This window comes from Notechis scutatus, chromosome 1, assembly GCF_049901735.1.
Source record: "Notechis scutatus isolate UNSWTSFEM ecotype Mainland chromosome 1, rNotScu1.2, whole genome shotgun sequence".
NCBI classification, from domain to species: Eukaryota; Metazoa; Chordata; class Lepidosauria; order Squamata; family Elapidae; genus Notechis; species Notechis scutatus.
The window spans coordinates 333,198,382-333,255,599 of record NC_142009.1 but is presented as its reverse complement, the minus strand read 5'-3'; the positions used below and the strand labels follow the sequence as shown (position 1 = coordinate 333,255,599).

Here is a 57,218-nt window from a genome sequence, read left to right as displayed (position 1 = left end):
CTTCTTCCCTATTCTATTCTATTCTATTCTATTCTATTCTATTCCTTATTCCTATTCTATTCTATTCCTTATTCCTATTCTATTCCTTATTCTATTCTATTCTATTCTATGCCTTATTTCTATTCTATTCTATTCTATTCTATTCTATTCTATTCTATTCAATTCTATTCTATTCTATTCTATTCTATTCTTATTCCTATTCTATTCTATTCTATTCTATTCTATTCTTATTCCTTATTCTATTCTATTCTATTCTATTCTCTATTCCTATCTCATTCCCTATTCTTCTATTCTGTTCCTTATTCCCTATTCTATTCCTTATTCCCTATTCTATTCTATTCCTTATGCCTTATTTCCTATTCTTCTATTCTAATTCTATTCTATTCTATTCTATTCTATTCTATTCTATTCTTCCTTATTCCCCTATTCTATTCCTTATTCCCTATTCTATTCTATTCCCTTATGCCTTATTTCCTATTCTTCTATTCTATTCTATTCTATTCTATTCTATTCTTCCTTATTCCCTATTCTATTCTTATTCCCTATTCTATTCTATTCCTTATGCCTTATTTCCTATTCTATTCTATTCTATTGTTTCTATTCTATTCTATTCTATTCTATTCTATTCTATTCTATTCTAATTCTATTCTATTCTATTCCTATTCTATTCTATTCTATTCTATTCTATTCTATCTCCATTCTATTCCTTATTCTATTCTATTCTATTCTATTCTTATTCCTATTCTATTCTATTCTGTTCCTTATTCCCTATCCATTCTATCTCTATTCTATTCCTCATTCTATTCTATTCTATTCTATTCCTATTCCCTATTCTATTCTATTCTATTCTATTCTATTCTATTCTATTCTATTCCTTATTCCCTATTCTATTCTATTCTATTCTATTCTATTCCTTATTCTATTCTATTCTATTCCCTATTCTATTCTATTCTGTTCCTTATTCCTATTCTATTCCTTATTCCCTATTCTATTCTATTCTCTTATGCCTTCATTCCTATTCTATTCTATTCTATTCCTTATTCCCTATTCTATTCTATTCTATTCTATTCTTATTCTATTCTATTCCTTATTCCCCTATTCTATTCTATTCTATTCCTTATTCTATTCTATTCTATTCTATTCCTTATTCCCCATTCTATTCTATTCTATTCTGTTCCTTATTCCCTATTCTATTCCTTATTCCCTATTCTATTCTATTCCTTATGCCTTATTCCGATTCTATTCCTATTCTATTCTATTCTATTCTATTCTATTCTATTCTATTCTATTATTCTATTCTATTCTTCTATTCCCTATTCTATTCTATTCTTTCCTTATTCCATTCTATTCTATTCTATTCCTATTCCTATTCCTATTCTCATTCTATTCTATTCTCATCTCTTATTCCTATTTATTCTATTCTATTCTATTCTATTCTATTCTATTCTATTCTATTCCCTATTCTATTCTATTCTATTCTATTCTATTCATTCCTTATTCCCTATTCTATTCCCATTCTATTCTATTCTATTCTATTCTCATTCTATTCTATTCTATTCTATTCTATTCTCTTATTCATTCTATTCTATTCTATTCTATTCCTTATTCCTATTCTATTCCTTATTCCTTATTCCCTATTCTATTCTTTGCCTTATTCTATTCTATTCTATTCATTATTCCCTATTCTATTCTATATTCTATTCCCTATTCTATTCTATCTCTATTCTATTCCTTATTCTATTCTATTCTATTCTATTCTATTCTATTCCTCATTCCTATTCTATTCCTATTCTATTCTATTCCTATTCTATTCTATTCCTATTCTATTCTATTCCTTATGCCTTATTCCTATTCTATTCTATTCTATTCTATTCTATTCTATTCTATTCTATTCTATTCTATTCTATTCTATTCTGTTCCTTATTCCCTATTCTATTCCTTATTCCCTATTCTATTCTATTCTATTCTATTCCATTCTATTCTATTCTATTCTATTCTATTCTATTCTATTCTGTTCCTTATTCCCTATTCTATTCCTATTCCCTATTCTATTTCTATTCCCTTATTCTATTCTATTCTATTCTATTCTATTCTATTCTGATTCTATTCTATTCTATTCCTTATTCCCTATTCTATTCATTCCTTATGCCTTATTTCCCATTCTATTCTATTCTATTCCCATTCTATTCTATTCTTATTCCCCTATTCTATTCCTATTCTCATTCTATTCTATTCTATTCTATTCTGATTCCCTTATTCCCTATTCTATTCATTATTCCTTATTCCCATTCTATTTATTCCTTATTCCTATTCTTATTCTATTCTATTCTATTCTATTCTATTCCATTCCATTCTATTCTATTTCTATTCTATTCCTTCTTATTCTATTCTATTCTATTCTATTCGTTCCTTATTCCCTATTCTATTCTATTCTATTCCCTATTCGATTCTATTCTATTCTATTCCTGTTCCTTATTCCCTCTATTCTATTCTATTCTATTCTATTCTTATTCTATTCTATTCTATTCTATTCTATTCTATTCTATTCTATTCTATTCATTCCTTATCCTCTATTCTATTCTATTCTGTTCCTTATTCCCTATTCTATTCTATTCCCTATTCCTATTCTCATTCCTTATTCTTATTCTATTCTTATTCCATTTATTCTATTCTTATTCTATTCTATTCTATTCTTATTCCTTATTCTATTCCTATTCTATTCTATTCTATTCTTATTCCCTATTCTATTCTATTCTATTCTATTCTATTCCTTATTCTATTCTATTCTATTCTATTCTATTCTATTTCTATTCTATTCTATTCTATTCTATTCTGTTCCTTATTCCCTATTCTATTCCTTATTCCCTATTCTATTCTATTCTATTCCTTATTCCTTATTCCTATTCTATTCTATTCTATTCTATTCTATTCCTATTATTCCCTATTCTATTCTATTCTATTCCCTATTCTATTCTTATTCCCTATCTATTTATTCCTATTCTATTCTATTCTATTATTCTATTCTATTCTATTCTATTCCTATTCATTCTATTCTATTCTATTCTGTTCCTTATTCCTATTCTATTCTTATTCCCTATTCTATTCTATTCCTTATGCCTTATTCCCGATTATTCTATTCTATTCTATTCTATTCTATTCTATTCTATTCTATTCTATTCTATTCTATTCTATTCTATTCTATTCTATTCTATTCTATTCTATTCTATTCTATTCTATTCTATTCTATTCTATTCCTTATTCCCTATTCTATTCTATTCTGTTCCTTATTCCCTATTCTATTCCTTATTCCCTATTCTATTCTATTCCTTGCCTTATTCCGATTATTCATCCATTCTATTCTATCTCTATTCTATTCATTCTATTCTATTCTATTCTATTCCTATTCTATTCTATTCTATTCTATTCTATTCTATTCTATTCTATTCCTTATTCTATTCTATTCTATTCTATTCTATTCTATTCTATTCTATTCTGTTCCTTATTCCCTATTCTATTCCTTATTCCCTATTCTATTCTATTCCTTATGCCTTATTCCCTATTCTATTCTATTCTATTCTATTCCTTATTCCCTATTCTATTCTATTCTATTCTATTCTATTCTATTCTATTCTATTCTTATTCCCTATTCTATCTTATTCTATTCTTATTCTATTCTATTCTATTCTATTCTATTCTATTCTATTCTATTCTATTCTTATTCCCCATTCTATTCTATTCTATTCTATTCCTTATTCCCTATTCTATTCTATTCTATTCTGTTCCTTATTCCCTATTCTATTCCTTATTCCCTATTCTATTCTATTCCTTATGCCTTATTCCCTATTCTATTCTATTCTATTCTATTCTATTCTATTCTATTCTATTCTATTCTATTCTATTCTATTCTATTCTATTCCTTATTCCCCATTCTATTCTATTCTAGTTCTCCATCCCAGTTTCTTCTCCTCTGCTTTTGGGACCCAGCAAGGCTCACCCAATCCAGGGGTTGCACGAGAATCCAGTTTTCTTTCTCCCTTTCCTTTTTCTGTTCATCCGCTTGAAAGAGGGAAGTGACCCAATCAGACTGAACACTGACAGTTCATCCCTCCCCCCAAGTTTCATTTCCTTGTTCTGTCTTAAAGCTTTTCTGAAAGTCTCAGGCGAGGAGAACCAATAAGGTCACCCGCCAAGTGAGCAATTTAAAAAACATAAAATCATGGGGCTGGAAGGGATCTCTCAAGGTCCTCTAGTCCAACCTCCAGCTCAATAGGCAGGAAACCTTCTACCCTCCCAGTCAAAAGGTTCTCCGGTCTATTTTTGAAAACCTCCAGTGATGGAGCCCCCACAATCCTGCAGGCATCTTTTGCAGGTGGGTAAAGTTGTTTCGCTTTCATTTCAGACAAGGGAGGAAGGACCATGGCCCAGGTAAGCAATTCCCTTTTTGGAAAAAAAAAAATCCCCTATTTTGTGCAAACAGCCCTCTTCTTAAGTCGCTAAAATAGATTTCAAATTTTCCATCCAGTTAATCGGAGGTTGTCTTGGAACAAAGTCATTTGCACCCAGAACCCCAAAATAAATTTCCTATCTCAGAAGTATTTGTGGTATTGAACATCGTCTCATTTATCCTCTCTTCTGAAGTTGTATCTGTCAGTCTAAATGCCCGCCATGAAAACTGGTGCCCCCTCTTTACGTTCCGTATCAAAGCAAAATCCTCTTTAGGTTGGGCTCAACGGTATAAGTGGGCAGGTCCGTGAAGCAAGGCCAAAGTGGTTTGTGGTCCTTTTTATGATGTGTTTTTTTTCCCCCAGTTTAATCAATGTTCCTGGGATTTCTTGGTGGTCTCCCATCCCAGGATGAACCAGGGTAATTTCTGAGCCCACAAAACAATCAGCCAGGGTTTAACTTTGGGACAGGAGGATTAAAGGAGAAGAAGAAGGAAGGGAGAAGGAAAGGAAGAGGAGGAAGGTGGGGGAAAGGGATTAAAAGAGGAGAAGGAAGGGAAGAGGAGGAGGAGGAAAAGGAGAAAGATTAAAGCAGGAGGGGAGGAAGGGAAGAAAAGGGTGATAAAAGGAGGAGAAGGAAGAGATTAAAGGAGACGAAGAATGAAGGGAGAAGGCGAGGAAGAGGAGGAGTGGGGAAAGATTAAAAGAGGAGAAGGAAAAGGAGAAGGAAGAGGAGGTGGCAGATTAAAGGAGAAGGAAGGGAAAATGAGGAGGAGGAGGGTTATTAAAGGAAAAGGAGAATGAAGGGAGGAGGAGAGGAGGAGGAAGGGGAAAGGGGGTAATAGAGGCGAAGGAAGGGGGAAGAAGGAGGAGAATGAAAGGAGGAGGTGGAGGAGGAAAAGAATGAAGGGAGGAGGAGGAGAATGAAGAATGGAGGGAGGAGGAGAATGGAGGAGGGAGGAGGATGGGAAGAATGGGAGAAGGGAAGAATGAAGGAGGAGGAGAGGAGAATGGAAGCGAGGAGGAGGAGAATGGAGGAGGAGAGAGGAGGAGGAGAAGAAGAATGGGAGGGGAGAATGAAGGGAGGAGAATGAGAAGAATGAAGGGAGGAAGAGGAGAATGGAGGGAGAAGGAGGAGAGAGAATGCGGGGGGAGAATGAAGGGAGGAGAAGGAGAAGAGAATGAAGGGAGGAAGAAGAGAATGAGAGGAGGAGGAGGAGAAGAATGGGAGGGGGAGAATGAAGGGAGGAGAAGAAGAAGGGAGGAGAAGAATGAAGGAGAGAAAGAAGAGAATGGAGGGGAGGAGGAGGAGGAGAAGAATGGGAGGGAAGAAGAATGAGGAGGGAGAGAAGGAGAGAATGAAGGGAGGGAGGAGAAGGAGGGAGAAGAATGAAGGGAGGAAGAAGAGAATGGAGGGAGGAGAAGAAGAATGGGAGGGGGAGAATGAAGGGAGGAGAAAGGAGGAGAAGAATGAAGGGAGGAAGAAGAGAATGGAGGGGAGGAGGAGAGAGAATGGGAGGGGGAGAATGAAGGGAGGAGAAGGAGAAGAATGAAGGGAGGAAGAAGAGAATGGAGGGAGGAGAAGAATGGGAGGGGGAGAATGAGGGAGGGAGGAGGGGAGAGAATGAGGGAGGAGGAGAAGGAGAAGAATGAGGGGGGAGGAAGGGAGGAGAAGGAGAAGAATGAAGGAGGAAGAAGAGAATGGAGGGAGGGAGGAGAAGAATGGGAGGGGAGGAGAATGGGAGGGGGAGAATGAAGGGGGGGAGGAGAAGGAGAAGAATGAAGGGAGGAAGAAGAGAATGGAGGGAGGAGGGAGGGGAGGAGAATGGGAGGGGGAGAATGAAGGGAGGAGAAGGAGAAGAATGAAGGGAGGAAGAGAGAGAATGGAGGGAGGAGGGAGGAGAAGAGAATGGAGGGAGGAGGAGGAGAGGAGAATGGGAGGGGGGAGAATGAAGGGAGGAGAAGGAGAAGAATGAAGGAGGAAGAAGAGAATGGAGGGAGGAGGAGAAGAATGGGAGGGGGGAGAATGAAGGGAGGAGAAGGAGAAGAATGAAGGGAGGAAGAAGAGAATGGAGGGAGGAGGAGAAGATGGGAGGGGGGAGAATGAAGGGAGGAGAAGGAGAAGAATGAAGGGAGGAAGAAGAGAATGGGAGGGAGGAGGAGGAGGAGGAGAATGGGAGGAAGGGGAGAAAGAAAGGGAGGAGAAGGAGAAGAATGAAGGGAGGAAGAAGAGAATGGAGGGAGGAGAAGAAGAATGGGAGGGGGAGAATGAAGGGAGAAGAAGGAGAAGAATGAAGGGAGGAAGAAGAGAATGGAGGGAGGAGAAGAAGAATGGGAGGGGGGAGAGTAGAGAAGGGAGGAGAAGGAGAAGAATGAAGGGAGGAAGAGGAGAATGGAGGGAGAAGGAGGAAGAGAATGGGAGGACGGGGAGAATGAAGGGAGGAGAAGGAGAAGAATGAAGGGAGGAAGAAGAGAATGGAGGGAGGAGAAGAAGAATGGGAGAGAATGAAGGAGGAGGAGAAGGAGAAGAATGAAGGGAGGAAGAAGAGAATGGAGGGAGGAGGAGGAGAATGGGAGGGGGAGAATGAAGGGAGGAGAAGGAGAAGAATGAAGGGAGGAAGGAGAGAATGGAGGGAGGAGGAAGAAGAATGGGAGGGGGAGAATGAAGGGGGAGGAGAAGGAGAAGAATGAAGGGAGGAAGAGGAGAATGGAGGGAGGAGGAAGGAGAGAATGGGAGGGGAAGAATGAAGGGAGGAGAAGGAGAAGAATGAAGGGAGGAAGGAGAGAATGGAGGGAGGAGGGAAGAAGAATGGGAGGGGGGAGAATGAAGGGAGGAGAAGGAGAAGAATGAAGGGAGGAAGAAGAGAATGGAGGGAGGAGGGAGAAGAATGGGAGGGGGAGAATGAAGGGAGGAGAAGGAGAAGAATGAAGGGAGGAGGAGGAGAATGGAGGGAGGAGGAGGAAGAGAATGGGAGGACAGGGAGAATGAGGGGAGGGGGGAGGAGGGAGGAGGGAGGACACCACCTGGGAGGACAGGAGAATGAGGGGAGGGGAGGAGGAGGGGAGGGTAGGGGCTGCCTGCTTCCTGAGGCCCCCATCCTGTTTGAGCATCCGGAATGAAGGGAGGAGAGGAGATACAACCACGCGGAAGCGAATGGAGGGAAGAGAAGAACAATGGGGGAGTAATGAAAGGAGAAGCACAAGAACCAGGGAAGAACCAAATGCCGCCCTCCTTTCGGTTTGAGGACCCTCCAAGCGCTCAGTTGCGCATTGCTCCCACCCGCCGCCCGCCGCTTCTCCGGGGCTTGTTCCTGGGCCGAGGGACCCCTAGGCGGATCTGCCCCAGAATGGGGAGGAAACCAGGGGGGGGGGGAAGATGAAGGGGAGTGGCCTTGGGACGCCACTGCCCGGTGGGAATCCAAAATTGTGGAAGTTGACAGTCCAGATCCTAACGCTGACAAGGCTGCAAATGACAGGAAAGGCAAATTGCAAAACTTTCCGGATGCGGCTGCGTAAAATCGTCTGCCCAATCCAAAGAGGGAAGAAAAAGGAGAAGGATGGAAGGGAGGAGGAGGAGGAGGTGGAGAAGGAGAAGGATGAAAGGAGAAGGAGAAAGGGAAGAAGGAGAAGTGGTGGAAAAGAGGAAGGAAGGAAGGAAGGAGGAGTGATGGAGAAGATGAAGGGTGGGAGGGAGAAGGAGAAGAGTGGGAGGGAGAAAGAGAAGGAATTGTGCAGAAGACGGGTGGAAGGGAGAAGGGTGGAAGAGAGAAGAAGGAATTGTAGAGAAGAAGGATGGAAGGGAGGAGGAGGAGGAGTGGAGGAGAAGGATGGAGGAGAGAAGGAAGAGAAGGAGAGAAGGATGGAAGGCAGAAGGAGAAAGGGAAGAAGGAGAAGTGGTGGAAGGGAGGAAGGGAGGAAGGAAGGAGGAGTGATGGAGAAGATGAAGGGTGGGAGGGAGAAGGAGAAGGAATTGTGCAGAAGATGGATGGAAGGGAGAAGGGTGGAAGAGAGAAGAAGGAATTGTAGAGAAGGATGGAAGGCAGAAGGAGGAGGAATTGTGGAGAAGAAGGATAGAAGGGAGGAGGAATTGAGGAGAAGGAGAAGGAAGAGAGGAAGAGGGGTTGAAGAGAAGGATGGAAGAGAGAAAGAAGAGAGAAGGAAGAGGAGGAGAAGGATGGAAGAGAGAAGGAGGAAGGGAGAAGGAAGAGGAGGAGGAGGAGGAGGAGGAGGGGTAGAGAAGGATAGAAGGGAGAAGGACGAAGAAAAGAAGAGGAAAGCAGTGAGTTAAAAAATATCCCAGTATCAAAAAGTCTGGGAAGATCATTGTCTCGGCCAGTTACTGCAAAATAATAATAATAATAATAATAATAATAATAATAATAATAATAATAATAATAATAATAATAATAATAATAATAATAATAGTAAAGGTGGCACCAAGAGTGAATTTCCCAGGATTCTCCAGGAAGTTTGAGATTTCGGCAACAGATGCCGGTGAAAAAGAATAGAAGGCTCAAAAGAGAAAGGTTTGGAATGCAGGGCCGCCACCATTATAGGATGTTTATAGGAGTTTTATATTATAGTATTATAGAGTATTATAGGAGTGAGGTTTATTAAGACAGGAGTGAAGGTGGGGCAAGTGATTTAGTCATTTTGTGAGTGCTAAGTCTGTGGTTGACTCTTAACAATTCTAGGCGTGAAAATCTTAAAATTAAAATTCCCACGCTTCGGAAACCCTGATGTACAACAAACCTTCTCCAGACCCCAACTGGCTGGTTCTTTCCGCTTTGCAAATGGGGCACCATGACCTGGTCCTGAAAGTCATTAGCAGGGCTGCTCCTTATGGGACACGATGTCACGCTGTGGGGCAGCTCTGCCATAGGAATAAAGGGGGGAAACTGGTGATCGATGTAGGCTTGGACATGCTAAGGAGAAATGCAGCTGATATATTGAATTGAAGATTGGTGGCTGAAGAATTCTGGGAGTTGAGGTCCACAAATGATGCCTGTGAGTTTCTGGGAATTGGAGTCCACAAACAATGCCTGTGGGTTTCTGGGAACTGAAGTCCATAAATGTTGGCTGGGGAATTCTGGGAGTTGAAGTCCACAAATGTTAGATTATGAGAATTGAAGTCCATTAATGTTGGCTGGGAATTCTGGAAGTTGAAGTCCACAAATGTTAGATTATGAGAATTGAAGTCCATTAATGTTGGCTGGGGAATTCTGGGAATTGAAGCCCACAATTGCCGCCTGTGGGATTCTGGGAATTGTCCACAAATGCTACCTGTGGGATTCTGGGAGCTGAAGTCCATAAATGTTGGCTGGGGAATTCTGGGAGTTGAAGGCCATACATACTCACTGGGGAATTCTGGGATTTGGAAGTCTACCTATCTTAAAATTCCCAAGGCCAAGAAACTCTGATGTACAGAAACAAGTCCCCTTGAAATATCTTGAGCACAAACCCGAACTCTCCTCAAAATGTAATATTCCGAAGAAGACCTTTTACATTTTATAAGGATCAAGCAGGCTGATTCTAAACTCATAAAATATTTCTATGGTCTTTTTAGAGTTGCCAACGGAAAGAGAAGGGGGAGCAGTGCGGCAGCTTGCAAACTGAAAGTGTATTCCATAAATGTTTTCAAAGATAGTGACTAGGTGACTGAAGTTTCTGCAGCACAAAATTCTAATTGGAGAGCATGATTGATGACTCTGGGCTATGGATGTGTCCCATTGGAGGATATGAATTATGGTACACCAGGGAGTGGGGGGGAAACCAGGGTCAAGGGTGACAAGGAATGATGTGTCTCAGAGTCGGCTACACCCAGGCAGTGCCGGATATGTTAACTCCCAATACATCCTTTTGAAGTTTGGGAAGTTTGGCTCGAGACTCATGATTTAAATGGGGAGTAACTGCCGGAATCCTGACACTGATAATGGGATAGTGGTACCTGTTAGGGATAACATTGTTTACCCTAACTGGTTTGGGTAAAAATAATAAATAAGTTATCATGGTTTGTTGGTTAAAGTGTGTGTAACTTTAACTACAAGAATGTAATTAAGGGTATGGATGTAAAAGCACCATAAAAGAAGCAAGTCAATTGCTCTCTCTGGCTTAATGATCCCTAATTACTGGATGGATTGATGACTGCGTTTTCCTTACTGGAACGGAGGAGAGAAAGGAGTGTTGATTTCTCAACGGAGAGAAGAGATAATACGGACTGATTTATTGTAAGTGAACTGACATTGGCTATTCAACACGGACTTTGCAAATTGAGTATCCCGACTGGACTGACTGAAATGATACATGACTAATAGACCATTTATTTTGACTATGCTATAATTCTTAATGGAATAAACTATATTTTTGATAGCACAAGCGTATCTGTTTTTTACTGCGTGTTAACTAAAATACAAACTTATCTCACACATTTACCTGTCTGCCTATCTGACTACGCTACACATTCTGTTTAGTTTGTTTTCCTTAACACTCGTTGGGGAATTCAGGCTTAACAGTACCCAATCTTTGTGCCATAGTGTCTGCATCTGGGAAAGGCCAAGGGCCTCTGACTAAAAGAAGCTAAGTTCAAGCTGACATTCAAATTCACCCTGCCCAATTTTCAACAGCTATGGAGAAGGATTTGGGATTGCCGCTGTTTTTCAGGCAACTTGGATCTGGAAGAAGCTAAAACTCTTTAGCCACCACGCAAGCAATTCCACTGCAGAGAACAAAAATGACAGCCGGCCATCATCCACAATCAGGAAAAAAAGGGGGATCAAAGCCCCTCTTCCCCAGCTGAAGAGACAGCCAGCATCTTAGAATAGAATAGAGTAACAGAGCTGGAAGGGACCTTGTAGGTCATCTAGTCCAACCCCCTGCCCAACTCTCCAACCAGCCTTCGGTGAACGCAAATTTGGAGAGATATTTCTTCCCGATGCAAAAAAAAAAAAGGATTCGGTCTGGAAGTAACCCATTAAATCTCCACGTGGGCGCTGGTCTCCTTCTCTCAGGCCGTTTACAAAGAGAATGTTTAGAGAACTGGCATTCTTGATGGACAACAGCAAAGTGGAGAATGGAGCACACGGAAGACCACCAAGGAAACTTATCACAAGCGTCTACGTTTCCTGAAAGCAGGGCTGGCTGGCAGCCAGCCCCAGCTCCGGCCACCCACATCTTCATCTAGCGAAGGCAGGAATCCTTCAAATTATGCAGCGTGCCAATATTTGAGGGGCTGTCCCAAAGAAGAGGGGGTCAACCTGTTTTTTTCCAAAGCACCAGAAGCAGGGGTGGGCTTCAAACATTTTAGCAACCGGTTCTCTGCCCGGTTGCTGGTGGGCGTGGCCTAGTTGGCCTCCTGTACCATGGTGGGTGGGCGTTTTTGCCCTCCCTGGGCTCTGGAGGCTCTCTGGAAGCCAGAAACGGGCCCATTTCCAGCCTTCCCGAACTTCTGGAGACCCGTTTTTCACCTTCCCCAGAGTCCGGAGGTTTTCCTCAAGCCTCCAGGAGGGCGAAAACAGCCTCTCCAGGCTCTGGAGGCTCTCTGGAAGCCAGAAACAGGCCCATTTCCGGCCTTCCTGAACTTATGGGAGGCCTGTTTTTCACCTTCCCCAGAGTCCGGAGGCTTTTCTTGAGCTTCCAGGAGGGCGAAAACAGCCTCTTCAGGCTCCGGAGGCTCTCTGGAAGCCAGAAACAGGCCCATTTCTGGCCTTTCTGAACTTCCGGAGGCCCGTTTTTCACCTTCCCCAGAGTCCGGAGGCTTTCCTTGAGCTTCCAGGAGGGCGAAAACAGTCTCTCCAGGCTCCGGAGGCTCTCTGGAAGCCAGAAACAGGCCCATTTCTGGCCTTTCCGAAATTCGGAGGCCCGTTTTTTGCCTTCCCCAGAGGCTTTCCTTGAGCTTCCAGGAGGGCAAAAACAGTCTCCCCCAGGCTCCGGAAGCTCTCTGGAAGCCAGAAACAGGCCCATTTCCGGCCTTCCTGAACTTATGGGAGGCCTGTTTTTCACCTTCCCCAGAGTCCGGAGGCTTTCCTCAAGCCTCCAGGAGGGCGAAAATGGCCTCTCCAGGCTCCGGAGGCTTTCTGCAAGCCAGAAACAGGCCCATTTCTGGCCTTTCCGAACTTCCGGAGGCCCATTTTTTGCCTTCCCCAGAGTCCGGAGGCTTTCCTTGAGCTTCCAGGAGGGCAAAAACGGTCTCCCCAGGCTCCGGAGGCTCTCTGGAAGCCAGAAACAGGCCTATTTCCGGCCTTCCCATTTTTCGCCCTCCCTGAGCCTCTGTGCGGAACCTGCACTTCCTGCATCCAAAACGGGCCACGTGGGAAGAGTGGGGAGGGGGTGGGAGAGGCCAGCCAAGAGTGGGATTTGGGGGGGGGGGTTCTCCAAACTGCACAGAATCTTAGCTGGGGGCTCTCCCGAAACCCTGCAAGCCCCCAGTGGCCCACCCCTGACCAGAAGGCAGCACAACAAGCAACGGATGGAAACTAACCAAGGAGAAAAGCAGCCTAGAACTAAAGGAGAAATTTCCCAATCGTGAGAACAATGAACCAGTGGAAGGTCTCCAGAAGTTGTGGGTGCTTCAAACACTGGAGGATAATTACAAAGAGACTGGACAGACAGTTTGTCTGAAATGGGATAGGGTCTCCTGCCCGAGCAGGGGGTTAGTCTAGAAGACCTCCAGGGTCCCTCCTAACTCTTATTATTCTTTATTCTATATGCTATGAGCAAAGGCTGCAATTATTTTCTGTGCTTTTCCTCTCCATCAGCTTCCTCCGACGATCCCCTATTTTAATCCCGAATGCCTGCCCTCTCCTTCCCTACTTTAACGTTTATTTTTTCTGCAAACCAAGGCTGACAATGTACTTCAAACATTCCTTCCCAACCCTGCAATTCATCTTAAGAGTATTTACAGAGCCAATCGCTGCTTGTAACCTTGGCTTGTAAACTGGAGGCTACGCATAATTTTTTGACTATATATGTCCAGGTTCTGCGGTACTGTTTCTCCCCTGCCCCTCTAAATATATATATGTGTATAAAACAGCAAAATGGAATTGCAGGGATCACATCTTCCTGCGAGGGAGAAAAATGACTCCTGTATATATCATTTGCTTTCAATAATGTAAATATGCAGGTAGCCCATAAACACGCAGTTCATTTAGTGACTGTTCAAAGTTGCAATGGCACTGAGAAAGGGGACTTACGGCCGTTTTTCACACTGGCAACCTGTGATGACCTGGAGTGTAACACAAACGTAACAAAATCCAAAATGTAAATAAATTGTCCTTTAATGCCTCCAACTTGGCCCCACTGTTCAATAATTCTCAGTCGGAGATAAAACATACTCAAAAATAGTCTTCAAAAGGAAGCAATGAGCAGATAGAGGTGAAATAAAAAACCAAACAAACAAACTACAATGAAGGAAATTCCACCACGGACCAGGATAAGTAATTACCAAATTCAAGGACGCCAACCAAGATAACTTCAGCCCAAAATAACACACACTTTGCTTCTGGCAACACTGTGTTGTAACCGTCTCTCTTATATACTATTCTCCCCAGCTGCAACCAATGAGGGGGATCATGGCCGCTTCCTCTCTCGTAAGCCAAGTTGTTGCCTTCTCCGTTCCTCCCTGCGTGCCCTAGGATGCAGAGGGGATGGGCCTGGTTCTGCCCAGCCGGCCTCTGCCCTTCCCCAGCCTCCTCCACAACCTCAGGAGCCACACCTCCACTCCCTGTCGGCTGTTCCTCCTCTCCCTCAGAGTCCGACTCTAACAAGGGCATGACACAACCTTTGCCGCGTTCCCCAAGGTCACGTGATCACAATTCGGATGGTTGGTAAATGGTTCATATTTATGACGGTCACAGCTTCCCGGGGTCACGTGGTCCCTTCTTGTGACGTTCCAATACTTCAGCTTCAACCATAACAACACAAAAGCAAACAAAAGATACAAAAGAAAAATTGCAGACTGCAGGAACCGGGAGCACCACTCAGGTCACCCTAAGGACACAGATAAACCTCCAAGTGGCCTCAATGACATTCCAAAAGGATGCAAATGGCCAGCTGTGTCTACAAGGAGTATAAATCCTTGCATTCGCCACTATCCTGTCAGAGTTGAAGAAGCTTCTTGGATGAGAAGCAAAACGTCTTCAAAAGAAAAAGCAAGAAACTCCAGTTGCCTCTTGAAAAAAATCACCTTTGGGACAACCATGCCTTAGAGATGACTGAGAATCTCTAGAGACTTCCAGTGTTGGAACACCCACGACTTCTAAACGAAATTCTAGACCTAGAAAACCTAGAACGACGACGCCTTCGGTCCAATCTAAGTATAGTATATAAAATCATACATTGCAATGTCCTACCTGTCGATGAATACTTCAGCTTCAACCATAACAACACAAGAGCACACAATAGATACAAACTCAAGGTTAACCGTACCAAACTTGATTGCAGGAAATACGACTTCAGCAACAGAATGGTCAATGTCTGGAATACTCTACCTGACTCTGTGGTTTCTTCCCCAAACCCCAAAAACTTTAACCTTAGACTGTCTACTATTGACCTCACCCCTTTCCTAAGAGGTCTGTAGGGGGCCTGCATAAGCGCACCAACGTGCCTACCATCCCTGTCCTATTGTTTCTCTTATTCTTCTTTTATTTTTCTTATATGTACCCATTTCATGTATTCCTAACTATGTTTATACTTATGCCTCTTATCTAATACTTGCTTGGCAAATAAATAAATAATAAAATAAACAATAATTAAACTACCCAGTATTGACCTCACCCCATTCCTAAGAGGTCTGTAAGGGGCGTGCATAAGCGCACAATCATGCCTACTGTCCCTGTCTTAATGTCCCCATTTATTTGTACCTATTTCCTGTATTCATGCTCAGGTTTACTCTTACATGTATCACCTTGTAAGCAATTGACAAATCAAATAAATAAATAAATAAAATCAATCATCATCATCATATATATTTAAATATGTTATGTGACTATAATACAATTTGCTTTATTAATCGCTCCCTTTTAAAAAATCTGTTTATGCATTGGTTAGATTTAGCTTTGCCCATCCTCCAAATTTCTCAACTTTGGCATCTGGTCTGGACAACCTGGGGACTTCAACTCCCAGAATTCCCCAGCCAGCCTCTAGAGCATTGTTTCTTCACCTAATAAATGCCTCAGACATCATTGATTGCATTTCCACCCAATCTAGAGCTAATAAGTTGATATCAAAAGGCAGCACAGACCCTTTGTGGGTTGTTGTTTTTTTGCAACTTTTTATGCTTACTGTACAGTTCTTTAGTGACATCTGGTGGCTAATTCAAGACCCACATTCCAGAGTGAAATCAGAAGAACATAGTTGGAAGGGACCTTGTAGTCATCTAGTCCAACCCTCCCACCCAAAAGCAGGAGACCCTACACCATTTCTGACAGGTGCCAATCCAGTCTCTTCTCGAAGGCTTCCAGTGATGAAGCTCCCACAACTTCCGAAGGCTGTTCCACTGGTTGATTGTTCTCCCTGTCGGAAAGCTTCTCCTTATTTCCAGGTTGAATCTCTCCTTGTTCAGTTTCCATCCATTATTCCTTGTCTGGCCTTCGGGTGCCTTGGAAAATAGCTTGGCCCCCTTCCTCCTCTCTGTGGCAGCCCCTCAAATATTGGAAGACTGCTCTCCTGTCTCTTCCCTAGACTAGCCAGGCCCAGTTCCTGCAACCGTTCATCATATGTTTTAGTCTCCAGTCCCCTAATCATCCTGGTTGCTCTTCAGATCAAAGGCAAACTCTACTGTTTTGACCAAGAAGAAATAAGGATGGAAACTAATCAAGGACAGAAGCAACCTAGAACTAAGGGAGAGAGAGAGAGATCAACCAATGAAATAGCTTGCCTTCAGAAGTTGTGGAGGTTTTCAAGAAGAAATTGGACAGACATTTGTCTGGAATAGCACAGGGTCTCCTGCTTGAGTAGGGGGTTGGACTAGAAGACCTCCAGGCTCCCTTCCAAGTACGATTCTGTTATTCTGTTACCCCTGTTTAGAAGGGTATACATAAGGGCCCTTGATGGCCTGTTCGAATCAGAGATCTCCCCTTCAAATTGGATGTTCAGGGTTGAGGTTAAACTGGTTAAGGGCTGAGGTGAGCTGCAGCTCCTTGTCCCAGAATTGATCGAAAGCAGTCAGCATTGTTCTCCCCAAAATTGGCTTAAGGAATAACAAAATAACAGAATCACAGGGTTGGAAGGGACCTTGGAGGTCCTCTAGTCCAGCCCCCTGCTCAAGCAGGAAATCCTATATACCATTTCAGACAAATGGTTTTTCCAGTGTTGGAGCATTTACAACTTCTGGAGTCAAGCCGTTCCACTGATTTATTGTTCTCTCAGTCAGGAAATTTCTCCTTAGTTCTACGTTGCTTCTCTCCTTGGTTAGTTTCCACCCATTTCTTCTTGTCCTGCCTTCAGGGGCTTTGGAGAATAGCTTGACCCCCTCTTCTTTGGGGCAGGCCCTCAAATATTGCAAGATTGCTATCATGTCACCCCTAGTCCTTCGTTTCATCAAACAAGACACCCATTTCCAGCAATCATTCTTTATATGTTTTAGCCTCCTAATCCTCTTCGTTGCTCTTCTCTGCACTCTTTGTAAACATCTTTTTTTACATCCTGGAGACCAAAACTGGATGCCGTATTCCAAGGGTGGCCTTACCAAGGGATTATAAAGCGGTATTAGCACTTCACGTGGTTTTGATAAGGAGGCAAGCAGGACTACCCAATTTTTGTAGCAGCGTTGCTCCCTATGCCATCCGTCTGGTAAACTCGCAAGATTTCGTTTTCCTTGCTATTTCTGATCTAGACTCCCCAAGATCACAAAGCAGGATCCTGATAAAACCCCTTTTATTTAGGTTAAAGGGAATTCCTCTCCGGCAAAATCCCAGCAAACAGTCTTTCAAGAGATTTCACAACTACAGACCTTTATCAGGCTTGGAGAGTTGCCAGGCTGATATCTTCCAAACGCCACTCTGGAGCAGGCAATACTTGGCAAGGAGTCAGGAACAGATCTTCACCCTGATGGATTGAACTGATTGTCTCCTGCAAACCCCTCTCCCCTTTCGCTCCTCTTTTATTCCCCGTGGGAGGGGCCATTCACCGTCCACCTGAGCCCTTTACTCCTGAGTCGACCCTTGTTCCTTAACTATTCCCTTCTCCTGGCAGCTCTGCGCATGAGCACACTGGGAACAGGCTCCAGCTGTTCTTCTGCCCCACTGATCTCCGACTCCGAAGGCAGCTGATAACTGTCAGACGGTCTGCCTCCAACGCAGAGCCCTCCTCTGAGCCTTCCCAAGACTCCAGGACTGGCCCAGGTACCTCCCCAACCTCCTCACTGTCCGAGTCTGTTGCCAGCTCTGCTGGCCGTTGACGGGCCACAACAGCCATGTAAATGTATACATCCAAACTAGACTCTATTGTTTCTCTGTATCATATAATATATGTGGGTATATGCATACGTTTGTACTTATTTATTTATTCAGTCGTGTTTATGTAGTGTATATTGGAGGTGGTGACCCTTTGAGAGCTGTAGGCCACGAAATTTCATGTTAATGTTTGCCGATTAGCGTACATTCAAAGTGACAATAAAATTATTTATTCTTATTCAACTCAGGGGCTTCAGGAGCAGTTCCCCCCCCCTTTGAATGTGGCCTCCAGCTTTTTTTTAATCTGTTGAGCCAGGTCTTTCCATTTGCAGGTAGTCCTCGACTTACGGCCATGATTGAGCCCAAAATTTCTGCTGCTAAGCGAGACCTTTGTTATAAAGTGTGTTTTGTCCTATTTTAAATGGCCTTTCTTGCCAATCCTTGTGAACTGAATCACTCCGGTCATTAAGTTTGGGATATGGTTGTTAAGTGAAATCTGGCTTCCCCGTTGACTTGACTTGTCAGAAGGTCACAAAAGGGGATGATGTGACCCCAGGACAATGCAACCCGTCATAAATACGAGTCAGTTGTGAAGCATTGGAATCTTGATCCCGTGAGCATGGAGATACTGCAAGGGTTGTTAAGCGTGGAAAATGGTCATAAGAAGTCACTTTTTCCAGTGCTGTTGTTACTTCAACCGGTCCTTAAATGAACTGTTGTAAGTCGAGGACTACCTGTGTTATTCAAAGGACACCATATTGTTTGTGGGGGGGGACACTTGACTGATTTGCAGCAAATAGATAAACAGATCACAGATCATCAGAGTTGGAAGGGACCTTGTAGGTCATCTAGTCCAACCCCCTGCCCAAGCAGGAGACCCTACACCATTTCTGACAGATGGCAGTCCAGTCTCTTCTTGAAAGTCTCAAGTGGTGAAGCTCCCACAACTTCCAGGGGATACAGGAGAGCAGCCTTCCAATATTGGAGGGGCAGCCACAGAGAGGAAGGGGGTCAAGCTATTCTCCAAAGCACCCGAAGGCCAGACAAGGAATAATGGATGGAAACTGAACAAGGAGAGATTCAACCTGGAAATAAGGAGAAACTTTCTGACCGTGAGAACAATCAACCCATGGAACAGAAGTCGTGGGAGCTTCATCACTGGAAGGCTTTCAAGAAGAGACGGGACTGCCGTTTGTCAGAAATGGCGTAGGGTCTCCTGCTTGGGCAGGGGGTTGGACTAGATGACCTACAAGGTCCCTTCCAACTCCAATTATCTGTTATTGTCTGTTATCTGTTATCAAAGGGCAACGTTAAGCCAGATTGTCTCATGCAACGACGAATTCCTGAAAAGGAATGTATTGTGTGTCAAGGGTAAAAGGAGGAAGTGCAAGTGGCCCATAGAGAGATGGGAGGGGGAACGAGGACACACGGAGGAGCACGTGCACCTCGGTGGAATGTTTACTAAAGGCAGGGAGATCAAAGGAACGTAAAGGCATACAAAGGCTGCTATGGAGATAAATCACAGAATGGCCTCTGTGGTAAGGAACCACCATTTGCCAAGAGGAGGGAAGATATTGGTGTATAAGATTGGTGCTTCTGGCCACGTCAGAAGTTCTGTTTTCGCTGGCAGAGGCACCACGGGACGGTCCTTTGCTTGGTCTAAGCACCCTGCAGGCTGGATCTGGTCCGCAGGCCTTGAGTTGGACACCCCTGGTATAGGCTCTCCTGCTCGAGCAGGGGGTTGGACTAGATGACCTCCAAGATCCTGTCCAACTCTGTTATTCTGTTACTCTGTTATTCTGTTGTTGCGGTTGTTAAGTCGAGGGCTGATTGTGTAACTACTAAAACTATTCTATTATAGGCCGGAAAAGGGAATAATCTGAAATAGACCACTGAGGAAATCAAGGTTTGATTATGTGATTTTCAGAGAGAGGGAGGGGGAAAGGCGGAGAGGAAGAAAGAGGGAGGGGGAGAGAGGGGGAGAGAGAGAAGGAGGGAGGGGGAGAGGGAGGAGAGAGGGAGAGAGAAGGCAAGAGCGGGAGAGAGCGAGGGGGAGGGAGAGGGAAAAAGTGAGAGGGGGCAGGAGGGAAAGAGAGAGGGAGAGGAGAGGGAGACGGAGGACAGAGGGAGAGGGAGAGGGAGGACAGAGGGAGAGGGGGACAGAGAGGGAGGAGAATGGGAGAGGGGGAGAGGAAGAGGGGGAGGAGAGAGGGAGAGAGGAGTGGGAGAGGCAGGAGAGAGAGGGACAGAGGAAGAGAGGGAGGGAGAGAGGGAGGGAGGTGAGAAGGAGAGGAGAGAGAGGGAGGGATAGGGCAGGAGAGAGAGAGGGAGAAGGGAGAGAGGGGGAGAGAAGGAGGGAGAGGGGAGAGCGAGGGGGAGGGAGAGGGAAAAAGTGAGAGGGGGCAGGAGGGAAAGAGAGAGGGAGGGGAGGGAGACGGAGGACAGAGGGAGAGGGAGAGGGAGGACAGAGGGAGAGGGGGAGAGGGAGGAGAATGGGAGAGGGGAGAGGAAGAGGGGGAGGAGAGAGGGAGAGGGTGGGGAGCAGGAGAGAGAGGGACAGAGGAAGAGAGGGAGGGAGGGAGGGAGGAGGAGAGAGAGGAGAGAGGGAGGGATAGGGCAGGAGAGAGAAGGAGAAGGGAGAGAGGGGAGAGAAGGAGGGAGAGGGAGAGAGTGAGGGGGAGGGAGAGGGAAAAAGTGAGAGGGGCAGGAGGGAAAGAGAGAGGGAGGGAGTGGGAGACGGAGGACAGAGGGAGAGGGAGAGGGAGGACAGAGGGAGAGGGGGACAGAGAGGGAGGAGAATGGGAGAGGGGGAGAGGAAGAGGGGGGAGAGAGGGAGAGAGAGTGGGAGAGGGCAGGAGAGAGAGGGACAGAGGAAGAGGGGGAGGGAGAGAGGGAGGAGAGAGAGGGAGAAGGGAGAGAGGGAGAGAGAAGGAGGGAGAGAGAGAGCGAGGGGGAGGGAGAGAGAGAGAAGGGGCAGGAGGGAGAGAGGAAGGGAGACAGAGGGAGAGGGAGGGAGAGGGAGTGGGTGGGAGTGGGGGAAGGAAAGGGGGGAGAGAGAGGGAGGGAGAAGTTAAAGGAAAAGGCAATGCATATAAAACCACTTATGGACATGATGGAAACAAGGAAAGGAAAGGAAAAGTGGATAATATCAGTGGAGCCGAAGTTCAGTTCATTTCCTTTTTCTCTCCGCTCCAGGTTTTGTTCTGGTTCCTGCTTATCTCAAAAGAGGAGGGTGTGATGTGTGGGTAGGTAGGCACAGAATGCATGCCCAGGCAGTCCTCCACTTACAACCGTTCATTTAGTGACCGAAGTTACAACGGCACTGAACGAAGGGACTTATGGCCATCTTTCACACTTAGGACCATTGCAGCATCACAGTTAGTCACGTAATTTGGACGCTTGGCAACTGACTCACATTTAGGACCGTTGCAGTGTCCTGAGGTCACGTGATCCCCTTTTGGGACCTTCTGACAAGAAAAGCTGGGCGGGGGGAGGAGCCAGGTTCACTTAACAACCGTGTGACTTACTTAATGACTGCTGTGGTTCACTTAAGGACTGTACAAGGAAGGTCGTCAAATGTGGCAGAACTCACTCGACAAATGTCTCGCTTAGCAACCAGAAACGTTGGGCTCAATTGCGGTCGTTTAGTCGAGGACTACCTCCATAAAGACAAGTCCTCGACTTACGACCACAACGGAGCCCCAAAACTTGCATTGCTAAGTTGTTAATGGGAGTTGTTGTTAATGGGAGTTGCGCTCCATTTTACGACCTTTTCTGCCAGGGTGGGTAAGCGAATGACTACGGTCGTTATGGGATAGAAAAACATTTTTACTACCGGTTCAGTGGGCGTGGCTTGGTGGGCGTGGTGTGGCTTGGTGGGCGTGGCAGGGGAAGGATATACTGCAAAATCCCCCTTTCCCTCCCCACCCCACTAACCTGCTTTCCAGCTCCATTCTCCTGTGCAGGGCAACCAAAGGAGACCCAGCCGATCAGCTGGGACTCAATGGGAGGCGGAGAAGAGATGGGGGTAGGGCCAGTCAGAGGTGGGATTGGCCGATTCTCTGAACTACTCAAAATGTCCGCTACCGGTTCTCCAGAGCTGGTCAGAACCGGCTGAATACCCACCTCTGCAACCCTCCTGAGTACAAGCCAGTTGCCAAGCCTCTGAATTTGGACCATGTAACCACGACGCCGCAACCGTCGTTCAATGCAAAATATGATCTGACGCCATTTTACAGTGCTGTTGGAATTTCGGTCAATAAACGGATGGTTGTAACTCGAGGACTGCCTGGACATCCTGACTACCGTATTAGCAAAGCATTCGATGATGTGTTTGAGGCCATATATTTGGGGAGATTTGTTTTAATTGTGGGCTGGACAGGATTAGGGTAATTAAAAAGACACACAGCCGAGCCCAGAATAAAAAAACTTAAGATTATCGGTCTATAAATCCTTCCATTTCCGCACCATCCAGTCAGAGCTGAAGAAGCTTCTTGGATGAGAAGAGAAACATCTTCCAAAGGAAAAAAAAACCCAGAAGGTCCAGTTGCCTCCTGAAAAAAGCACCTTTGGAGCAACTACGACCTGGATTGACGGAGAATCTCTACAGACTTTGAGCTATACAATTTGGGATGAACACCCTTCGAATGGGGTGGGTGTAGGAATGGGTTTCCAGAGGAAAAAATTGAAGACTGCAGGAATCATTTGCATCACTCAGGTGACCCTGAGGACACAGGTAAACCTCCAAGTGGCCTCAGTGATTCCTTAAAAAGGATGCAAAGGACCAGCGGTGTCATTATACAAGGAATATAACTCTTTCCATTCCCCACCATCCAGTCAGAGGTGAAGAAGCTTCTTGGATGAGAAGCGAAACGCCTTCAAAAGAAAACAAAAAAAGTCCAGTTGCCTCCTGAAAAACAAAACAAAACACCTTTGGGACAACCATGGCCTGGATGGCTGAGAATCTCTACAAGACCTTTCTCTTCAAATTGGAAAGAGGCACCAAGTATCAGACTTTCGTTTTTTTTAAAAAAATAAGAGTTTAAGGGCTGCAAGGAAAGTTTGCAAATTGTCAAAGAAAAAAGAAAAAAAAAGGAGGGTTGGGGAAGGAAAAGTAGCTTATTATACTCAAAGAGGCCAAATTAAAATCCAGAATTAACTGTGCTTTGGGCAAGGGCTGCAAAAAAGCAAAAGGCAATTTTGGCTATCGCCGCAAGTTTAATGGCTCCCCTTTTTAGTCTGGCTTGCTCAGACCCCAATTAGAAGAGTGGGTCCATTTCTAAGGCATCGTCCTTGAAGGATTTGGAGAATTGGTGCGGTGGCCTAGAACGGGAGCTCTCGCCTCACAATCAGGCTGTGAGTTCGATCCTAGGTAAAGGCAGATATTCTCTCTCTCTCTCTCTCTCTCTCTCTGCACACTGAGAATATATCTACTGAACAAAACTCCGCATTGGGAACAGGAAGGGCATCCGGCCATTAAAACACTCAGCTAGCTCCATTCAGTTGTTCAGGCTCCACTCCCCAAGGGATTATGGCAGTGATCCCCAACCTTTTTATGCGCGGCCCAGTACCGGCATCAGCTGGGCGCCGCGCCCGGTACCGGCATCAGCTGGCGCCGCCATCTTTTGATGAAAAGTGCTTCCGGTGAGGTCACCGGAAGCACTTTTCATCAAAAAGATGGCGGCGCCAGAGTTCGGTGAGCTTTTCCGGTAGATATGGCTTTCACCGGAAAAGCTCACTAAAGCTGCGCACTTCTTTTGATGAAAAAGTACTTCGGTGAGCTTTCTACCCGAAAAGCTCACCGGAAGCACTTTTTCATCAAAAAGATGGCGGCGCCAGCAAACCAGCGGCCCGGTAGGACTTGTTCCACGGACCGTTATCCGGTCTGCGGACCGGTGGTTGGGGACCCCTGGATTATGGGGTCGCAAGGATTATGGGGTTATGTTCTGACCCAACCTGGTTCCAAGAGAGCAAACACCAACCTGGTTCCAAGCAGCCTTCCACTTTTTAAAGTTTAATCTACGAATTCTGTTTCTTCACAGATAAAAGGCTGCTTCCAACTAATTTAGCTCCCACAAGAAAGAGCCTTGCCAAGTTGTTTTTTCAAGGCTGCCGAAAACCCACAGATAAGAAATAGTTTACAAGAGTTTTCAAATACTAACTATAATGCCCACGAGGCTGAGTTTCAGAGCGTCTTTGCCTGAAGCAAAGAACGCTTCTTCAAACCTGGCTTTTATCCTCTTGAGGGAGGCGCCATTACCTTGCAGCCTTACTCCCGAGTTGCCCGTGCTGCTGTAACTGTTCTCTCTGAGCAATCCTGCGTACACGTGCACTTGGCACAGGCTCCTCGGGAACCTCCTCATCGCTGCTGTCAGCCCCCACAATCTCTGAAGGCAGCAGTCCACTCCCTCATGGTCCTGGCCCTTCACCTGAGTCCTCGCTCTCCTCCACCATCCGCACCTGCTGCCGGCTAACCTCAACAGGTTAAAAGATGATCCTTGAAGGATTCAGAGGCTGAGGTTGATCCGGGGACTATAAGCCAAGTTCTGTAATGACTGAAGTTGGAGGTTTAGGCCTGAGGGAAAAAAATGACTGCACAGGGCCTGTAGCTGTTCCAGAGGGGAGGACATAAAAGAACAGTTCAGGAAGGTGAGTTCCCAATAAGTTGTTTAAAAACAACACCACAAAAAAATCCATTCAACAGTGGAATCAGTGACTCTGAGTAATTGTGGGCTCCCCAGAGGCTGGAGATCCCTCCAAGTCAGGAGTGTTCAACCTCAGCGCCTTTTTGAAGACTTGCGGACTTCAATTCCCAGAATTCCCCAACCAGCATGCTTCATTCAGATTTCTAAGAAGCTCCGGATAAGTTTGAAAGAAATTTCAGCTCCATGGAAAAATAGACGTCTCCAGGTTGATGGTAGTAGGCGGTGTGGATTCACGCGTGACAAAAGCTGATGAGCTGTTTTAACCAAGGTGGCACGGTTGGCTGGGGGATTCTGGGAGTCGAAGTCCACAAGTCTGCCAAGGTCAGAAGCTCCCGGTCTAAATGTTCTAATTGGGGTCCTGGCGCTGAATGGGACTTCACGGGATGCTTCAACTCTATGGTGGCTTTTAAAACATCCTTGAAGTTTCTTATCTAGCTTCATACAGAATAACAAGAGTTGGAAGGGACCTTGGAGGTCTTCTAGTCCAACCCTCTGCTCAAGCCATTCCAGCTAGGTTCTTCAACTATGTTGCCTTCATCTCACTCAGAATGGTGACTTATTAATGAGGAATTTCCATGCCAATTTCCTGTCCAAATCAATGTTTCCCTTTGGCCTGGAGAGAACGGAGGGCCAATGTGAATTGAAGCCCCATGTTATCTATACCCCAATGTTGCTAAACCCGGTCATGGAAATCTCCAGGCCACGACACGGTTTCACAAAAACCAAAACTTTGTTCGGGTTCTATGCTCATTTTTAACTCCACCGTTGACCCACCGCACATTATTACTCAAAGCATCTGCCTACAGAATAGTAGTCCTCAACAAAACGACAACTGAGCCCCAATTTTTTTTGTGGCTAAGTGAAAGATTTGTTAGCCGAATTTTGTTCCCGTTTTAGGACCTCTTGTGCCACGGTTGTTAAGTGAATCCCCGCAGCAGTTGAGTTCCTAGCACGGCTGTTAAGTGAATCTAACTTCCCCCACTGACTTTGCTTATAAGGCGGTCGCAAAAGGGGATCACGTCACCCTGGGACCCTGCAACCGTCATGAACAGGAATCAGTGGTTTCCAAGCATCCAAATTTTGATCACATTATGGGAGACAACCACAGTTGTGTGAAAAATGGTCACTAGACTTTTTTCCACAGTGCCGTTGTAAACTTTGAATGGTCACTAAATAGAACTGTTGTTAAGTCGAGGACGATCTGCAGTGGATTCGTCTTGCTCTATAATAAGCCTATCTTCCTCAAAATAATATGAGGAAAACCAAGCCCCCCCCCCCCCCAAAAAAGCAGAAATGGGAACATTTTCAGCATGATATCTGGCCTCCTGAGGTAAAAGCCAACCGGATATTCTGTGTTTGAATAGCCACGGAGCAGCTTCTCTCCCCTTCAGCCAGCACCTCCACCTGTCTCTCAATCATACACATTTATTTATTAAATCTGTATGCCGGCCACTTTGCTACCCAGAACAACTCTAGATTGGGGTAAATAGGGAAGCTATTTTCCAATTCAATTTACATCCAGTTTACAGGTGGTCTTCCACTTGCGACCACAATGGAGCCCAACATTTATGTTGCCAAGTGAGACGGTTGTCGTTGGGCCTCATTTCATGATGTTGTTTTTTTTTGCCACAGCTGTTAAGTGAGACATTGCAGCGGTTAAATTAGTCACACGGTTGTTAAGTGTGTCTGGCTTCCCCCTTGATTTTGCTTGTCAGGCAGTCGCTAAAGGGGATCATGTGGCCCTGGGACACCGCAACCGTCGTAACTATGAGTCAGTTGCCAAGCGCTCGAATTTTGTCCGCATGGCCCTGGGGATGCGGCAACCGTTGCAGGTACGAAAGATGGCTCCAAGTCACTTTTACCAGAGTCACTAAGTGAAGTTTGTAAGTTAAGGACTCCTTTATCATTCTTCAAATTAAAAAAAAAAAAAGCACATAAGAGAACAAGGACGACAGAGGATGGCTTTTGTAAGGAATGAATTTTATTCCAATTTCAAACAATTTATTCAGGAGAAAGCTATGAAAATCAATTTTCCATCAGGTACTTCTAAAATAAGGAGGGTCAGCACCCAGCAGATGAACGAATTCAAGTGTTCCGAGAAACCCAGCCTCTGCCTCCTCCTCCTCCTCCTCCTCCTCGCCGTCGGGAGTGCGAGACAGGAACACAAGGGAGGGGGGGGGAATACCAACCCCGGGCCACGCAATTCCAAATTCCCTCCTTTGCCCACCCTGCCCCCACGTGTTAACACCACATGCAAGTTCAAAATGACAAAAAAGGTTTTTTAAAAACAGCATTTTTATATTCTTTTTAAATAGGACGTTTAAATGTTATTCTTTTTTAAATCAGGTTCTCTGTTTATAATATACTAGTATAACCAAATAATTTTTTCACCACACTGGTACTTGTAAAAGTGTCTCTGGTACTAAAAGAAAAGAACGGGCATTGGCACAGAACCATGTAATTAATGCTTCTCTTTTTTCCTTCTTCTTCTTCTTGAAAATTAAAAAGAAAAGAAAAAGTATACAACGTACGCACACGCACACAGAGAGTACTGAATTACAGACTTGAAACGTCGGATGGTGAACTCGGCCCTTCCTTTCCGGTCAAGCAGAATCCTACACTTCCCGCCCCCCAAAAGTAGCTATAAAATGTGTCTGGAGGGAGGGGCACACGATAAAAGGCAAAAAGCAGGTGGAGAATTCAATCCCAAAGGGGAGACTGTTGGAAGGGGTGGGGTGGGGGGGCAGCTGCCGGTTGGGTAGGCCAAACGCCGCAAAGTCCCCCCCCCGAAAGGAAATGGAATGGTGTCTTTTGGCAATCCTCTTTCCGCCTGCAGTCTGACGAAGTGTGTGAGCAGGCTAGTGCTTTCTTCAGTAGGATTCTTACTTTTTTTCTTCTTTTTTTCCTTTGTTTTCTTCATATAAAGTGCACCGTGAACAAGAACATGGTCAGACTGCTCCCGTCTTAACTTTGGCTGCCTCCGCCACACACGGGCCCGATTCCAAGGGCCCCCGCCGGTCTTTTCTTTCGGGGGGGGGGCCATCTGGAACCTCGACCGGTTCCCATCAGCCCAGCCAACGGAAGAGGAAGGGAGGAACGTTGCTGCGATGGGAGAGGAAGGTTGGCACGCTCCGGAGCAGAAACCCACCCTGGGGGGGTGGGAACTTCCATCCCGACGACGGCTGGTCCACGTAGTGCGGCTTTGCGAGAAAAGAAGAGCACACACCCCCACACACACACCGCACAATCTCCACGCAGCTCCCCAGCGGCTTACGGATGAAGAGCCCGCTTGGGCAGGCACGGCGGTCCGGGATGGAGGCCCGTTTCCTGGAAAGGCGATGCCGAGAGTGATGGGCCAGGCGCTCCCAATCCGAGTCTCCCAGGTCCAAGGGCTGCAGTGAAAGCCCGCCGCAGAGGCAGGGTCTCATCACGCCATCCAAGAAAGAAAACACTTCCAGGGAGGGGCTTCCGAGAGTTTAAAGTCATGGCACCTTTGCAAGGACAGAGTTTCCCCTTATGGAAAGTCAAGTCTGGTGGGGTCTTTGGGCGAGAAGACAACATTCGACATTCCTCTGCCTATCGGGGGGATCCGTTCGTTTCCCCCCCCCCGCCCCAAACCCCTAAAACACAGTGTTCCCCCCCCCCACAAGACATTTAGATCAACACAATTAAGAAAAAGTCAGGAATGTTGGTGACATTGGAAAATAGCTCCATTTCTTCCCCCCCCCACACGCCCCCCCCCATCAACCCAACAAGCCCTTTTGTGTAGTTACTCTGTGTAACTGAACGTTACTTTCTCCCAATTTTAGCAACTTCTCATTCACTGTGTGTTGTTGATACAATGCAAGGGTAAGCGGGAGGGGCTCCCCTCACCCCACCCACCCCCAAAAATGCAGCTCTCCCTGCCCCGGCTTCTTTCTGTAGTGTTCCACAAAAAAAGGGGGCGATCCCAGAGAGCCAAAGGCAGCACCCGCTCCCACCCCCCGCTGGAATGCTGCAAATGTCCATGCGAAATTAGTGTTGTTGTGTCGAAGCAAAACACGCCCCCTCAAACCCTTCATTAACATCTCATGCGCGGAAGTCCACTAGTGTCGCCCGTTGCAACGTGACAAAAAATTTTTTAAAAAGGGGAGGGGGAAAGCACATCGGACGCTCCCATCCTTTCCCAGGGATCGGCCCGTTTGTCCCATTGGTGAAAAAAGGCTGTTTCTCGCGGCATCTGTAAATGTGACGGTTGGCAGTTGCGAGATGCTTATATTGTGTTGCCGCTACCCGGGATCTCCGGAAGAAGAGAGGGAGACCGACTAATTTCTCTAGATTCCCTAGTTGGGTCCTGTGGCCATCTGCCTTCCGAAAAGACTGGCAAAAGTTTGGGGTTTGGCACTGGCTCGGAGCAGGGCACACATTTGGCACTCAGCCTCTCAAAAAGGGACCCCTCTCACCTGGTCCACTTCAAAGCTACACCTATAAAACCACCTCTATTCCACAGGTCCCTTTGGCTGGGCTCTCCTTTCCATGCACGTTCCTGGGCACCCCCAGAGCGAGCAGGCTTCCAAGAGAGAGAGAAAGAGAGAGAGAGAGAGAACGGGGTCAAGAAGATGGGAGGATGGATGGCAGCAGCTGCCAATCACACCAGCCTTGGCACTGTCATTCAAAGGCCTCCCTTGATCTGGCTGCAATCACGCCAAGAGCGGACAGACCTTTCCAATACTTTTTAGGACCAACAAGGCAAAAAAAAAGGTTGCTTCAGTTTGACTCAGAATGCAGACACCATCTTAACCCCACCCCGACCAAACACTGGGTCAAGATTTTTCCCAATCCCAAAGGGTTAATTTGCAAAACACACACACACATACATATACACACACACACACACAAACGATCCAAGAGAATGAGTCAAAACCTCAAATCTTCCTTCCGGCCCAAAATCTGGCGCAGATTTCGGATTCCCACCAAAGGGATTTTCTCACGTTGGGTGAGAAGCAAATTTTAACTTTCTTCTTCTTTTCTTTTTTTTTTTTTCAAACACTAAATTGGAAAACAGGAAAAAAAAAAAAAGGATAACAAAACCAAAAAAAAAAATGCAATCAGGCACTTCCCTCAGGCTTGATAGCTATTGCTTGGTTGGTAGTCAACGAACGAAAGTTTAGCACATGTAGCAAACTACGCGTAGAACAATAATTTAAAAAAAAAATATATCACAGTCTCAATAGAACTTTCGGAGGGAAGGAAACTAAATCAAGAGAATAAAAAAGCAACGAAAGAACGCGGGAACCAAAAAGACGGCTTGTTTTGCACTTGTCGCAAACTGGGTTTTCCTCTGACGATGTCATCTAGGGTAAACCCTTTCGGCACATAATCCTTACAGTCAAGATGTACAGGGAGGGAGGGGGGGGGGGACTCACCCCAGAGGCATTATATGGCACAGAAGCTGAAGGTCCTAGCTACATTTTATACTCCCACAGCCGAATAAAGCTCATTATTTTGGCTTGATGGTCTGGGATACGTTTATCGCCAGATCAGACAGGAAAAAAAAAAAAAAGGAATTTACTAATGCAACGTACAAAGTCTGAGAGGAAACCGCCTTGACTGCTGGCAACAAAGCAGGAAATTAACAAGGTGCCAGAGAGAGAGAAAAAAAGTGAAGCATGTCCCCCACTGTTTTTAAACTGTGAAATAAAAGCAATTTCTTTCTTTAAAAAAAATCCGTGGGGCGGACATGAGACCGAAGGTAACGGTGTGCTTTAAAAAAAAAAAAAAAGGAAAACAAAAACAAAAAAAAACTTTTTGCCACTCCACAGATCAGACAATTTGCAATCATTACATCATTAAAAATCAAGGTCGTTTTCCTGTTGGGTTTAAATTCATGGGATTCGTTTGCCTTACTTTTCTTCACGACAAAAGGTCTCCCAAAGAGATTAAGGGAGGGGCGGATCGGGAGGGCGGGAGAAGAGGACAGATTCATTCAAGGTCAGACTAGGTTATATTCCTTCAAGTTGAGTTGCAGGATGGTGTCCTTGACGGCAGCAAAGACAAACCGGATATTTTCCGTATCTGTGGCACAGGTGAAGTGAGAGTAGATAATTTTATCGCTGTCGGGGTTGAGATCCACAAACATTTTGAGGATAAATTCCCGGGCTGCTTGAGCGTCTCTCTGCGGGCCTGGAGGAAAGAATGGGAGAGAACCAGGATTAGAATGAGGAGAAACCCCTCTGGTCAAGAGCAAGCTGCAGGTAGTCCTCAATTTACAACAGCTCATTTAGTGACCAAAGTTAACAATGGTACTGAAAAAAAGTCACTTATGCCCAATTTTTCATAATTACGACGATTGCGGCATCCCCGAGGTCACATGATTTCCATCACGTTTAGGACAGTTGCAACTTTCTGGCCAGCAAAGTCAACGGGGTGGAATCCAATTTGCTTAACAAGCGTGTCACTAATTTAAGAGCTGCAGTGAGCCACTTAACAAATGTGGCGAGGGAGTCGTAAAATGGAGCAAAGTTAAGGGAAACAAATGTCTCACTTGAAGCATATAAATTTTGGGCTCAATGGTGGTCATAAGTTGAGGACCACCTGTATTCTTCCATTTGTGACCTCACAAGGATGGAGCTCATTCTCACTCTCCCGAAATATCATTGTCTCCTCTAGGAGACACCTGGGCATCTTACTGGCCTGTGTCAGGTCGATCGAAAATTAGAAATCAAAGGTAAGTAAAGAGTACGCCATGCAGGCAGTCCGGGTGGTCCTCAACTTACGACCACCATTGAGCCCAAGAGAGACATTTGTTAAGTTTTGCCCCATTTTACAACCTTTCTTGCTACAGTTAAGTAAATCCCTGCAGTTGTGAAGTGAGTAATAAGGTTGCTAAGTGAATCTGGCTTCCCCGTAGACTTTGCTTGTCAAAAAGTGGGGAAAGACAATCACACGACTGGGACACTGCAACCGTCATAAAGATGAGTCAGTAGCCAAGCATCTGAATTTTGAACATGTGATCATGGAGATGCCCCAACCGGGGGAAAAAAATGCTCTTAAGTCACTTTTTTCAATGCTGTTGTAACTTTGAATGGCCACTAAATGGACAGTTGTAAGTCAAGGACAACTGCATTGCTTTTATTTTGAAGGCAACTATCTTTTTTTAAAAAAAGTTACATATGTGGTTGCATGTGTGCCTACGCACCTTCACAGCTACACCGGTTCAGCCTTCCACAACAGTCCCAGTTTCTCATGGGGCCTTTTCAGAAAATGAATAGCCCCGTCCTGCTCCAGAGAGAGACAAAGCCAATCACCTCTCCCTCGCTAGAAACGGATGGGGGCACTATCAACAAGTCGGTTCTGACAAATAGGCTACTTTGAAATTTATTACAAAAGTTTAGCCTCTCAATTAGAGGTCAAGTTGCTTCCTGCCTGTCCATCCTAAATGCCAGCTTCCAGAGTTGGGAGGAAAGGTTCAAAAATAGCAACAGCACTTAGACCAGGGGGGTCAACCTTAAGGCCCGCAGGCCTCTCAGTGTGGTCAGATCCGGTCCGCGGGGCCGGCCTGCATCGCGCTTCAACCCAGCTTACCCAGTGCGAAGAGGAAACAGGCCAGCAGTTTAGGGAGTGGTGTCAAGTTGGCCACACCCTCCCAGTTGGCCACGACCCAACCCCGGGCCCGCTGAGGTCAACCCCAGCCCTGATGCGGCCCTCAATGAAATTGAGTTTGACACCCCTGACATAGACTTATATACCGCTTCACGGTGCTTTACAGCCCTCTCTTAGTCGTTTACAGTGTCAGCTTATGGCCCTCAGCAATCTGGATCCTCATTTTACCCACCACGGAAGGATGGAAGGCTGAGTCAAAATATATATATATAGATATCAACCCTATTTCCTGGGACTCAGCCTCCTTCCTTGGGGGGAGCTCTAGAAAGAGGGAGCACTCAGGAAAAGTAGCTTTCTACTGCATCCACCTCTACAAACTAGCAGGCCAATGTAACAGTTTGAAGCAGAGGTGCCTCCTGCGTGTTTCTGAAGCTGCCCTTAAACAGAACGGGGTGCTACTACTGCCTGATCCCCTATTTTAATTACTGAAAACTTAACTTCTTACCATCGAACTCTGGGAAATAGTCCACAAGGTGAGAGTACATGATCTTGTCTTCCAAGAGATCTTTCTTATTGAGAAAGAGGATGACAGAGGAATTCTGGAACCAGGGATAGGTGATGATGGTCCGGAAAAGGGCTTTGCTCTCCTCCATGCGGTTCTATAAGGAAAAGCAGGTGTTTTTGTTTTTTTTAGATCCAGGGATGAAACAACAACAAACAAACAGGTAAATAAGGATGACATCATTTTGGAGGAGCCTTGTTCAGGTCGTCCTCGACTTACAATCACAACTGAGCCCAACGTTTCTGCTGCTAAGCAAAACGGTTGTTAAGTGAGTTTTGCCCCATTTTACGACCTTTCTTGCCACAGTTGTTAGGTGAACCACTGAAGTTGTTAAGGTAGTGAGCCCAGCTGTTAAGTGAATCTGGCTTCCCCTTTGACTTTGCTTGTTTGAAGGTCATAAAAGGTGATCCCCTGACACACACACACACCCCCGGGAGGATAGGCAACCATCATATACACGAGTCAGTTGCCAAGCATCTGAATTTTGATCACATGGCTATGGGGATGCTGTGACCATCCTAAGTATGAAAAACAGGCATTAGTCCCTTTTTGCAGTACTGTTATTACTTCAGTCACTAAGTGAACTCTTGTAAATCGAGGACCACCTGTACATCTGTTCCCCGTTGTCTCACAAAAATGTTTGCCGCAACCGTTTTCAACCATACCTTCATTCACCGTTTCTCAACCCGAGAAACCATCCCTGCAATCAAATGATCGTGATTTGGGGGCATGGAAACTACGATAGTTGCAGTCACATGATCATCATTTGCGACCTTCCCAGTTTGGCTTCCGATAAGCGAAATCAATAAAGAAACTGGCATGGAGGGTTATCAAGTCCCAGTCATGTGTTTCGCTTAATGAACACAGCAAAAAATAAAATAAAATCATAAAATTGGTCAGAGTCCCTTGATGCCTGAATTAAGGACTGCACTCCTCACTGATAAAACTTTCCTTCCCTATTGGGAGTCGTAACTCGAGAACTGCTTGTACAGCTAGTCTTTGGCGGTTCATTTAATGACCGTTCAAAGTGACAACCCCACTGAAAAAAGTGAACTTATGACCAGGTCTCACACTTACGACCGCTGCAGCGTTCCCACATTCATCTGAACACTTTGGCTGCTTTGCAACTGGCAGGTATTTAGCCTGATAAGCAAAGTCAAAGAGCGAAAGCCAGGTTCGCACAACTTGTATAATTCACTTCCCAAGTGTGAAGTGATTCGCTTAACAACCATGGCCAAAACAAGATTGCAAAATGGGGCACGACTCACTTCACCTTGCTCAGCAACCAAGATTTGGGGCTCAGTAGTGGTCGTAAGTTGAGGATTACTAGAGACTATCTCTCCCCGATAAAGAGCTTTTAGCTGTCTCTAAGTGGTCATTCTGTTCAAGCCAAAACCCAGAGATATATTTCGTTCCCGAGGGCAATAGAAGAAGAAGGGGACGACAGAGAATGAGGCGGCTGGGCGGGAGTCACTGAAGCAGTCGGCGTGAGCTTAAATGGACTCCGGAGGATGGCGGAGGACAGGAAGGCCTGGAGGAACGTTGTCCATGGGGTCGCGATGGGTCGGACACAACATGGTTCCATCTATAGCAAGAAGTTACCAAAAAAAAAAACCCCTAGAAAGCAAATTGGATGCCCTAAAAATCTCCACAGGTTTTTGGGCACTAAGCTTTATTGCTTCTTAAATGTAGCTGCACACAGGTAGTCTTAGACTTACAACAGTTCATTAAGTGACCGTTCGAAGCTACAACGGCAAAAAGTGACTTGTGACCATTTGTCACACTTATGAAGGTTGCAGCATCCCTCAGGTTGCACAATTTACATTCAGATGCTTGGCAACTGGCTCACATTTATGATGGTTGCAGTGTCCTGGGGTCTCGTGATCCCCTTTGGCGACCTTCCGACAAGTAAAGTCAATGGGGAAGCCAGATTCACATAACAACCCGGTTACTAATTTAAGAACTGCAAGGATTCACTTAAAAACGTGTCAAGAACTTTCTTGCTTAACAACCTAAGTGTTGGGCTTAATTGTGGTCGTAAGTTGAGGACTACCTATATACCTTGCATTATCTTTTCCCCCGAAGTTTTGTTTCCTCCTGATTTTACAGCACGCCTTTCAAAAAAGAAATCCTGAAAGAAGGTTAAAATCAGCAAACAAAGGAACAACTTCAAGTCTGCCTGCTCAAAAAGAATAAAATAACAGAGCTGGGAGGGACCTTGGAGGTCTTCTAGTCCAACCCCCTGCTTAGGCAGGACTATATTATACATGGGTATCCAGGCCTGTCTCCTTGTTGTTTTCATGTGAAGGGAGAATGGATTGCAAGGTTTGATGAGAAGTGGGGGGAGTCAAATGTTTGTTGATTTTCTATATATTCGGGGTGTGAATAGCACCTTGGCATCCACCAGGCCCTCATGGCCCAACACCCAACGAAGAACCCTTCAGGGCCACAAATGATCACTTTGGAAGCCAAGTAGCAATCTTGGATCGCCACCCATATTTTGTGGGTCATTCTCAGCAAAGAGAACTGAAGAGAACATCTAAGTCCTTCCTCTAAGGCAGCCCTTCTACGAGACCCCGCTTTAAAATAAAAATAAAAAAATAAAAATCTTAAGCTCCTCTGCCCAACTGTTATTCCGCCCTGCAGATGACTTTAGACAAACCTATATAGTAATAGCAATAGCACTTAGACTTATATACTGCTTCAAAGTGTTTTTTTTTACAGCCTTCCCTAAGCGGTTTACAAAGTCAGCATATTGACCCCCAACAATCTGGGTCCTCATCTTACCCACCTCGGAAGGATGGAAGGCTGAGTCAACCTTGAGCCTGAAGAGATTCGATCTGCCAAATTGCAGGCAAACTGGCTGCAGTAGAAGTAGCTTGTAGTACTGCACTCTAACCACTGTGCCACCGAGGCTCTTATATGTATAAATAAATATACATAATAAATGTTCAGAGGAAAGTGGCTGCAGGCTCAGCAACTGAATGAGTAAACCACAGTTCCCCAATATTTCCAACTCCGCGGACGAGTGGAGGAGAAAAATATTTCCATGCAATCCAATCTGTCACACCAATGGAGCGTGTGTGCAGGCCCTCTCCGGCCACTCGCACAAGTGGGGGGGGGATGCACACGTACACGCTCGCCTGCCATTTCCGCAACCTAGTTGCATACATGGGCACCCCTGGAGTAAACTATAAGTAGTCCTTGATTTATGACCACAACGGAGTCCAAAATTTCTGTTGCTAAGCGAAGCAACTGTTAAGTGAGTTTCCCCCTCCATTTTACGACTTTTCTTTTTCCTGCCTAAAACTTATAACTGCTGCATTTAAGTTATTGCAGTAGTTGAGTTAGTAACAGAGCTGCAAAATAAATCTGGCACCCCTGCTGACTTTGCTTGCCAGAAGGTCGTGAACAGGAGACCACCTGACCCGAGTGGGATGCGGCAACCATCATAAATTCATGCCTGCTGCCAAGCGTCTGGATTTTGATCACGTGACCGTGGAGGTGTTGTAACAGTCGTAAGTGTCAAAAACGGTCGTAAGTCACTTTTTTGGGTGGCGTTGCGACTTTTGAATGGTCCCTAAATGAATGGCTATAAGCCGAGGATTTCCAAAGTCATTTTTGCTCACCCTCATGCTCCAGGATGAAAGGTGACAAATGCTGGAAAAGGCACACTCGCTAGCGTGTCCCAAATCGTCTCTTTAAAAGTACGGGACAAGGTAGCTTCCCAGCTGCTTCGCCATCCACAGCAGAGCAAACCCCGCACGCCAAGGCCGGCCGCTAGTCATTTCTGCTTACCTCGTTATCAGATTCCACCAGGACTTGGTCGTATTCACTAAGAGCTACTAAGAACATGATGGAAGTTACATTTTCAAAGCAGTGTATCCACTTCCTCCTTTCTGACCTTTGCCCACCAACATCCACCATTCTGAAGAGACAGACCAGGGGAGGGGGGGGGGAAACAACAGTGAACGCTCATTGATCTGTCAACGCTCCCGATCCCCGAGTCGCCTCCCTCCCCAAACAAGGGTATCCTATACGTTGCCAACAGCAGAACTGTTGGGGACCAGCGAGGCTGGTGTGCAAAAGATAGTCTGTGTAGTGATGCTTATTTCCTTTAGATTCCCTGCTATACAATTTATCTTTTTCCTAAAGGCTTCTAGTCCTTATGCTAATATGCTATTACACTGCCACTAGGGGAAAGAAGGGGCAACTGAGCCCTCTGTCCAGCTTTCCTGCAAAGGCTCTTCCCGATTATCGTTGTACTGAAGAGCCAGGAAGCACCCCACTCTGCAGGAATGAGATCAGGTTTGAGGTGCTGCTGCGTATCAGGGATTTCCAACCTTTGCAACTTGTGCACTTCAACAGGGTTGGCTGAGGAATTCTGGGAGTTGATGTCCACAAGTCATAAAGTTGCCAAGGTTGGACACCTCCATTGTAGGTGACTCTAGTCCGAAGTCATTAAAATAGAGTAACAGAGTTGGAAGGGACCTTGTAGGTCATCTAGTCCAACCCCCCGCCCAAGCAGGAGACCCTACAACATTTCTGACAGATGGCAGTCCCGTCTCTTCTTGAAAGCCTCCAGGGATGAAGCTCCCACAACTTCCGAGGACAACTTCTGTTCCACGGGTTGATTGTTCTCCCTGTCATAAAGTGTCTCCTTATTTCCAGGTTGAATCTCTCTTAGTTCAATTTCCATCCATTAATTCCTTGTCTGGCCTTCGGATGCCTTGGAAAATAGCTTGACCCCTTCCTCCTCTTTGTGGCAGCCCCTCAAATATTGGAAGACTGCTTTCATGGGATCCCCGGTCCTTCTCTTCTCTAGACTATCCAGGCCCAGAAGGCTGCTGACAGATTGGAAGAGGTCCGTGGGGGAGCAGCGAGGATGATACAGGGGGCTTGAGAATCTGCTCTGTGAAGACAGGCTGAAGGGACACGAGTTTCTGCCTCTTCTACCCTTTTTTCCTAATCTATCCCTTGCTCGTGTTGACATGTCTAAAGCATGTGAATTTTTTGGTTTATTTATCTATTTACATATATCCCACCCTTATTATTTTCAAAAATAATTCAAGCGGGGAACGCACACAATATCCCTGCCTCCTCCTATTTTGTCCACAACAATTGCCCTGTGAAGTGAGTTGGGTTCAGAGACCGCAACTAGCCCAAGGTTACCGAGCTGGCTTTATTGCCTAAGGTGGGACTAGAACTCACAGCTGCCTGGGGATTGTCCCAAGGTCACCCAACCGTTTTTCATGCCTAAACCGGGATTAGGAGTTACCATCTCCCAGTGATTGTCTCAATTTACCCACCGGCTTTCATGCCTAAGGTGGGACTAGAACTCACAGTCTCCTGGTGATTGGCCCAGCTGGCTTTCGTGCCTAAGGTCTGACTAGGCGTCCCTGTCTCCTGGTTTTTAGCCTGATGCCTTCACCGCCATTATTGCCATAATTAATGGCATTCATTCAGTCTGAGCATGTAACTGCAACTAGCCTCTCATCCTTGCAAGGATCGTGGAACTTGGATAAGGCAACAATCCTCGTGTTGTTGAATACTTTTATCCTTAGAGGCTCGAAGAACATCAGTTTGGGTTAAAAACACTGAGCTAGAAATCAGGAATCTCTGAATTGCAATTTATCCTCTCCCTGTAATGCATAGAGTCAGCTGGATAACTTTGACCCAGATGATCTCTCTTCGCATCAGAAAGAAGGTATTGGCTAAACCTTGCCAAAACTGGGGATTCATCCGAACAATCACCAGGAATTCAACTGATTTGAAGGCATCTCCCAAAAAGAGGTTCAAAAGGCACCTTCGTTTCTCTTTAGGAAGATTATGAAAACTTCCTTTTTTTAATGGTTTTTTTTTTAGCTCTGGCATAAGACACTTCCCTCTATACCTGTATATATTTGTTTTTATCTTTAACTATTTTATTGGTTACAAAGATTTGGTTTGTTATTACTCTGTAATCCATTGCCCAGGGTTTTATGACTGAGTGGATTAACAAATATAAGAGACAGACAGACACAAGGCAGGCCCAGGACTGAATGACGAATCCTTGCTATTCAAAATAAGAGCATTACTAAACCTGGTAACCATCTCAAAATCCGTAATTTAAAAGCGTCTTTTTGCTTTCTCTCACTCTTTTTAAAGCTCCAGGTTTAATAGCCATATATTACCATTGGGAAAACTGCTGCTTTATTGTTATGATTCTTGTTGTCATAGAAATCCTTCCTAATCTTATCTCTGTTTGTCATTGCTTTCCTTCCTAAGATTGATCTCCTCTTTATGTCTCCAGCAAGCTCTACCATGTTTATCTATTCCTGAGCCCAAGAAAACAAATACAACCCCCATCTTCCTTCATTTCTACAGCAGCGAATTCACGTTGGTTTTATCTTTTTAATATTTAACATGAACTCGGATTAGTCACTTCCCATTGTTAGTGTTTATAATTAGGTTTTCTAGCTCTTCTTTACTTTCTGCGAGTGTAACCTGCGTACCTTAAGCAACGCTGCCACAATAATTGTTGATTCCCACTTTTCTAATCCTGCCACTCTTACATCACACTTTAATTTACAGAGATGGCAATAACATGAATCTTTCCTGTTCTGAACTACTCAAAATTCAGCAGCTTCTAGTTCCCCTAAAACAGGGGTGTCCAACCTTGGCAACTTTAAGATCTATGGACGTCAACTCCTGGAATTCCCAGCTAGTTGGGAATTCTGGGAGTTGAAATCCACAGGTCCTAAAGTTGCCATGGTTTGATATCCTGTCCTAATGGTACAACCACCACCAAGTGTTCTGATTCATAATTAGCCTTAATATCTTTTACATTCTGGCATAAACTAAGCAATCATATAATCAATAAACAAAAGCAAGCCTTCCTGTATTGTCTGTCTTTTGTTAGAAAGCTGGTCTTGGCTCATTTGACATTTCTCCCTCCTTCTGTTATTCTACTATCCTCTTGCAAGAGCTCAATACCATTTTTCTCATGTTAGTACTGATTCAAAAAAAAAAAATGCTTTCTCTTTCAACTCCCTTCTTCAATCATTCATATATATGTGTGTGTGTGTGTCTCAATCCTTTCCAAACCTATGGTCACACCATTTTGTTCCATATTTTTGGATAACATATTTGACAGCATATTTGCTTGTCCTTCCTCTAACTCTTTAACTGTTCTCCTAACATTTAAATTGGCATTACAGCTGCTCCTGTATTGACTTACTGTACTGTCTCTCGTATCTCACTTTCCGGTGATGTCAGATTTAATTTCTCTATAAAAGTTTCTCTGGTTCTATAATTCTGTTTCCCACTAAAGGTTTCTGTATAGTTTCTCCATCTTCCTTCTAATAGGCCTGTATTAAGTCCCTTCCTTAATTATATTTGAGGAATTTTATCTTGGCTGCACTTTTTCTGAATTTTTTTATTTTATTTTATATTGATTTTCTTGTCCTTTTCACGTTTAAGGTTTCCTGGTTTCTGGCCCAATGCCTTGACCACTAGACCAAGCTGGCTCCCATCGGAGGTAATGTTATGGAGGGTATTCCTGATGACATTGTGGTCAGGGTCAAAAAAGCTCGAGAGTTCTTCCGCCACATTAAAGTGACAATCTCTTTGGAAAGCTTCATTTATCAACAAGACACATCAACAAGATACAGAACAACATGGTTAAGAAAAGGCATCTGCTTCCCCAAACTCCACAGACACATGTAATCGTAGTATGCTTTTATATAAAGTACCATGTAAATGTCAGGTGTCCATGAAAAAAAGTTACCTGAATATAATGTTCTCGAGATCAAAGGGGTATTCTATGATCCCAGTTGTGGGGACTCTGACCCGCAGGACGTCTTGTTGGGTTGGGAGGTACCCTTGGGTGGCAATACGATCCACATCAGTAAGGTAGCTACAAAAAGCATGTATAAGGGAAAGATTGAAGAGGCTTAAGTTTGGCAGCCACACTAAATGCCTTTGAGAAGAGAAGATTATAATGGAGAATGATAAAAGAGCTCTGATACAGAAGGACTGCTCAGTTGCCCAAACTTTCAAGGCTGGTTTCCACCAATATCCTACATCCAAGAATATAGAATTTATATCCTCTGTTGTGGCAAGGCACAAATACTCCCAAACCTTTTATCGAACTTCCCATCACCTATAAAGATAGGTGTTCTCCTGGTTACAATTCACCCAAAGACAAAAATACAAGGCAAAGGATGTAGCTGTGAATTTTTCAGCCAGCCTGACTGGGACATTTTGGGAGTTGAAGTTCACAAGTCTTAAAAGTTGCCAGGTTTGGAGACCTCTAAATTACAGTATCAGCCGCTCCCTTCTGAAGAGAGGGAGGTGATTTAACACCCCAATTCCTAAGCTGGATCAATGTTCCCTAGATTGGTGGATCTGGTTGAGAAGGAGCTGAGAGTTGCAATTCTACACGATAAGAAAGCTTTGCTCCCTCAACGGCTATTCTTTAGGTGTGCAGGGAAGAGAGGGTGGTACATTTCATATATATATTTTCACCAAATGCCTCCAGTCCAGATATATTAGGAATTGCACACAGCTGGGCATCCCATCTACGCAACTTGATGCATGGAGCAAGAAATCCAACCTGGATGCTACTCAGAGGCACAGCATGAAAATACCAATGTCGAAATGAACATGAGATCCTGAAACTTGTCAGATTGCAAAAGAAACCTTGATCAATACAAACAACAAAACTATGGCCTTACTCATACCACAACGTAAGATCAAAAGGGAAGGACCATCAGCATAGAGCAGGGGTCTCCAAACTTGGCAACTTTAAGGCTTGTGACTTCAACTCCCAGAATTCCTCAGTCAGCTATAGCTGGCTGAGGAATTCTGGGAGTTGAAGTCCACAACTCTTAAAGTTGCCAAGTTTGGAGACCTCTGCCATAGAAGCATATGTGTTCTGCGTAGCTCTTTCAATAGGACTATCAATAAATATCAAGCAAATTAAGACTGCAAAATCTTTAAGTTCAAATATTTTCTCCCACACCACCAACGTTGCCTCAACACCAATATTTCCTTACCACTTTACTCCAATGAAAGACCAAGGAGCTCCAAAGGCAAATATTATCCTGGGAGCGCACTCTATGCTCAGAACACAGGAAATAACCATCTACTCTATTTTGTCCGATTCCTCTAAGTCTGAGCACCACCATTCAAAAGGAGCAGGGACAAATTGCAGCAGATTCAGAGGAGAGCTAGCAAGATTCAAAGGAGACTGGAAACCAAGCCCTATACAGAACGATTAAGGGATTCAGGTACGCGTAGCCTGCAGACATTACAACTGAGGGCAGATACATCATCATCAAATACACAATACTGTAATAATGTAAGAGCTTGTTTGTTACATAGGAGGAATGGTTTCTATAGTTCCAAAAGAAAGAACCAAACCAATGGATTAAAACTACATAGAAGAGAATTCAGGCTACTCAACAAGAGGAACTTCCAAAAGTCCCTCTTCCTTTTAAATTTTCAGAAAGGGAAGATATAAAAAAGTGACAGTAAGTTGGCTTACTATTTAGCGGAGTCAGAGAGCTGGTATTCTCGCCGCCGGTCATAGCATTCTTGGATTCCTGGGTCATTCCACAATGTCTTAATTGCACTTACATAGGGTTGTTCAAAGGACGAAACCTTTTCTACATCCACTTCTCGGATCAGTAGTGCATTGGCCTTCATTCGGGATGAGAGGAGAGAGCAAATCTGGTGTTAATGGCTTACTTGGATTTTATCCCTGCCCTTTCAACAGGAATTGCCTTCTATTTACTCTATGGAGATTCTCAGTCATCCACACCATGGTTGTCCCAAAGGTGCTTTTTCAAGAGGCAACTGGACTTTCTGGTTTTTCTTTTGAAGACGTTTTGCTTCTTATCCAAGAAGCTTCTTCAATTCTGTTCTCCGAAACTCAGTATTTCAGAACTGAAGAAGCTTCTTGGATGAGAAGTGATACATCTTCAAAGAAAAACCAGGAAGTCCAGTTGCCTCTTGAAAAAGCATCTTTGGGATTTTTACTCATTTCCTTTTCCTATCCCACTGCTGGAGTTGCATGTTAACAACAACAGAGCAAGAGGATCCGGTGCAAAATTCAGCTGGTGGTCAATTCACAGTTGTTTCCCAGAGCATTTCTGCCCATAAAAAATCACCTTTTCCTCTAGACCAGGGTTGTCCAATCTGGACAACTTTAAGACCCATGGACTTCAACTTCCAGAATTCCTCAGCTAGCGTGTCTGGCTGAGAATTTGGGGTAACTAAGTCTACAGGTCTTAAAGATGCCAAGATTGAACAGCCCTGGTCTAGACCCATTGGGCATGCACCATCCAATAATATGGCATGGGATAAAAGAAATTAAAACAGGTTTATGCCTCACTACTCAGACACAGATATATAAGTAGTCCTCGACTTCCAACCATTCATTTAGTGACCGTTCAAAGTTACAATGGTACTGAAGTCACTTAAGACTGTTTTTTCACACGTACAACCACTGCAGCATCCTCATGGTCACATGATCAAAATTCAGACGCTTGGCAGCTGGTTCCTATTTATGATGGTTGCCGTGTCCCGGGGTCATACGATCAACTTTTGTGACCTTCTGACAAGCAAAGTCAATGGGGAAAGCCAGATTCACTTAACAACCATGTTGTTAACTTAACGCAGTGATTCACTTAACAACTGGGGCAAGAAAAGTCGTAGAATGGGGCTAAACTCTCTTAAGAAATGTTTCACATAGTGGGTTTGCAGGGCTTCGGCGGCAGGCAGGAATCCGCGATCGTGCGCGGTTTCTGCCTGGGCTCGCCGCTGGAGCGCCACCCCCTAGAGGTGGTGAAGAGGGGGGAGATCACCAGCAGGGTCGAGGAGAGCCGCATCTCTCCTCCTCACTCCCTTTCCCAAAGGCGGTAGGAGCGGTGGTCAGAAATGGCCACCTCAAAGAAGCACTCAACCGGAAAAGAAAGTGCAGGAGGAAAATAAGAAGTGAAAGTTTTGGCTGACCGGGGTAAAAAGGAACAACTAAGGTACCCTGGAATTTAAATTTTATAAAAGATAACATCACTTCCAAAGAAGAGTTGGAAGCAGCGAAAGAAAGTGAAAGGGGAAAGTTTTTTTTCTTCTCTCTCCTTCCTCACATTGACAACAAAGAGAGCTGAATAAGAAATCGGAAAAATCCGCTTTGGCACCAATAATTAAGCTGAAAATATAATTAAATGCCAAAGGGACAATAAAGATTTCTGGACACTAAAAAATCCTTTTTGTCTATAAGTAGGAAGGGAGAGGAAAAGAATAAGGGCAGGATCTGGAAGGAAGAGACTGCCTGAACTTCAAAAGAATCTAAAGTAAAATCTCAATAAGACTTCTAAAAGATACATTTTAACTGGAACTTTGTAACTAAATAGTAACCCCAGGAAGAGAAAGTGAAAAAAGAAGAAAGTGTAAAAAGAAACAGCTTGTGTGTATTTGGATTGCTTGGTGACTTTGGGATTTTTGGATATTATATTTGAATGACTAAAAACAATTGGGTGGTTGTTTAAAAAATTCTACAATGGCACTATCTCTGGATGAACTGAAAATGGAATTTAAAAAATATAAAGAAGAGACACAAGAAGGGAAGGGCTCCTTTGGCTCCGTTTTTCAATTCTTAGAAATGGCGATTCGTAACTATGAGAAACAACAAGAAAAGACTGCGCAACAAGAAGATTGGGACAAAGAAGAAGCCATGTTTAATGAACAAGTAACTCTATCTGGGGAAGAAAGGGGAAAGGGGGGAAGAGAATGGAGAATTTAAGACTTAAAAAAACAACCAAAAAAGGGAAAAATAATTTGAAAAGTGGATATAATGTTGGAAAGCAACAGAAAAGGGGAATACAGAAGAGGGAAATGGAGGTGGAGAGACAGGGGGTAAAAAGGGGAGAGAGAAGAAGAAAGGGAAGAAGGAAAGGAAGAGAAGTTACAAAGGTTTGGAGCAAGATGTAAAGAAACAGGACCTATTCAGAGATAATGGGTGAAAATCTAACTGAAAAGGGGACTCTGTGAAGGTACATAAGATGGTATTGTTATATTTGTAATAGAAATAATGTTAGAAAATTGGAAGCAACGTAAAAATAGGGATAAAATAGTCAGTGTAATTTAGTGAAACTTTTGTGAACAAAATAAATGAAATAAAATAAATGAGAGAACAGGAATGAAGGAACGGGAACATATTAATTACTCAATGTTTTATAAAATATAAGTGAAGTGGGGGGGAATTAACTATGGAAAGTTTATAAGTGTTCCCATAGAAGTATGATATTTATCTGAAAAGTAATGTGTAAAATGCTAAGATTTAAATGAATATTAATATTAATGATAGAATTGAATTGGTATGGATTGTTGTTCTAATTATATTATACATTTATAATTTTTTCTTTTTTTAAAATACAGTGTGTAGTTTTAGAAAGTACCAAGCAGAATCCGAACGGAAGTTATGTATTATATTAAGTGTTATAATTTTAGGGCAAAGATATAAAGGCGTCATACTCCAATCAGTGATTACAGGAGAAATTTTGTTTAATGAGAAAAGATAGTAGACAGATGAAACAGGACAGACAAAGAATATAAGTACAATGATTTGAATTGAGATGAAATAAATAAAACAAAATTAAGAAAGTTAAAAGAGGGGAGAAGCTATATTGAAAATGTAGAATAGTAATAAGATATGGAATGGAATATAAAAATGAGCATGAACTTGAATTTGTGTCCATACGAAGAGATGTAACCCGGGATCAAGCTGCTTTCAAAAAAGATGTTTTATGTTTTGTTTGTTTATGTTTGTTTTCAAAAATCAATAAAATTTTCAAAAAAAAATATGTTTCATATAGCAATATACATTTTGGGTCCAACTGTGGTAGTAACTCGAGGACTACCCATACTTTGATTCTTACAAAAGCCAACTTATGAATATAGTTTGCGCTGCTCTTTGAGGTCTCTGAATTATGGATTCTGCACAGCCCACCTCTGCAAAGTGGACAGGACAAAGAAATGCAGGCTTTTGTGTTTGTAAACTAGACAGGCTTATTGTTATAGAAATGGCTTGCACATACTGCTGTGTGAAAGCAAAAAGTTGTGGTTGTAATGTTGTTACCTTCTACTGTGCTAAAGAGAGTCAGGAGTCGGTGCCCTTTTCTTTTCTCCCATTATACTATATCCCTTCTTTTTCCTTCCATCTCTTACTTTGTGATACTCTTTCTTTCTATTTTATACTTCGACAAACTAACAAAAAGTTTAAATTGGGAGAAAAAAAGGACAAAGAAATGCAGACTGCTCTGCAGCAATAAGCCTCACCTTATTTTGCTCATATTTGTATAGGATCTTTAAGGTCTCCATAGCCCTGATCATTGACTGCATGGCAGTGAAGATATTCTGGTATACCAGTTTGGTGAAACCCTTTTTATCCTCTTCAGAGTAGCCCGAGCCATGGATTATCCGCATCTGTTTAATGAAGGTGCTTTTCCCACTTTCTCCCGTGCCTGAAAAAAGAAATGGGGGACAGATAGTTGGGTTAAAATAGGTTTTAAAACACAGCAACTTTAAATGGAAGTTTTATTTTGTCTTGCTTTATTTTCTGGCACGAACTTTTATGATCCAATTTGTTTTTAAGAGCCAGCCGGGCAACATGGGGATAAAGCAGCCTGCAAAAAATCCTTGTAAAATAGAATGATATGCTTATAATAGAAACTGGCCCTTCTTTTCAAAACAGAAGGAAGGTTAATTCTATGTTACAATCCTAGCGGTAAAAGATCCTCACGTCAACCTTTCAGCGGAAGGCCTAAAAAAACTTTTGTTACCCTTCAAGTCACCCCACCCTGTAGTGAAAAGCTGCTTAGTTATGCACCGTCTTCACTGAAAGAAGAAAAGGGAGAATGAAGACGACAAACAACATACCTAAGCTTAGCATGGAGACAAGAACAGATTTTATATTACTTCTGTGACAGGAGAAAAGCATACCGTAGATGCACTGAGGCACAGTGGGATCAAGCATTGCCACTAAAACTAGTTCTGGAGTCTAGAAATGACATTTATCTTGCTCGGTTCCTTGTCGCATTTATAAAGCTGGGTAAATCACAAGCTCTCATAAATAATATGATAAATGATAACTATTCAAATTATGGGATCGTTTTCTTTAGTTGCTCAGTTCAAACAACTTTCTCTCAAACCGTCTGACTGATTACTTGTCAAAAATCCACTCTTCCTGGCTGATTTTTTGACATAGATGGAAACCAGATTTTAATTTTAATGTAGTGGAACAATTAAAACATGCCATGTTGGAAGCTTTTAAGAGGCATGCTTATTACAACATGCTTATTACAACTTCTGGCATGATCCAATGCTGTTACAGCTGTTATTGTTACAGTATTGTTACTGTTACAATACTTATTTTTATCCAATATTGTTACAGTATCTATCAAAAAGAAAAGCCAGCATGCAGAAGTTGATCAGATATATTGGGTAACAAACAGTGCAACCCCCAATTTTAATTTCATCTCAAAGTTTTGTCCAAAAAGGCTGTTGTACACCTCAGAAATTAGTCATCTAGAAAAACAAAGAGGCTCTTTCTAAGCCTTTTGCCTAAAATCATCTCCTTTGGAGTATTTTATTTTTCTCTAACTATTCGCAAAAGACCCAACATCACCTGGTACTTTCTTGTCATTCTGGCATAGTTTTGGTCCCTTCTAGTCACGGCTTATTTCCAGATTCAGTCAGGTGACATGTCTCCCTATAAGGCCCTGAAAATTAGCTTCCTTTGGCCAGTCTTCTAATTGTGTTTGTTGTGAGAAAGGAGGGGTTGCAACATTATATTGATTTGTAGGTCTAATTCTTTATTCAAACAAGTAAAGGCGTTTTTGAGAAGTTTGGATAACCATTTGTTGAAATGGTTTCCTGCTTAAGCAGGGGGTTGGACTAGAAGACCTCAAAGATCCCTTCCAGCTCTATTCTGGTTGATTGAAAAGCTGCTGGGTTAGCTAATAAATATGTTCACAAACTTTACTGGAATGGCAAGACTTTGAATGGGCCAATAAATCCATATGTATTTATGTACGTGTGCACACATACGTATGTGGCTCTGGAAAACATTTTCAAAGCCTACAATCCCATATTAAAATTTTAGGAGGCAATATCTTCTTCCTTGTATCTCTCTCCTCAAAATTATGCATGCTTGTGTAAGATAGAATAATTTTGAATAACCACTAGATGCCAGCACCAAACTTTACAAAGGCTTTTCTCTCCCTGGTAGTTTTAAATTGGCAAGAAACCTAGAATTCTTGTCACTAATTTTAATGGCAAACATTACGACAAATATGATGGCCAAAGCAAGTGGTAACAAACAAGGCCTGTGTGGACTCAGAGCCTGTAAAGTTTTCCTCAGGTACATAGAGGAGTCACAGTGGCCAGCATTGGCCTCTGAATGGCAGAAAATGTGAGGTTTGTGGACTATCTAGATCTGGTATAAATACTAGGAACCGAGCTCTTAATCCCGGTGTGATTAATAGAGCAATTCTTCCTGCCTCACCCAACTAAAACACCAGCCAGCAACTGATTGCAGTGATCCTGCAACTGGACAAGATCCATACCAGGTTGTCTCTGCCAACCTGCTTCCTCTCTAGAAACTAAAGCTAACAACTTTGGGATATGTTTACATGACTTCACTAATTTTCTCCCTATGCAAATAGAAGATAACGTTTCTAAAGGAAACACACCAGCAGTACTTTATGTGAGTACTCACACTTTTTTTGGGGCAGGGTAAAAGTGAGTGGTAAAAATTACCAGCTTATGCTGCATTAAAAAAAATGCTCACAGAATAATAATGAGCTGATTTTTGCTTTGGCAAACAAAGGACAGCTCAGTTAAAAAGGCCTATTCTTTTCCTTCTCACGCACACACATCAACATCGACAAATCAGGACAACTTGGGGGGAAACTTTTTTTTAAAATGATGACATTTTAAGGATTCTCCAGTGGGCTGGGAGGGAATCCATGAACATCGTAACTTCCTCCTAATGATGCTACGGCTCAGACAGTGAAGACGGGCCCTGCTGAGAGTTTTGCTTAGAAGCACAAAATCTGGGCACATTTAATAAGAGTGACCGACAATTGGAGTTCTAAATATTCTTCATAACTATAATGAGACTACTATAGTCAGTAAACAAAAACAAAATAGTGTAATAGATCTTAACAATTCTCAATAGTTAAAACTAATTTTGCTTTAAATAATCAGAAATAGTAATAAGTGTTATATACAAAAGTGATTTTTTAAAAATGGAAATTATTTCTATTGGAATACCTATAATCAATTAATTTGTAGGTGTCCAAAAATTTAAAATTGCCTCAAACTTGCCAAGACTGTAGCAATTTTGTTCCCAAGATTCCACGACATTACAGAGTTCTTGCCTGAAATGTTGTAAAATTTCATACAAGAAAATGAAAACTGTGCAACTCTTCAACCATTTGTAAAGTAGCTTGTAGCCACCCTCTGGAAGTGTTACAAGTGGTACATTGCCTAACCATCTTTTATTTGATGTAAAACATTGCAAATTATTGAAAAGAGATTTTGCATTATCTTCAAAACGGTGCGTGATAGTACATTTCTGAAGGTCACCTAAATAAAACCCTTTTTAAAACCTTGACAAATATCATTGACAAAAAATGCTTCACTCAGTTAACCTTAGAAATTCCATACAGAGATGAGCAGCATAACAAACCACAGTGCTCTATTTCATCAGGAATCTCCAAACTTGGAAAATTTAAGACTTGTTGGCTTCAACTCTCAGAATTCCTCAGTTAACCATGCTGGCTAGAGAATTCTAGGAGTTGAAGTCCACAAATCTTAAAGTTGCCAAGTTGGAGATCTGGCCTGGATAGGTGGAAGCCGCCTCTTAGCTCACTTGCTAAGAATCTAATAGCCATGTCACTTAACTCAGACTAGTCATGTAAACAATTCTTAAGGCTGGTAATTGCTGTGAACTTATGTACAATGATGTAATCATATATCCATTCCAGTTGTCCAATCAGAATATTTCTAGTACATTATTAGCTAAAAAATAATGTGTTTTTTTAAAAATGGTCATTATTTCCTGACAAAACCTCACCATGTTTTCTATCCCAGCTGAGTAAAGGTACATATACCTTGTCACTTAAGGGTTACTAGCAAATGCAATCATAAAGATAAGGGGCAAAACAACAATGCCAAAGAACACAAAATAATCTAACCCAATATGGGTGCAAGAAATTGTATACACTCATGAGACAAGGCCTGAGGGGATTTCCATGATCATTCAGGCTAGCAATAGTTACAAAGTAATGTAGGATTTCTTTCTTTTAGAGAAACACCTGACAGTAACAATTCATCAATCTATGTAATTTTAAGAAATACAAAAAAATATCATAGAAGAGTTATTCACTGCCTGCTATTTCATATTCCACTTTTTATGCTCTTTGTCATAAAACCCAGAGCTGAAGTCAGCACACCAATAACTATGCCTGTAACTTAAACTGTCGTACAAACTCAGAATCAGATACTTATCAAAGTTAAGTATATTTCAAAAGTAATGTCATTATTGGTATTTTTTAAAAAGATTGAATGTTTCCTCTGAATCCATCCATTTAAAATACACAGTAATACTAATGCTATATCATGCTACACAGTAATAACTAGTTGCAAAAGATTTGCTTTAATAGTTATTACTAGAGGTAAAAGAAACACCACAATCATTTGAATGAGGGCTAAAGTCTGGCAGTGTGGAACCAAAACATGAGAAGGCAAAGTTTAGTTATGGGGAAGACTGATTGTTAATGATATAAAACAGTGTTTCTCAATCTTGGCAAGGTGAAGCTGGCTGGAGAATTATGGGAAGTGAAGTCCATGCATCTTCCACTTACCAAGGTTCAGAAACACTAATATAGAAAGATGTAGTATTTTATCTGGAAATTTCCTGTTCCACAACTATAATAAGCACCCATAATGCAACAAAGATACACATTTCAAAATTTCTCTTTTCATAAGGAAAAATTACCATGGAAAAATATTCATTTAGACTTTGAAAAAGTGTAAAATATTGAAGTGTGAATCCACTGATAGGTTTTTGCCCTTTAGCTTTGAGCTGTATAAACAGAACACCAATGTAGTTGAAAATTAATTCTGGGACTGATGGACTGCATCCCTAATTCAAAACCAGTCTGAGTTAAATCTGAATCCAATACTCTTAGGAGCAGCAGAGATTTACAAATCAGTTCTGCACTTAAAAAAAAAAGTTCTACTAACACCAACATCTTGGTCCTATAAGATCTGAAGTGACAGAGATTTATTTCCCCCCAAAGGTTATTTCAACTGAGAAACTGATTAATAGTGCAACTGAAAGAAAATTCACTATTCTGTGAACCCAGAATGCAATTGATGTTTACAATTCAGCAAGTCACCTGCTACCCAACGCAGGCCTTAAAAAGACTTAAAAACCAAATCTCCAAGGCAGAAGCCCCCGAAACAAGAACACAACCCTCATCGGACCTATTTTCAGTGTTATACAGGATTGAAAGGTGAAGTTTAAAACCACAACTTTAAAAATGTAGCTAAGGCTTAAAGTTCATAAATATTTTTCCTCGCCTTGAGTATGTTTCATTTGGGACACAAGGCAGGCAGGCAGGCAGGCAGAAGAGAAGCAAAAGAAAGACTGCATAAATCTATGGGAGGACTCACGTCACTGTGATGGAAGCTATCAAAAATGACATACAGGAGAAGGAATAGCTCAACAGAAAAAGAAAGGAGAGCAAATTCCTTTGAAAGCATGGAAGACTGAAAATAAGGTTGCTAGGTATGAGGAAGTAATGCATCTAAACAGCACTGGCAGAGACACCCCACCAAAGGAAGAGAAAAGTCACCAGAGAGGGTGGAGAGGAGAAGGGGATAGAGGTTTTACACTTCATGCTTTTGAGAGTAAGGCAAACATTCCACACACAGATGGAGACAATTATGAAGGGGGGTGACTTTGGAACAGGGGGAGGGGGAAGCAAAGAAAGGCACTGTGAGATCCGCGTAGCTAGGAAGCAGGATATAAATTATAGAAAAACAACACGGAAGGAATCCAGAGTTGCAAAGAAAACTGTAAAGGAAGATGGGCAGGACAGATATCTTATATTCTATGTCTGCTCTAGGAGGGGTATGTTTTTTTACCCGAATGCAACACTTACATAAAAGGAAGGTGGCCAGTAGTCAGGAAGAGTCCCTAACTAGAGGGTTATTGGCTAGGGAATAGAGTTCCTAGCACATCTACATCATACAAGATAGTTCAGTGAAATTATAGCCTTCTCTGTCAAGATTCTGATTGTACCTGCTCTTCTTGATACCCGCTTCCTCTCCCACCAGGATTAGCCAATTCCCATTACTACTTAGACCGTGCATCTAATAATTATTACAGCGGCTACTTCAAAAGTTCTTTCCTGTTTCTTAATCAGTTTGGTTCTGTTTGAGAAATGCCATCCTCAACCTGCATATAAGCCTATCAACTGGTTCTCTGTGCCTTATCAAAGTATGCATGTTGCACTTTTTACCATCCGTTCTCTGGAAAGAGGAGACAGAATGAACCACAAGGCCAGAAAGTGTACGCTCAGACATGGAGTGTTTCTAAGAGGTGCGAGGACAGCAGAATATTAATCTCAAATTAATGGGTAATAACAAACTCCAGCAAAAAAAAAATATTATATTTTTTTTACAAAACTGACTACAGTTCCTTACATTCTAAAACTCTCCTGCTCAGAGTGCAAAGGAACAGGCAGAGTTTCCTGTAAGAGTTTGATGTAATCAACATAACCTCCCCTCTCCTCTCAATCTTCTTTTCTAAACAAACTCCAATATTTTGGCATTTGAGATATTACTAAGTATGTATATCCAATACCAGCTAGGCAAAGCAAAGTGCAAAACAAACCAACAGTTATGTACGTTTTGTTTTTTTAAAAAGCTGAACATCACAGAATTGGAGTAGAGAAAACACTTGAGAAAGTGACAGAAATAAGGGTGGTTGGAGTAGGATGCAAAGCCCCACAAATAATATAAGAAAAAACTGGATGACAGGGAGTGAAATTTAGAGTCAAGGCAGAAAAAAAGGTGCAAATGAAGATATAAAAATCAACAAGATTTTAATGAGCACAAATCCTAGAAAACTACTCCTGCTGCCAATTAAAGTAGCTCCAGTAAAACATTACACAATCAATAATCAAACAGGCCCAGCTGATATATGCTCAGAATATGTTGAGCTGATCTGTCAGGAAATGAAGGAGAGGTGGAAATAGAAGCCAAATAAATCCCACCCTAACATCACATGGGATTCAGAGGATGGAGGAATGACAAATGCAGGAAGAGAAAAAGGTCCCTGCACAGATTTCCATTTCAAGAAATTTCTGGGGAACTTTTGGGGAGGAAATGAAACTCCCTTTCTTTTTTGACCCTACCTCAGAGGGCTGCTGTAAATATTAAAGACCCACAAAGACAATGGAGGTTGCCCAAAAGAAATCACCCCCTCCCAATATAATAGGGATGCGAAAGATCCCCTTAGAAAAGGAGCGCCTGAACTGTCTACCTGGAGAGCAAAGAAGCCTTGAACCCCTTCCCGAGGTCTGTCCTAGCTTTCTTCCTTGTGAGGAAGAAAAAGCAGAGAAAGAGAGAATGGAAAATGACCCCTGGAGACACTCAGCCTGAGCAGGGAGGTGGGTAGCGTGGATCAGATAGAAGCAAAGAGAAAGGCAAGCAGGGCTAGACTAGAAAAAGCATCATCTATCTCATAAATACCATTAAGAAAAGCAGAAAAGCCGCCTGAAACCAGCAGGATGCACAGAAAAGTGAGGAAGACAAACACTTGACAGAAAGGAAAGAGTAATGAAGAAGGCACACAGAGATACAGGCAAACAATTGCAGATGCATGTTTGCATATACACAATACTGCATATATCACATCACACAAATCTATAATGTGTGTATATATAAATTGCATATTTAATATACATAATTGCATATATATATATATATATATAATTGCATATACATCTCATACTTATTTGCACACACATATACAAATAATTGTGTGCATATATCAGACATGTACATATCACATGCACATACACATATAATTGTATATCTCTCACACACCTGTATATATATATATATATACATATACTTGTTTCTATATCATACGCACATATAATTGTGTGTATATATCATATACCTATCATAGTTACATGTATACATATAATTGTGTGTATATATCATACACATGTATACAAATAATTATGTGCAGCTGTCAGGCATAGAAATATCATACACACATATATAATCACATGCATACATACATACATACACACACACATATATATACATATATATATATATACACATATTATATACATATTATATACAAATATTGTATATACGTGATTGCATATATACTTGTGTTGGTATATATCACATACACACAGGTATACTTACAATTGTGTGAATATATCACAGACACCTTTATATCATGCACACATGTACACACGTAATTGTGTATATAAACTATATACACGTTTGCAGAAAACTGTGTGCACATCACAGACATGCATGTATCCCATGTATACACATAATTGTATCTATCACACATGTCCTTACCCACGACTGCAAATATACATCCACATATCACCCTTAGAGATGCATTTAAGCCACCCAGCCGGGTATACAGACAACACGTGTCCATGCACGGGGGTGTTCAGATGTGCCCCCTCAAGAGACCCGCCCCGAGGAAAGCCAAAAAGCCGCCCGATGCCACGGAGGAGCAGTGGGCAACGCGGGCTCTCGGGAGGGAAGCGGGAGGAGGAGGACCCTCCAGCCGGGCGTCGCTCGAGGCGGGGAAATGCGCAGCAGAAATAAGCGCGGCCGAAGAGCCGGGGGGAGCCGGCCTTTCCGGGCGCCGTCGGAGAGCCGGGGGGTGGGGGAGGCAGAGGATGGGGCCTTCCCGCTCCAGCCGAGGCAGCGTCGCCTCCGCCTTTCCTCCCCAGGAGAGGAGACCGGTCCGCCCGCTTGCCCGGCCTCTCCCTTCCCCGCCCGCACTGACCGAGCAGGAGCAGCTTGAGCTCCCGGCGGGCGTCGCGCTTGTCCCTCCGCAGCTGCTTCTCGATCTCGGCGTTGATGCGCTTCGACTCTTTCACCTCGTCGCTGAGGCAACAGGCCATCATGGACTCCAGCGTCATGGCTGCTGTGCCGCCGCCGCCGCCGCTGCTGTTGCCACCGGCACGGGCGGAGCCGCCGCCGCAGCCGCCGCCACAAGAGGCGGCGGCGGACGAGGAGGAGGAGGAGGAAGAAGAGAAGGCGACGGATGAGGAAGGGAACGGAGGCTCGGCCTGCTCAGGCGGAGGCGGCGGCGGCGGCTTCGCGGTTCCGGCCGCCCGGCCGCGACGGTGGCGGCTCCGGCTGCTGCTCTTGCTCCGCCGCCCCCTCAGCGACGGCGACCCAGCCCCGCGACGCCAACCCAACTTCCCAGCTCGCCTCACAACACGCGGTCAACCGAACCTTCCTGCGAGCACCAGCGGGACGGACGGCGGCCGCGCCCAATAGGAAGGCGGGCGCGCGCGCGGGCGGGTGCGTAACGGCTCCCCCCCACAACCACCCCGCCTCTCCCTTCCCAACCACCACACAGTGACTGACAGAAAACACCGGGCGGGCCTGATTGGCCGCGCGGGAGAGAAAGACGCGACGTGGCTCGGCCAATGGGCGAGCGAGCCCCCTCAAGACGGGAGGCGGGGACGGCGGGGCGCCGCCGCTGAGCGAAGAAAAGATTGGTCCCGCCGGCCGCACGACGACCAATCGGGGAGCGGAGGAGGGATGGGAAGAAGTCCGAGAGGTTTTGCTGGCGTGTGAGGAGGCAGAGAGGGTTTTTTAATTATTATCTGGGACCCGCCCTTTTTTCCTTAGTTTTTTTTTTTTTTTTTTAAGCAAGGTTGGTTGTTAGATAAGAGATGGCGGGGGAATATACGGCCTGAGCGCTTGGCTCGAGTAGGGGGTGCGCATGCGCGGGGCGAGTGTGCGGCGCGCAGCATTATGGGCCGGTGGAGGACTTGGGGGCATCGAGTAAAAAGGACTAGAGGAGCCCAAAGATTTTTTTTTTAAAGAGTGCCTCTGTGCGCGTGCAGAGTGACGTTCCCTCTCTTCCTTGACTTTTCCCGGTCCCATTTGCCAGGATGTACTATATGTATGCAGCGGCAAACGGGGAAATAATTCTATATTTAAATGCAACCCCCCCCAAAAGGCTTTGATAGACATCTTTGCACAAGGCCTAACTTGTGCCTGAGGGTGTTGTGTGAATCCACTTTACTTGATTCGAGGGCACATCCTTTACTGGGTCCTTGATTTAAGCCAATTTCTGGGTTTTCATAAAACAGTGCAGGCAACAGGCTAAAAGTATGGACAGATACTCCTTGACATACAACCATTCGTTTAGTGACCGTTCAAAGTTACACCGCCACTGAAAAAAGTTGACTTATGAGTGTTTTTCACACAACCATTGCAGCATCGTCATGGCCACGTGATAAAAATTCACACACTTGGCAACTGGCATGTATTTATGATGGTTGCAGTGTCCCATGTGATCCCCTTTGGCGACCTTCCGACAAGCAAAACCAATGGGGAATCCACTTAACCGTGTTTTATTAATTGCAGTGATTCACTTAACAACGGTAGCAAGAAAGGTGATAAAATGGGACAAAACGCATGTAACTGTCTTGCTTAGCAATGGAAATTTGGGACTCAATTGTGGTCGTAAGTTGAGGATTACGAGTCAAAAAGAGGGCTGTGAAAATATTTACAGACCCCTCACATCCCGGACATAAACTGTTTCAAGTCCTTCCCTCAAAACGACGCTATAGAGCACTGCACACCAGAACAACTAGACACAAGGACAGTTTTTCCCCCGAAAGACATCACTCTGCTAAACAAATAATTTCCTCATCCCTGTTCAACTATTACAAAGTCTGCACTAGTATTACTGTTAATCTTCTCATCACTCCTTATCGCCCATTGTGACTGTATGACAGTAACTTTGTCGCTTGTATACTTACGATTTATATTGACTGTTTCCTAGTATGATTGGTTGCTTATTGTACCCTATCACTATCATTACGTGTCGTACCTTATGATTCTCGACTCCTGACGAATATATCTTTTATGTATACTGAGAGTATTTACAACAAGACAAATTCCTTGTGTGTCCAATCACACTTGGCCAATCAAGTATTCAATCTATCTATCTATTACCTGTATCCCAGCCAGGTTGCATCTGAGGGACCTTATGTTTCATATGAATGCAACTTGAAGGGCTGGACCTGGACCTGCAAGAGGATGTTGTGTAAATCCAAATGTTTCCATCACCATTTTCAGAGGCAGAGATACCCAAAGCTGAATTCATGCACAGAGATGCTGAGTTACTCTGGTTACTCAGCTAACAGAATAACAGAGTTGGAAGGGATCTTGGAGATCTTCTAGTCCAACC

The 57,218-nt window shown here is 43.7% G+C and overlaps 1 protein-coding gene across 1 annotated transcript; it reads right to left on the bottom strand.

Annotated features, from left to right (window-relative positions):
- Nucleotides 1-26,493: 26,493 nt before the first annotated feature.
- On the bottom strand, nt 26,494-55,417 carry GNA11 (G protein subunit alpha 11). Its single transcript, XM_026688795.2, has 7 exons — nt 54,789-55,417; nt 46,001-46,185; nt 42,207-42,361; nt 40,446-40,574; nt 36,476-36,605; nt 32,621-32,774; nt 26,494-30,696 (listed from the first exon to the last, which is right to left on the bottom strand). Exons 1-7 carry the CDS (start codon nt 54,922-54,924, stop codon nt 30,506-30,508), a joined length of 1,080 nt encoding a protein of 359 aa, XP_026544580.1. The 5' UTR covers nt 54,925-55,417; the 3' UTR covers nt 26,494-30,505.
- Nucleotides 55,418-57,218: the final 1,801 nt, after the last annotated feature.

Excerpts from the sequence above, each read along its gene's own strand:
- GNA11 (XM_026688795.2), bottom strand. The coding sequence starts at position 54,924 with ATGACGCTGGAGTCCATGATGGCCTGTTGCCTCAGCGACGAGGTGAAA. Across the intron at positions 46,186-54,788 it reads GCTCAAGCTGCTCCTGCTCG|GCACGGGAGAAAGTGGGAAA; the intron begins GTCAGTGCGGGC and ends TTCTTTTTTCAG. Across the intron at positions 42,362-46,000 it reads ACAAATATGAGCAAAATAAG|GCCAATGCACTACTGATCCG; the intron begins GTGAGGCTTATT and ends TCCCGAATGAAG.